This window comes from Chiloscyllium plagiosum, unplaced genomic scaffold (assembly GCF_037043375.1).
Source record: "Chiloscyllium plagiosum isolate Xiang-an unplaced genomic scaffold, Cpla_swu_hap1 HiC_scaffold_11, whole genome shotgun sequence".
NCBI classification, from domain to species: domain Eukaryota; kingdom Metazoa; phylum Chordata; class Chondrichthyes; order Orectolobiformes; family Hemiscylliidae; genus Chiloscyllium; species Chiloscyllium plagiosum.
Window position 1 is genome coordinate 75,568,862 of NW_028270149.1, and position 72,089 is coordinate 75,640,950.

The window sequence follows — 72,089 nt, forward strand, 5'->3', positions numbered from 1 at the left end:
TTGCCCACCATCAACGTTAAGACTGACTGTAATTCCCAGGGCTATCTCTATTCCCTTTCTCAAACAAATACTTGTCACCCTCCAATCATCTGGTACTATTCTAGTGAACAGTGAGGATGCAAAGACCATCACGAAAGGTGCAGTAATCTCTTCCTTCGCTTCCCATAGTAACCTTGGATACATCCCATTTGGCCCAAGGGACTTATCCATCCTAATTTTTTCAAAGTTTCACATCCATCCTCCTCCTTAATATCAACCTGTTCGAGCATTTCAGCCTGTTTCACACCGTCCTCACAAACAACACTAGTGAATACTGAAGCAAAGTATTCCTTAAGGACCTCCCCTACCTCCTCCGACACCAAGCACAAGTTCCCTCCACTATCCCTGATCGGCCCTACCCTCACACTGGCCATCCTCTTGTACTCATGTAAGTGTAGAACGCCAAAGGGCTTTCCTTAATCCAATCCACTAAGGCTTTTTCATGCCCCCTTCTAGTTTTGCTAAGTCTATTCTTCAGTTCCTGCTTGGCAACCTTGTAACCCTCTAGAGCCCCACCTGATTCTTGCTTCCTCCACCTTAGATAAGCTACCTTCTTCCTCTTGACAAGATGTTCCACATCTCTTGTGATCCAAGGTTCCTTCACCCTACCATCCCTTCATTGCCTCGATAGGACAAACCTATCCAGCACTCGTAGCAAGTGGTCCCTAAACAACCTTCACACTTTTGTCGTGAATTTCCCTGAGAATATCTGCTCCCAATTTATGCTCCACAGTTCCTAATAGTATTGTAATCCCCCCTCCCCTAATTAAATACTATCCCATACTGCCTGCTCCTATCCCTCTCTATGACTATAGTAAAGGTTAGGGAATTGTCACAGAGTCATAGAGATGTACAGCAAGGAAACAGACCCTTCAGTCCAACTCATCCATGTCGATCAGATATTCCAACCCAATCTAGTCCCACCTGCCTGCTCCTGGCCCATATCCCTCCAAACCCTTCCTATTCATATACCCATCTAAATGCCTTTTAAATGTTGCAATTGTACGAGACTCCACCACTTCCTCTGGTAGCTCATTCCATACACATACCATCCTCTGCATGAAAACGTTGCCCCTTAGGTCTCTTTTATATCTTTCCCCTCTCACCCTAAACCTATGCCCTCTAGTTCTGGACTCACCGACCCCAGGGAAAAGACTTTGTCTATTTATCCTATTCATGCCCATAATGTTTTTATAAAACTATAAGATCACTCCTCTGCCTCCGATGCTCCAGGGAAAACAGCCCTAGCCTATTTAGCCTCTCCCTGTGGCTCAAATCCTCTAACCCTGGCAACATCCTTGTAAATCTTTACTGAACCTTTTCAAGTTTCACAACATCTTTCCGATAGGAAGGAGACCAGTGGCCTAATCAATGTCCTGTACAGTCGCAACATGACCCCTCAACTCCTGTACTCAATACTCTGACCGATAAAGGTAAGTATATCAAATGCCTTCTTCACTATCCTATCTACCTGCGACTCCACTTTCAAGGAGCTATGAACCTGCACTCCAAGGTCTCTTTGTTCAGCAACACTCCCAAGGGCCTTATCATTAGGTGTATACGTCCTGCTAAGATTTGCTTTCCCAAAATGCAGCACCTCACATTTATCTAAATTAAACTCCATCTGCCACTTCTCAGCCCATAGGCCCATCTGATCAAGATCCCGTTGTAACCTGACATAATCTTCTTCGCTGTTCACTACGCCTCTAATTTTGGTGTCAGCTGCAAACTTACTAACTATACCTCTTATGCTCACATCCAAATCATTTATATAAATGACAAAAGGTAGTGGACCCAGCACCTGCCCCTTGTGGCACTCCACTGGCCACAGGCCTCCAGTCTGAAAAGCAACCCTCTGCCACCATCTTCTGTCTTCTGCTTTTGAGCCAGTTCTGTATCCAAATGGCTCGTTCTCCCTGTATTCCATGAGATCTGACCTTGCTAACCAGTCTCCCATGGGGAACCTTGTCGAATGTCTTACTGAAGTCCATATCGACCATGTCCACCATTCTGCCCTCATCAATCCTCTTTGCTGCTTCTTCAAAAAACTCAATCAAGTTTGTGAGACATGATTTCCCATGCACAAAGCCATGTTGACTAACCCTAATCAGTCCTTGTCTTTCCAAATATGTGTAAATCCTGTCCCTCAGGATTCCCTCTAACAACTTGCCCACCACCGACATCAAGCTCACTGGTCTATAGTTCCCTGGATTTGTCCTTACCACCCTTTAAACAGTGGCACCACGTTAGCCAACCTTCAGTCTTCCGGCACCTCACCTGTGACTATCCATGATACAAATATCTCAGTAAGAGGCCCAGCAATCACTTCCCTAGCTTCGCACATTGTTCCAGGGTACATCTGATCAGGTCCTGGGGATTTATCCACTTTTATGCATTTCAAGACATCCAGCACTTTCTCCTTTGTAATATTGACATTTTTCAAGATGTCACCATCCATTTTCCTACATTCTATATCTTCCATGTCCTTTTCCATAGTAAATACTGATGCAAAATACTCATTTAGTATCTCCCCCCTCTCCTGCAGCTCCACACAAAGGCTGCCTTGCTGATCTTTGAAGGGTAAAAGTGAGGACTGCAGATGCTGGAAATCAGAGTCTAGATTAGAGTAGTGCTGGAAAAGCTGGAATAGTTCATGATGAAGGGCTTTTGCCCGAAGCGTCAATTTTCCTGCTCCTCAGACGCTGCCTGACCTGTTACGCTTTTCCAGCACTATTCTAATCTAGACTCTGATCTCTGAGGGGCCCTATTCTCTCCCTAGTTACACTTTTGTCCTTAATGTGTTTGTAAAACCCTTTTGGATTCTCCTTAACTCTATTTGCCAAAGCTATCTCATGTCCTTTTTTTGCCCTCCTGATTTCTCTATTTATACTCCTACTGCCTGTATACTCATCTAAGGATTTACTCGATCTATTCTGTCTACTGCCTATCTTCCTTTCCACCTATCCACTCCACCCTCCTCTCTGACCTATCACCTTCATCACACCCCCATTGAAATTCACCCATTGAAATCTTTGCGACCTTCTCCCAACCTCCTCCCTGACCTACCACCTTCATCCCCATCCCCACTCACCTATTGTACTCTATGCTACTTTCTCCCCACCCCCACCCTCCTCTCATTTATCTCTCCACCCTTCAGGCACTCTGTCTGTATTCCTGATGAAGGGCTTTTGCCCGAAACGTCGATTTTCCTGCTCCTCGGATGCTGCCTGAACTGCTGTACTTTTCCAGCACCACTCTAATCCAGAATCTGATTTCCAGTATTTGCAGTCATTGTGTTTATACCTTACATATGCTTCCTTCTTTTTCTTAACCAAACCCATAATTTCTTTAGTCATCCAGCTTCCCTATACCTACCAGCCTTTCCTTTCACCCTAACAGGAGTATACTTTCTCTGGACTCTCGTCTCATTTCTGAAGGCTTCCCAAATTGTGATCACTCTCACCGAAATGCTCTCCCACCAAGATATCTGGACACATGACCTGGTTAGTTGCCAAGCACCAAATCCATTCTGACCTCCCCTCTAGTCGGCCTGTCTACACATTGATACAGGAATCCTTCTTGGACACACCTGACAAAATCTGCACCATCCAAACTATTTGCACTAAGGAGTTCCAATCAATATTAGGGAAGTTGAAGCCACTCATGACAACAACTCTGTTTCTTCTGGACCTTTCCAAAATCTGCCTCCCAGTTTGCTCCTCCCTGTCTCTGTTGCTATTGAGTTTTTTTCTCAAAAACTCCCAAGAATGTGACTGCTCCTTTCCTGTTTCTGACTTTCACCCATACTGACTCAGTAGACAAACCCTCCTCGATGACCTCCCTTTCTGCAGCTATGATACTATCCTTGATTAGCAATGCCATTTCCCACCTCTTTTACTTCCCCCCTAATCTTTCTAAAACATCTAAACCCCTGAACATCCAAGAACCATTCCCTGTGATATCCAAGTCTTTGTAATAGCCACAAGATCATAGCTCCAAGTACTGACCTGTAATCTAAATTCATCCCCTTTATTCCTTATACATCTTGCGTTAAAATAGACACACTTCAACTCATCACACTGACTACAACTTCGCCCTATCAATTGTCTATCTTTCCTTAGATCAAACATGGACAAAAGAACTGAGTTCCAGAGATGAGTTGAGTGTGACTGTCCTTCACATCAAGGCTATGTTTGGCCAAGTGCAGCATTAAGGAACCTTTACAAAACTGGAGTCACTGGGAATCAGGAAGAAAACTCCACTGGTTGGAGTCATACCTGGCATGAGGAGGGTGGCTGTGGCTGTTGGATGGCAGTCATTTCAGCGCCAGGACTTCTCTGCAGGAATGCCTCAGGGTAGGTCCTAGGCCCAACCATCTTCAGCTGCTTCATCAACAACCTTCCCTCCAACATAAGGACTCAAGTGGGAAAATTCACCAATGATTGCACAACGTTCATCCTCATTCACAACTTCTCAGATATTTAAATAGACCCTGTCCAAATGCAGCGAGAGCTGGGCAATATCCAGGCTTAGCTTAACAACATTCACGCCATGCATGTACCAAGCAATGTCCATTTCCAGCAAGAAAAAAACCCAACAATTGCCTCCGTGACATTCAAAAATAACACCATTATTAAATTTTACACTATCTACATCCTGCTGGTGACCATTGACGAGAAACTGAATTGGATGACTCATATATGTACTGTGGCTACAAGAGGAAATCACACAGTAGGAATCATCTCCAGAGGCTCCAAAGCTTGTCCACCATCAAAACTCCCAAGTAAGGAATGTGATGGGATACTCCTCACTTACCTAGATGAATGCAGCTCAAAAAACACAAAAAGTTTTGCACCATCCACAATAAAGCAGCACACCCATAACATTCAGTACCTCCAACATTGATGCACAGTAGCATTAGTGTGTACCATCCACAAGATGCACCACAGAAATTCAGCAAGACACCTTAAACACCATCTTTCAAGCCCATGACAACCACCAATTTAAAGTTAAAGGCAGCAATTACGTGGGAACATCACTAACTGCAATTAATTCTCCAACACACTCAATTCCAGACTTTCAAATGTATTGTCGTCCCTTTAGTTTTGCCAGGTCAAAATCTTGTAATACTCTTCTTAACAGCATTGTAGATATATCTACTACAAACTGACGAGAAGACAGCTCAACACTCACTTCTCAAGAGCGACTGAGGAGGGCAATAAATGATGGCCCAGCCTATGATGTCCACACCCTGTGAATACATTTTTAAAAATCATACCAAAAGGTTCAAGTAACTGTGGCTATAATTCTTAGTCTGGAATCTCTGATAGCTTATTCCTAAAGTCATTATCATCTGGGTTTGAATGACCTCAGCTTCCAGTACTCTTCAGAGTTCTATCTCAACATTTCTGGTTTGGGACTATCACGATTTCTTAACTCTAAGGCAATCTTGGTTGTTATGTTCTCTGCTACTCAGGAGCATTGCTGTGACCATTCATCTCCATGCAAGGATTTTGCAGAACTCCCTAAAACAGAGTAAAACTTCAACAAAATTTTCTCAGGCTAAGTAAGCTATGGATATTTCACTTAAGCTTAAAGAAAGACTGCAAGTCCAGTAACAGAAACTTTGAGTTATAATTACCTGTCCTCTTAGGTCATAAAATCCTAAGTAAACAAAAACCCATTAGACTGCCGAAGTAGCCCTCACAAACTGTGTTATAAGAAACCACCATGGCTACAAAGTATTTACATGTTAAGTATTAACTTAAGAAGTACAGAAAACTCATGTTATTAACTCAAAATTTAAAGCATAACCACAAATGATATTAAAAAATATATAAATCAGACAGCTTATTTTGCACTGTTTTAAATAAACTAATACACATAGTTAATTAATCCATAATAAACTATTGGAATTAAACCATTATCGTTCATATGACAGATTAAATGCAATTCATTTTCAGCTGAGTTAAAGTCCACACCCCTCTCAATGGCAGCCATGTTAGTCACTTAGAAAGGTCCAGTGATCGCGTTAGCCTCAACTTTTTTGTCCTCTGTCTTGTTGTTACAGGGATAATCTTCAGGTTTTGGTCCCTCTTCTGTGTTCAAATTGCTGGGTTGGTCTCATCCTTTATCTGTTGCATCATACTAACACTAAGCTTCTTTTCAGATGCTTCCTGGGTGTGTGTGTGTGGCTGGTCACTCCTTGCCACCATGTAGGACGATCAGCTCTAAGTTGTTAATAAGAAGGTAGTCCACACTATTATCAATAAACAGCAACAACCTTTATTAAATATTAACACTATATACAGGAGAGAGAAAGAGAGGAAATCTCCAGAACCCTACACACACACAGGTCCCAGTCCCATGTGATTTGACATCATCATGATACAGATTCTTACATACATGCTGCATAGCTATTATTAGAGTCAGCGTACAGTGAATCCTGTTTACTCCACAATCCTGGACCTTGGAATGTCTGCAGCATATATTTTCAGGCAGACCAAAAAGCCTATTTCACCAAATTGATTGCCCTCCAAAAGTCATTCATACTTGTCTCAGTGTGTAGCTCTGGGAACAACCCATAGAGTTACCCAATCCTCAGTTATGGAACAACTCAGAATGAAGCTCAATTAAAATCTCTTTCCAAATTTTCTTTGCAAGGGATATCCCAGAATAAAGTCGCATCCCACATTCTGGTCCTTCCCAGCCCACAATAAGTTTTGACAACTTATTGCTGCTTCTTATTTTGTCTGCTCTCCCATGCTTCAAGTCATAGTCATTGATTCACAGAGATGTACAGCATGGAAACTGACCCTTCAGTCCAACTCGTCTATGCCAATGAGATATCCTAACCTAATCTAGTCCCATTTGCCAACACTTGGCCCATATCCCTCTAAACTCTTCCTATTATATACCCATCCAGATGCCTCTTAAATGCTGTAATTGTATCAGCCTCCACCACTTCCTCTGGCAGGTAATTCCATACACGCACCACCCTCTGCGTGAAAAAAATGCCCCTTAAGTCCCTTTTATATCTTTCCCCTCACACCCTGAACATGCTTTCTAGCTCTGGATTCCCCCAGCCCAGGGAAAAGAACTTGTCTATTTATCCTATCCATGTCCCTCATGATTTTATAAACCTCTGTAAAGTGGAAGATCTGAAACAGACACCTTCAAAATCTGGAACGGCATTAAACAAGTTAGTGAGACATGCCCCAACTATTTACAATCTACCCAACAGCAGGAATTCACCTCAAATATGGTGGCTATGACATTTTTTCTTAATTCTATGCTCTAAGTTAATGAAAATTATTTTGTGATCTTGTGGGCCTTGATATTTGACGCACCAAGTAACTCTCATCAGTCCCAAATCACCACGCTTTGATACAATTTATTTAACCAACAAATTGAAGATATATTTTTACAGTTAAAAATCACACAACACCAGGTTATAGTCCAACAGGTTTAATTGGAAGCACTAGCTTTTGAAGCACTGCTCCGAAAGCTACTGCTTCCAATTAAACCTGTTGGACTATAACCTGGTGTTGTTTGATTTTTAACTTTGTACACCCCAGTCCAACACTGGCATCTCTAAACCATATATTTTCATTAGTTTTAAGAGGACTGTAACAGAAACATCGGAATGACCGATTATTCAGGAGACCAAGTTATTTTTCAGTTGCAACTCCAAAACTAAAATACAGCACACCCAGAAATCTGAAATAAGAATAAAAAAGCTGGAAAAACTCAGTAGATCAAGCACTTCACACTTTGTTTATGGAGATGCCTGGTATTCCAGATTTTTAAAAATCTTAATTTTCCAGTCTCCCCGTTTTACCAAAACAACAAATATTGCTATTCCTGGAATTCTCCCATGTACCAGGAACTTGTACCAGCTTGAATTAGTTAATTGTGCTTATTGTGTCTTTTAAGTTGCATGTTTAAGGTCCATGCCCAATGCACATAATTCAAATTCATAGTTCAATACTGTACTAAGGAGCAGAGCTCAGCATTGTTGGTGGTATCGTCGTTCAGGTGAAATTTTAAACAGATTCATATCCTGTCCAGATTGTTGCAAACTAGTCCATGGCACATTTTGAAAAGAAATCTAATGTCGCAGCCAATTTTACATCTCAACCAATATCACCAAAGCAGGTGGACTAGTCAATGATCTCACTGTAGGATTTCGCTGTTTGCAATTAGGCTACTATATTTGCCTAACTAACAGTGACCCTTCCAAAGCACTTTAGTGGCAGTGAAATGCCTTAGTTAGTCCTTTCTTTAAATGTAGCTGGCCAAACACAAATTCCAACAAGTCCCACTTTGATGTTTCTCTTCTCAACCAGTTGTCAAGATGAACGTACTCCCATCAGCTAAATATGTACATAGACATTTTGTAAAACTTCTTGTTGGTGAGATTAATCCGACTGGAATACCTTTTATTGACCAAAATAAATTTCCCCTATAAAATACAACCCCCATTGAACACAGAGGATATACTTATAGATCAATGTTTTAAGAAAGAAATGTGGATAGTGGTGTGAGACAAAATGTTTTGATCTTCATGACAGAATTATTTACAGTACAGGCCAATCAACTTACTATGCCTCTGCCAGCTTTGAAACAGCAATCCTAATTTGCCCTCCACCTTGATTTTTCTGGAAAAAGCTACAAAGTCTCTTCAATTACATGCCCAATTTTATTTCCAGTTTCCTGCTATTTCAGGTGATGAAGATCTTAACAACTCATTACCCAGTTACTTACTTAGCTATTTTAAATCAATGACCTCTGGTTATCGACCCATTTGTTGGAGGAAACAGTATCTCCCTCAATTTTGAATATATACATTACATTGTCCCTTAACAGTCTCTTCTGTAAGAACAATGCTAGCGGTTTGAATCTATCCATATAACTGACCTCCTTCATGTCTGATATCATGCTCATAAACCTCTACTGTGGTCTCTCCTAAACTGCAACTCAATACAATCAGTAGAGTAAGAAACTTAAGATATTTTTAAAGAATTTAAATTTGTGCAGCACAGAAATGGCCTCTGTGATCTAAAGGTACAGACACAGTTGCATTCGACATATCTCACTTCAACCTTTCAGTATGTCTTTCTACTTCCTTTTCTTTCACGTACTCATCTAGTATCTTTTGAAAGCATCCACGTTATTTGCCTAAATCATATCCCCTCCCTCAGTAAATAAATTTCTCTATCTCCATGTTGAATTTATAAGTACTCATTTATGGTCCTAGTGTTTGATTCTGCCTAAGTGGAAACATTCGACAATTACTCTACCCCAACCATTCACAGACCGCAATCAAGTCTCTCCTGTAATTATTTTCTAAAAAACCCTAACCTGTTCTATCTTTCTCAACAGCAATAATCTTTCAGCTCTCACAAATCATTTTTGCACATTTTCCAGTATGACAATGTCCTTTTTTTATAATATTGAGATGAGAATTATGCAGAATATGCAACATAACTATGATTCCATACAAAATGAACATGACTTCCCATATTTTGAATTCAATATTTATACGAACTAGTGAAGAGGGCATTCAATCAAACACAATACCATTGCCGTGTTATATTAACTCAATTTTATTACAATGATGCTTCTTTGAAGTAGTTCCCTGTTTGCTGATACTCTGTAACTACAAAGCTGAAAAATATATCTTTTTAGCGAAATTTTCCATCTTACTGAGGAAGCTTCAAAACAATACACATCCATCAACCTGCTCTGAACACTTGGTACACAGAGTCATAGAGTCACAGAAATGTACAGCGACAGCTGTGACAAATCTGAGACAATCACAATATTTTAAATGAAATAACCCACAATATCCAAGAAAAAAAGGTCAATTTAACATATCTCGCAATGTTAGCACAGGCTTTGGAAAATATTGGGGCTGTCCAGTCAGGATCTGGATCCTTACTATTGTCAAAAAGCATTCAATTCTTCCTTGGTTCATACACAGTGCACCAACCTTTGTTGAAATGCATCCTTTTTTTTTAAATATGTTACTGATGGACAATCAGAGTTAGGATGGCAAAAATATTACCACCACCCACTTTCAGGTTATGAATGTGTGTTTATATATGTATGAGTCTGGATGTTGAAGAGGGGGAGAATGGATTACTACTATGACTAACTCACTTCAGACATGCTTCCTTAATTGTTGTCCACGATTTGGTTTCCTATTAGGGTGATAAATCCTTCACCTGTTAATTCAATTCTGCATCTGACTGCCTTTGTTATCATTAACTTATTTGAATATTTCCCCTCCTCCCTTTCTTAAAAATATTATATTCTGCAATATTTAGTGACCAATTTGTTCATTGTATAGGCAGGCATGCCTACTTGATCTGAATCACTGTACAAATTGTTTCAAGTTCATTTGTGTTTTGAAAGTTAAATACATTGCTGCACCAAATTTTCTAACAAAACAAAGTTTTTAGTAGTTATTTTAATATTATACTGTAGGACTTATCCAATCCCTGGACTTTTGTGTTTTCCTTATATTTTTCACTTGGTTTGCCCTTTACTCACCTCCTGATTGTCAGTAGGTTTCAATAATCTCGATCAGAACTCCGTAAACACGGATTTAGTTTAAAACTTTACTCACATCCAAGTTATCCTTTTTATCAGAATCTTGGTTAAAGCTAGGTTCTGGTCAGCCTGAAGTAGTGTTTCCAACTGGGACTGAACTAGAAATTTGTCAAAGTAAAGTTAATGTAACAACATTATACTTTCAAAACTGATAGCAAATAGGCAAGCTAGATCCAAAATTAGCCCAGGACAGGCAATGAAAGGCATTTTTGTGATTTTGTTTTTGTAACGTGAAAAGTAGTCAATGATGCGTATTTGAATATAAAAGCCATGGTTAAAAAGTTTACAAATGACACAAAAAATGCCATGTGATCAATAATGAGTAAGAAAGCTGTAGACTGAAGGAAGATATCAAATGGACTAGTCAGGTGAGTGAAACAGTGGCATATGGATTTTAATGTAAAAATATGAATACATTTACAGAACAGTAACAAGGCAAGAGAATGCAAGAATAGCAGAAAGGATAGTGGTTCTGACAAATCTTGGAGTGCACATACAAAAAGCTTAAATATGGCTGTACAATTAGATAAAGAGGCCAAGAATATAAAAACTGGGAAGTTATGCTGGAACTGCATGGACCACAGTTGGAATACTGTGTGCATTTCTGTCACTGCATTTCAGTAAAGATGAAATCTCACTAGAAATAGGATACTGATATTTATAAAGATGCAGCCTGGACTAAAATTTTTTTACCTATGATAAAAGATTGGCTTGGGTTGTTTTCTTTGGAAAAGAAAAGACTGCAGGGAGACCTCGTTGAAATGTATCGAATTACAAGCAATGTAGATGACAGAAAACCCTACTCCTTAGGGTTGAAATGCCCATAACCAGATAGCATTGATTTAGAATAAGAGGTGAACTTAAAGGGGAGTTTTGGATAAATCTTCTGAACTAATAGAGATATACAACACAGAAACAGACCCTTCAGTTCCTCATCTTTCCCAACTGGATATCCTAACCTAATCTAGTCCCATTTGCCAGTATTTGGCCCATATCCCTCTAAACCCATCCTATTCATATACTCATCCAGATGCCTTTTAAATGTTGTAATTGTACCGGCCTTCACCACTTCATCTGGCAACTGATTCCATACACATACCACCCTCTGTGTGAAAAAGTTGCCCCTTACGTCATTTTGAATTGTTTCCCCTCTCACCCTAAACCTATGCCCTCTAGTTCTGGAATCTCTCACCCCAGGGAAAAGACCTTGTCTATTTACCCTATCCATGCGCATCATGATTTTATAAACCTCTATAAGGTTTATAAAATCACCCCTCAGCCTCCAATGCTCCAGGGAAAACAGCCCCAGGCGATTAAGCCTCTCCCTATAGCTTAAATTCTCCAACACTGGCAACATCCTTGTAAATTTTTTCTGAACCCTTTCAAGTTTCACAACATCCTACCAATAGGAGAGAGACCAGAATTGCACAGAATATTCCCAAAGTGGCCGAATCAATGTCCTGTACAGCCACAACATGACCTCCCAATGCTCTGACCAATAAAGCATACCAAACACCTTCTTCACTATCCTACCTATTCTCAAGGAGCTATGAACCTGTACTCCAAGGTCTATTTGTTCAGCAACACTTCCTAGGGCCTTACCATTATGTGTACAAGTCCTGAAAAAAAAACACTGCAGCAGCTTCATTTTCCACATCTCAATTCCCTTTTCCTCACATATATAGATCCCAAGTCTCAACTGTCTCACTTACAGTTGAAAAGAATAATATTTCAAGATGAAATAGTTTTTATTTTAATAAAGGGATTGGGCACGAGACCAAAAAATCAGCCATTATTGTTTTGAAGGCAGAGCAGCGACAACAGAGCATGCAGTCTACTCCTGCTCCTATGTGTTATGCTCAGCAGGCAAAGGAGAGCGAAAGAAGTCTACGACAAAGTTCCAAACACAGGCTTGTCTCATATACCATCACAGCTGAAAGTATTGCTCCTCCACCCTCATTGGAACTATTCCAAAAACAACAGATAAGAAGGACATAAACAGAAGATATCCTTGCCTTCATAAGCCGAGGTGTAGAGTTTCAGAGGGGGGAGGTTATCTGGAACTGTATAAAAATGTCAGTTAGGCCACAGCTAGAGTATTGTGTACTGATCACCACATTACAGGAACAGTGAAGTGGGACTGGGCAAAATGGCTCCTCAGCTGGTGCACAGTGGATATAAATTTACAACACTGAAAGAAGCCATTATGATTTTTATGAATTAAAGAAAAATTCTAAAGGGAGGACCCACTATCTATGGTTGACTAAGTTAGGGAAGTCATGATTAGGAGATGCTGGTGTTGGACTGAGGTGTACAAAGTTAAAAAAAAATCACACAACACTAGGTTATAGTCCAACAGATTTATTTGGAAGGACTAGCTTTCAGAGCACTACTCCTTCATCAGGTGATTGAGCAGAATAAGATTGTAAGACACAGAATTTATAGCAAATGTTTACACAGTGATATAACTGAAATTATGTATTGAAAAAGACCTGGATTGTTTGTTAAGTCTCTCATCTTTTAGAATGACCATGTTGGTTTCAGATCTTTCATATATCGATATGTGCAATCTTCTTGGAGAATCTCTCCACTATAAGCCAGCCGTTAGCAGTGTCAATAGTTAGTGGTCATTCTGGTTAGTGGTCCTGCTCCACAACTACCTGATAAAGAAGGAGTGTTCCGAAAACTAGTGCTTCCAAATAAACCTATTGGACTAGAACCTGCTATTGTGTGATTTTTAACTAAGTTAGGGAAAGCATCAAACTTAATTAGGAAAATACATAATTGTGCAAAGGTGACTGGCAGGTCTGAATGTAAGGAACAGCAGTGAATGACAAAAATGTTAATCAAGAGGAAGAAATCAAGAGTGTAACTAATCTAGCTAAGAACAAATAGCAAGTTTGTTCAGGTATTTATAACGGAAAAAAAATTGATTCTCCAGAATGAGTGTGAAATTAATAGTACATAGTAAGGAAATGAACAAATATTTTGTTGCTGTTTTCACAATAGAAGATACAAAAGCATTCCAGTAATAGCTGTAAATCAAGAGACACAAGGGAGAAAAGTCTCCAGGTCCAGAGAGACTTCATTCTAGAATTCTAAATGCTTGCCAATGAGTTAGATGATGGTATTAATTTTCCAAAGTTACCTTGATTCAAGAAAGGTGCCATCAGGTAGGAAAGTAGCAAATTTAACTTCTATTCAAGGAGGGAGGCAGAAAACAAGAAACATTTGGCCGGTTAGCTTGATGCCTGTTGTGTTAGAATTATTGATTATAGCTCAGCATTTACAAAAATTCCAAAAACCCTAGGCATTCAGGAAGATTCAGCATAGCATTGTCAAAGTTGGGTCACGTGTTATCAATTTTATGGTGCTCTTTAAAGGTGTAATGTTAACTATGCAAAAGGAGAGTATGGAGATGTACTACATTTGGATTCCAAGATGACCTTGATAAGGGGCAAAACCAAAAGTTATTGTGGAAAGTGAAAATTCATTTGTATAGAAGGTACTATATCAGCATGAGCAGAAGATTAGTTGTATGGCAGAAAACAAACAGCACACATTAATTTGTCTTTGATTGGCAGGATGTGACAAATGGAGTCATGCAGCAGTCTGTTCGAAGTCCTCAACTTCTAACAATTTATATCAATGATTTAGGTGAGGGTAGCAAAGACATGGTAGTTAAATTCACTAATAACACCAAGACATTAGGAACATATCATAAAAACAAGTTGATTGCGGTCAAACGTAGATAATTTGATTATGTAAAGAACAATCTGGTAGATGAAGTATAATTTGAGAACATTTGGCAGGAAGATTGAAAATGCACAGCAATGCTTAAATGAAGAATTATTTTGGAATTCAATGGTTCAAAGAGATTTAGGAGTTCTTGTACATGGGTCACAAAAAAAACAAAAAGGAGTTACAGCACATAATCAAAGTAGCTAACAGGTACTATACTCAACCACAAGAAGAATTGATCTTAAGAGGATATCGTGCTTCAGTTAAAATAGGCAACAATGAAACCACATCTCAAATATTGTGCACAGTTTTGGTCTCCCTATGTAAGGAAAGGTGGTGGTTCAGAGCAGGTTTACTACAGTGATACCTAGAATACACTGGCTGTCATATGTGGATAGATTAGACAGGCTGGGCTTCGTTCCACTGAATTTAAAGAAGTGATGGGAGATTTGTTTGAAGCATACAAGATGCTGAATGGTCTTGACATGGTGGGTCAGTTCAAAAGTAGGGGTCACTCTTTCAGGACAAAAATGAGGATAACGTTTTTTTTAATTTCTGATTAGATTAGATTCCCTACAGTATGGAAACAGGCGCTTCGGCTCAACAAGTCCAACCAACCTTCTGAGCAATAACCCACCCAGAGCCATTCCCCTATATTTACCCCCGACTAATGCACCTAACACTATGGGCAATTTATTGTGGCCAATTCATCTGACCTGCACATCTTTGATTGTGGGAAGAAACCAGAGCAACCAGAGGAAACCCACGCAGACATAGGTAGAATGTGTTTGGGGTTTGCACAGTCACACGAAGGTGGAATCAAAGCTGGGTCCCTGGTGTTGTGAGGCAACAATGCTAACCATTGAGCCACCATGCTAATTCTCCTCTGAGAGAATTGTGCAACTTTGGAACAATGGTGTGGAAAGCAGGGTCCGTAAATATTTTTAAGGCAAAGGAATAAAGGTTATTGGGAGTAAATAGAAATGTGGAAATTTAAAACAATCAGCCAGCCAAGATGTTTTTCAAATATCAGAGACTTGATATACCTTATGATCTATTTCTGTTCCCATTTTGTCAGTTTGCATGCAAACTCAAATATTTGATTTTAGTGTCTAAAATCTAACACTTATTCCATGTACACATGTACATTTCAACCCTCCCATATTTGCTGTTCCCAGCTAGTTCAAGATAACCTTGGCCCTCACACCCTCTCTCTAGGGTCTTAATCCCTACTGCAAACAAAACTCTCACCGCTGAAGTATAAGATCGATCTTTCTCCTCTATATCTCCTCTTAAGACAGCCTTCTCTAAGATTTGCATTTGAGTTGTTCTTTCCAGTGCTTTTTCCAATTTTACTGGCATGCAATACAATATCAAATACTTGTTAGACAAGAGCAACGTTTGATGGACATCACACCCTCTTAAATGGGGAGCAAGGCACATATCCTTCCTTCTGACGCTCCTTTCCCAAACGTTCATGGCTCGAACCAAATATCCACCTTGCCAATTTAGCAGTGTATCATGGTTCACATATATTCTTTACAGGCTGCCTCTTCTGAATCAATTAATTTGTTAGTTTTCTGTTGTTTACAAATTGAAGTAATCAGTCACATAATAACTTTAATAAATATCAATTTAGTAATACGAATACTTATGTACTCAGCTATTAACCTCGTTAAACAATTAGAAGTTAATCACTTACCTACTTATTGCAGCCTAAATCTGCTCCAGTATTAAAGTACAATGCCAATCATTAAAGATATCCAAGAATTCTCTATACATAGCTTAATTTCCTCAGGTTTTTGCACCCTCAAGAGTGGATTGTTTCCCCTTTCTCTACTTCCAAGGTATTATCACAATAGCACAAATAAACTATCAAATTTTAATTTTCAAATTCTGGTTGTTATACAAGGGATCTTACGTGGACTAAAGTGTTTTATCGCAACATGACAAATACTGACCTAAAATCGGTACCATGATAATCAGATCACTAATTCAGGCAAATCCAGAAGGCCCATATGTGGAAACGTCAAAATTGTTTGCACTGAAATTATTTTATCCGAAGAAACCAAAACTAGGCGTTTACATCTCCTCTTGGTTCATCCCTGTTTAATAAATCCACATATTGGATATTTTAACAGGTTTCCTGTGTAATTTCTAGCTTAGAGAGACAATGAGACAAGACATAGGAATCCACAAATGAGCTATTTTGCAAGAGCTGTTTTTGAGTAAAGAGAAGAACAGTATGGACTTCTCCCCTGCTACATCCATCATCTTCAAAGACAGCTCCTGATGCAAAAGCAAATTGGGGCCATTCACCAAGAACTCATGTGCAAACTTTACCACTGCTAAGGAGACAAGTTAGCAATTAAACAATTAGGATTTCAATGATTCAAAGGGACTTCTGAATTACAAATTTATTTTTTCTGTACCAATTTTTAAAAATTATCCATATTGTGTTTAATGTTGCATTTTGATTTCTTTTTATCTGGATTAAATCGTACAAATAATTACTTTCTTTCTCTCAAGGAAACCTTGTTAATTGGCTTTCATTTTGACCTAGTTAACTACATACTTAACTGAAGTGTGACATCTGGACGCCAAAAAATTCTAACCCAAAGAGTTAAAAAATAGAGGTGCCAATACCCTTCCTTACCAAGATGTAATTGTTGCATGTTGGTTAAGCTCTTCCTCCATGTATCAAATCTCAATCCACACCCACAAGTTATTGTCACTGTTTAGCAGGCCAACCCATTTCTGTGCACACAGCTCAGTACACTAATGATACTTTGGATAGTTAAGCAGACTCATTAGAAACGATGGCAGAAATCAGAGTTGAAGAGTATGGTGTTGGAAAAGCAGAGCCGGTCAGGCAGCATCCAAGCAGGAACCCTCATGATGAAGGGCTTATGCCAAAAACATCTCCTGCTCCTCAATGCTGCGTGACTGGCTGTGCTTTTCCAGCACCACATTCAATTTATTAGAAGTGATGAAATAGTTGTTCACCAACTCACTACAAAGCTTACTCTTAAGAATATTGAGCCAACTGTTGTGCTATCATGGACATTCAGGCAGAAGCACTGAATTTGGGCAATTTCTAGTAATTGATTTAATATCAATGATTGCCAAGGCATCTCCTCACATTGTATGCCAAAAGGAGTACAAAAATGTGTTGGCCAGTTTATTTTAATTACAAATGGCGACTAGAACATACTTATTAGTATCTGGTAGACTATTTACTTGCAGTGGTTGGGAAAGGTTAAAGGAACCAATACTCCAAGAAGAATTGACACAGGAATCAAAGAAACACACTTACTGATACTAGACACCACAGGTTGTGCAGTCACACCTAAACGAACAATGGGTGACACCAACTGATGCACAGTCACTCACTACAATTTCTTTTCTGTAATGATGTCTTTGAAGTCATTCATCTCCAATACCGCTTGCAAAGAAACCCAACCATATCAGTCTTAGATAATAGTCATGAACGTCCACTACAAAGTCTTCAGTACTTCAAATAACCTTTGAAACTAATACAAGCTTTCCTTTTAAAAAGCATATACCAATAGATGAAAAACAGGTTCAAATGATATAGTCAGTTATAAAAAAAGCTGACGGGTGCAGAAGAAATCAATATATGGTTATCCAATTCTGAGAAAAGTGAACTGAGACCATGGTAAAATAAGTGGTTTATATAGGAGCAGGATGCCTCTATGTAGACACCTCAACTGTCATGAGACATTTTAAAAAGCAAATTTCTCCCAATGTCAAGAATATTTTAATAAGGAACACAAGGTACCAGTGTATAGTAGTGCTAAGTTTGCAGCAAAATTGTCAACGCATTCTTTAAAAACTAGTTCACAACTGTGCTACAGATCCACTTATATTCATGAAAGGATTTATAGTGAAGTGCAAATTGATGTATTGTGCTTTGTGTTATTCTTCAATTCTTAAGTGTGCACTGAATAATAGAATAAAATAGCAGTGATACTTCATGTAGCAAAACTTTGGGGAGGTTTTCTTTTATTAAGGTAAATCATCCAGCAAAAATTCTGACAGGAAGTGGGTACATACAGCCATCTGCCCTTTTAAAAGAGATGTTAATTTCCATTAGAAACTTGTTTCACATGATTGCAAAGGTTTCTCTTTACAAAAATGACAACATTTAAAATTAAAACTTTTTTTCACATTAGATTTCCAGGCCCCATGTTTTATTTTTTTTCACCAAAATATTTTACCTGGTTACAAAACTAACCCACAAAACCACTGGAATGTTTTGACAAACAACTTTCTCTTCCCCACTTGTAATAGCCTAATACCACAAATACCTGGTGAATTAAATCAGACCTTTTTAAGTATGACACAAGACAAACATTGACAGAAGTCAATAACTACCACCATTTACTTGTCCCACATATCACACTAACTATGACAATCACAATTTTAAAACAATGATTCTTTAGGGTTTCATACCCCAAATAATCTTGAGATGTGGGTGTTTCCATAATTAAATTCATGCTAAAAAAACCTTGTATTTATAAAATAGTTGATAAAAATATTCCTCTCTGTTAACAATACAGTATGGAGGTATGGATGCCATTGATGGAGATGACGGGCAGATGCAGTTACTCTGACTTGGCTTCTTTCTCTTCACAGCTTTCAGTAGACTGTGCCTGAAAAGGGAAAAAAAATTTAAAACACTAATTAGGAATGGGCCATTTATAGTGAATTTTCTGTTGATGCCCACAGAGCATTAAAAAGAAAGAAAAATGTTAAATTGTTGAAAATGACTATTACTTTCAGAAGGATATTGCTTAAAATTTAGTGAAAATTCTAGTGGTTTTAAAAATCACCAAGGCTTGCAATTCAGATGCCTTGCCAAAAGTGAAACAAAACACAGATGAGCCTTACTATTTAGTTACAATACACATTTTGCTGTGAATTGACACTGCTTCTCATTAAATCTTGCCTAATGATCAATACAGTAGCTACAATCAAGCAGGTAAGTTACAGGTTATATTACTGATGTATAAACAACCTTTTTTCATTGTTAACACACTGGAGGAGAGATCAAGGAGGGAGGGAGCACTATTTGACATAGATGTTAAGTTTTTTTGGAAAGCACTGCTGGATCTTGTCACTTTTGTTTTGCAAATGGGGAAAATAGTTTCAGGAACATCCTGTTCTTCCTACAGGAATGCATCCTGTGTACTTCAGAAATTTTGTAACCTGTCCAGTTCCATCCAAAGGCCACTTATACCTTGACATGTTGCTCACTCCACTGTTATATGTGTCACTTTCCCAATTTGGACTTCTGCAATTTCTCAAATTTATTTTATTAAAAATAGACACATTTTACCACACCCGACCAGTGAAAATGTGGTAGTTATAGAAGGTTCACCAGAGATTAGGACTTGGTAAAATGTGTGTAGCAAAATTGTACACACAGGAAACACTCCATTGAAGGATTTTTCAGCTTTACTATACTTTTGGTAAAACATGACAAAGTACCCATCAAAAATAAACAAACAGCAACCTCAGGCTCACTCTCACAGCTGTCGAAACTTTTCCAACCATTGTACTTTAGTAGAACAAAATAAAATGCTACATGATTAAGCTTAATTGCCAGCATTTAGTGTTCTGTTCTGCACTGACTGGACATGACCAAATATGAAAGTAAAAGACAGGGGCAGTAATATTATAATATACCAAGCCACCAAAATAAAATACTAGAGAGCTTCTGGCACAGTGGTGGTGTCTCTACCTCTAGGCTATAAGGTCTGTGTTCAAGGACACTTCACCCATAATGTAGTTTGATGACCAATTAATTGACAGATTAATCAGCCTGGGAATCCTTGTATTACTTCCCCATTCCTCTCTAATAAAGAAAAATAAACTGCATGTGAGAAGATATGTTAAAAAAAGGCAGGTATTGGAAACATGAAAGCAGTTAAGTTCTTTCAAATGTAAAGAGATAACAACCCTAGAGGTACTGTCTGTGCAGAGTTTGCATATTTTCCCCAAGTCTGTGTAAGTTTTTTCCACATGCTCCAGATTCCTCCCACAATCCAAAGATGTGAAGGTTGGGTGGATTGTCCATGCTAAATGCCCATAGTGTCCAGGGATGGGTAGGCTATGTAGATTAGCCATGGGAAATACAAGGTTACAGGGATATGGCAGGGGGAAGTGGGTCTTGGTGGAATGCTCTCCAGAGGGTCGGGTGCAGACTTGATGTGCTGAACGGCCTGCTTCTACACTTTCGGGGATTCTACAATGAGCAAAATTCTTCTCATTGGGCAAACCAAGATGGATCAAATGGCCACTCATCAAATCAGCCAGCTATGCACATTAGACATTTCTTAATTAAGGAACTTTGTCCAAGTTTGGGTGCAGAAACATAGTGGAAAAGGGAAGACAGTAAAGTATCTGATATGCAAAAAATAGAAAACATTCAAATAATAGTTTCAGCAAACCACAATTGGACACAGCTTTTAAAATACACGAAGGTCATCAGCTGTGTGAAGTAGACAATGTCTGCTATATCTGCTTTTCAATCAAAAATTCACCTCATCATTTTTGGCTTCTCCATTCTCAGAGGGAGTTTCTTCCTTTGCATCCTCTTGGTTAGTCTCTTCTTTGCCTTTTGTTCCTTTTTTTCCTTTCGTTGGTGCTTTCTTTTCCTCCTTCTTGTCATTAGCAGCCTTTTCTTTCTATGAAGAGTTAATGCAGCATATTACAGCCAAAATAAAGCTTACTGTCAAAAGCAGAAAGTTATTTATAAAATGTGAAATATTTATATTAGCCCACTTCATGTTTCATGGATGCAATTGACATGATTGAACACTCCAGAAATCTTAAAATTTAATTACATTAAAGCTTCAGCTACTTTCTAGGATGATTAAAAAATTAATGATGCATCCATTGGCTCTGGCATAATATCATATCTACGTGCATAAAAATTCTTGCTCTCCAATTGCCTTTTTTAAAAATTGCACTGATAACAAACCAGCTCACTCAATGTTTTGCCAATAAAAGATGTAAATTCCATGAAGTTTGACGTTTCAACAAAAACTAAACATATTGTGAATGAACACTATTAGGTGTCTTAAATGAAATGTTCAAAATCTGTACAGTATAAATAAGCTTAATTTCCCATTTTCCATCAATACACAATGTTCAATTATTTCAGTAAAATTCTCTCAAATAAAAGAAATGCCAACGTTTTTAAAAATAACGTTTAACTGCTGATCAGCAGTTTTGAGATCATTTTTGCAACATAAATAAGGATTTGAATCAAAAATGACATAAGAGGCGGCACGGTGGCTCAGTGGTTAGCATTGCTACCTCACAGCACTACGGTCCCAGGTTCGATACCGGCCTTGGGCGACTGTATGTAGAGTTTGCACATTCTCCCAGTGTCTGCATGGGTCTGCTCCAGTTTCCTCCCATAGTCCAAAGATGTGCAGGTGGGGTGAATTGGCCACGCTAAATTGCCATGCTAATAATGTTAGGTGCATTAGTCAGAGTGAAATGGGTCTGGGTGGGTTACTCTTCGGAGGGTCGCTGTGGACTGGTTGGGCCAAAGGGCCTGTTTCTGCACTGTAGGGAATCTAATCTCATAGCTCTCAATTTCTTGGCAATTACTTTTACATTGCGAGCTTAAGACAAGCAACTATTTTTATTGGCATTTACAAAAGATAGTGGCGCACAAGAAATGGATATCAAACAGAAAGGAAATTTTTTTTAGAAATAAACATCATGGGCCAAAAAACATGTTCCAGTACGAATCAATAACGAATTATTTAAAAATCATTTTTATTTTAAATTTGAGACAGGAATAGGACATTGATATGCTGTGATGAAACGAGCTGGGAGGAGGCTTGCGCAGAGCAAATACTGGTGTAGAACCATTAATTGAATGGCCTACTTATACTGGAAAATCAGGGTGAGTCACTCACATTACATTCAAGCTACAAGTTACTTTATCCTTCATTCTTCCAACCCTGTTTTTCCACTCTAAAATAAAGGTCTCTTCAGGTTTGAAATGTAATTATTAATGTCCCAGATTTTCATTTGAATGGTTTCTTTTAATAATAGTGCGATAAAAGCAAAGATATGCAACAAACAAAGATATGCAGCTGTCCCAACAATAAACTTTGAATGTTTTAAGCCGACAACAAGTGAAACTCACATCTACTTTCTGGTTTTAACCATGAGGCTATTATAAGTGCAAAACCTTTATGATATAAATTGAAGTCAATCATGATGATCAGGTTGTAAGATTGCTCGCCGAGTTGGCAGGTTAGTTTTAAAATTTTAAAACAAACCTGTCAGCTCAGCGATCAAACTCACAACCTGAACCTCAAACTGAGCTACAAATCTTCTCAAAAATCACATTATCACGTGATTTATCAGCTTTAAAGCAGTCACGATTTTGCAGTTAACAGCAGAATTTTGGGGACTACAATATCCCAATGAGTAGAACAAAAAGTTAGATGCTCTGTTAATTCATAGGGGAAATTTTCACTATGCTTTTAGAGTTCACCATTACCCTCCAAATGGTAGTACAGAATCTTTAACATCTACTGGCATACTACACCAGAAAATTATCTTGTTTTACTCTGAAATAAGAGTTCTGAATCAACAGTAAAATAATACTGAGCTGAGCTAGTCGATAAGGAGAAAGGGAGGACTGCAGAGTTTAGACAGTGTGTTGCCAGGAAAGCACAGCAGGTCAGACTGCACCTGAGGAGCAGGAGAATCGATGTTTCGGGCATAAACCCTTCGTCAGGATTGCCCTGCTCCTCAGATGCTGCCTGACCCGCTGTGCTTTCCGAGAAACACATTCTCGACTCCGAGAAACACATTCTCGACTCTAGCTAGTTGATAAACCTAATTAAGTTTCTCAACATCTCAGTGAGCTTCAATAAGCTCAATCAAATTTATTCCACCCCAGTTTAAAACATCACTATATGAACTAACAGATATTTACCTCATATCTCCCATAGGCACAGCTGGAAATGCCTGTATTTATTCCTCAAGCTAAGTTGTTCTCAAAAGGAATGTTGGCGATTCTTCTTGAATCACTGCAGCCTATGCAGTGCTTCCTGTTAAGCAGGAAGTTCCAGGATTTTGACAAAAAGAAATAGCATGTTGTGATGCAACCGGACTTATCACAATACTGCTGTAGCCACAGTACTGGAGTAACACAGAGTCATGAGGTGCTGCCTTCAAGTTGTCACAGTACCCAGCTAGAAAAGTGGATAATATTCCATTACAGACTCAACTTGTTCCTTGCTGGTGGTGGAGGTTTTGCAGAGTTACAAGACAAGCTAATTACTGCAAAATAGCCAACAACTTAATTGCTCTGCTAACTATAGTATGCATACTGTTGTTCAGTTCAATAGAACCCCCTACAACATCATGATAAGAGGAACTCAAACAGTATTTCTACTGATTATCATGGGTAGGTGCTCATGATCACTCTTAGTGAACGTGGTCAGCACTGACATTTGTGGCAAAATGTTACAATCACATATCAGCCGAGCCTTAAAGCATGTTAATTTTTTTATGGTTTCTAACTTAAATTATTTCTCAGCAACAGAGAATTTAATTCTATTCCTTTATTCATCCATTAAGTGAAAGTGGAAACTTAAAAGTCCAATTGACTGACTATTTAACATTTAAAGTAAAAAAAGCAACTCTGAATCAAAATGTTGCACAAGTCTTCTAACTATCTCCTACCTTTCACAAAACTGAGCAAATGAAACTAGAATTGGATAAAAATAAAGATCTTTGGTAATGGATACTTATATTGTCAAAGGTTTGTAAAATCAACTGCAATCATCCTGAATTTAATTCAAATCCATAAAGATAAGCTCTTTTCTCCACAGTCCCCTTCAACATCCTGAAATGAAATTACCAGACAGTCAAGGCCCTGATTTTACCAAATGTCAGAGTCCATTCTATAATACCATGGCTGATCACATTCTTCAAACACTACTTTCCCACACTATTCCCATACTTCTTCCTTGTTTTTAAATATGTATAAATCCATTGATTGGTCTTGAACATACAACTGAGCCTGCACACACAAAAACTACTTGCAATATTCCAAGCGTGGCCTGACCAGGGCTCTATATTTTTACAAGAAGATCCCTAGTCCTGTACTCAAAACCTCTTATAATAAAAAAAAGTAACCATACTACTTGCCTTTTTAATAATTTGCTGCAGTGTTTGTTAACTTTCAGGGTCTTGTGAACAAGGACGCCCAAATGAATTTGAAGCTCAATACTACATCACAACCTCTTACAAATTAAGTAGTACTCTGCATTTCTATATTTCTTACCGAAGTGTGTAACTTCACACTTCCTATTATGTTCTCTCTGGCTACTGTTTGCCCACTGACTTAGTCTCTCCAAATCTCCTTGAATCAGCTCTGTATTCTCCAAATAGTTCACACAGCCACCTTCTTCGAAAAATTACAAAAGATAACATCTTTCTTAACTTTGAATGAACTTCCCAGTCATGCTAAGATCTGCAAGTGACATGGACACATTATGAAACACTCTTATAAAAAGCTAACAGCTGTATTTTAGTAAATTATGTAGAGAAATATTTCTTAGTCAAAAATAACAGGTCTGTCAATTGCTACAAATGAACCAAACTTAAATAATCCATCATGTATTTAAAATTTTAAAAATACCTTTCCATTGAACCATTGACCTTATTCATTCCTGCTTTTCTGAAAGTATTGACTTATGCTTGTTTATGGATTAGGTCTGAATCTCTCATATTCATTAAAGAGAATAATTTCATATACACCAAGATAATGAAGACTGCATATTTCATGCATAGTTACTGGAAGGTGAACTTGAGCATTTTCAAACTGCCAAATTAGGCAATACATTCAAATATAATGCCCCCAAATTCTGCCCTAATCATGATTAGTTAGTGCAACAACTGGTGTCTAGAGTTGAAACACCTGGGGGCTTCACAAACAAAAATCTTTGAAAGTGACACAAGTCAGAGCTACTGATAAATCGGAAGGAACCCATATATCCTAGTACCAGAGGTGAACAGTACAAAAGCAAGCAAATTATGTCAATCCTGTATAAATGAGTATGTTTTGGTCTCAGCTAAAATGGTGTTCTGATACTTCAGAAAGAATGTCAAGGGTTTGAAGATTTACCAGATCAATACCAAAGTTATGGGAATTTGGTTACATGAAGAAAGTTGAGAAGCCAGAGTTCTCCTTAAAGTAAAAGGAGACCAAAGGGTGATTTAACAGATTTAAGTGTTTTGATTAGTAAATAAGCAGAGACAGTTTCTAGAGTTATGAAATACATTTCAAATAATTGCCAAAGAAAAAGGCAAGTCAAAAACAAAAAATCAAGTTTTCAAAATAAGTGGTCACTTTCAAAGAATGTATTAAGAAAGTATGGTGAAGCAGACTCAATGGTAACTTCCAAGAAGGACAAGTATACCTAATATGTGCATTGGGCCCTGAAAAAGAGAGTGAGATAGCACACTAATCAACAGTTCTTTGAGATAGCAAGCTCAGGCACAATTTGTTATCTGCCCTCCTTCTGTACTGTTCAATTCTAACACATCATGCATGAAATACTAAGTGAAACAAGGCCACTTACTTTAGTTGATGCCTTCTTTTGTTTTGGCTCTGGTCTAGGAGGTGGTGATTTCTGTAATAAGATACAGCCATACAATTCACTTTCTACTCAAGTATTTAATTGAATAAAATTACAGTAATGGTCAAGAGTTACTTACTGCTGACAACCTTGGCGACTTCCTTTTTGGCTTTAGAAAATATAAATAGACAGATTTTAGAACATTTTAATATTTGTGTTTACAAAAATATCCAAAAGCTTACACATTTTAAGCTCTAAACATAATTCAAAAAACAAAGACACTAACCTCCTCTCTAGGCTCTCCAGCAACCTGCAAAAGAAGAAAAAAGTTTTTATTTATTAGTCAGTTCAAAACAGTGATGTTCTTTACCAAGTAAGTTAATTGCTTACGTATGAGAATCGAATGCCTATGCTGATCTGGGAAATCAGAATTGTGAATTTATTAATAAAAGCCAAGATTCAAGGAAATCTGCAATAACTTTAGGTCAAGGATTCCATTAAAGCATTTTGCATATATTACAACAGCTTTTCAATTAAAAAATAAACTAAGCCAACTAAACTAAATTGTTTCCGTAAAAATCATTGTCTTTAAATTGATTATGATAATTGGAGGTTTCATGCTGCTGTGTACAAGACCTGATCCACTGGATGAGACACATGGGATATAGTTGAGATTCAACAATGACCATTAACTAATAACATCCTCTTCAAGACTTTTTCAATTCTGAGCTTTACAAGTGTCACTGTAGCTTAAAATACTAAGCATCAAGATTGAATCTGATAACTGCCAGCCAAACACTTGAGGCAAGCATCATAAAAAATCTTTTAATTGGTTATGACCATGTATCCAGTTCAAAATAAATACACAGCTCAAAATTGAATTATCTCATTCAAAAAGTAGACAAATGTTATACAAAACCAGATAAAATACTGATTTCCAAACTAAAGAATAATCTAAAATCCAATAGAGCATTTTAAACTCTCTAAACAGAAACAACTTAACTAGTTCTACAGCTTTGTGCAACGTGGAGCATGTACATGAAATACAGGATCATAAGTAAATTATCAGCTACAAACTATCAGGGCTATTGAACGGTATGGGAAAGTCAGGTTCAGTAACCTCTCTCTTTCCTTATGATGAACAGCACTGTCCTCGCTTAACTGCCAACTGAAAAAATGCATTGAAGGTCAATCAAATAAAAGCTTCCAACATACAAAAAAAAAAATCAAGAAACTACAAATTGGGGAAAATCAGGATAAAAAAACAAATTGATGGAAAAATCTCAGGTCAGGCATCAGCGTAGAGAAAGCACGGTTAATATTTCAGATTCAGTGACTCTTCAGAAATGGAAACATTCTGAAGGGTAATTGGACCTGAAAGGTCAACCCTGCGTTCTCTCTGGAGATGCAGTCGAACCAGGAATTTATGATTTTGCTCCCAGCATATTTACTGTAGCAAACGCTACAATATATAAATCTATGACAGTTGTGGATGGCTAATCTCCATCTCCAGACTCAGGGTTTGAAAGGAGATTTAAGAAGTGAGGTGTACTTGAATATTCTAATAAGAGATCTGAACTCAATTCTGTAAATTTAACAATCTCAGTAAACACCCTTTGACAGAACAGTCATGTACAAATAATATTATTGAAGATATATCATGATTTTGCTTTCGGAAGGGTAATCATTTTCACACATTGCACGGTCCAGACAGCCATCGGTACTCGGAACACCCGATGAGTCCATTGGTTGGAAGAGCCAGTCAGGCGCACGCGTGTTTGGCCCTTACGTGGCCTCATGACGCGGGCTGTAAAGACGTCACCGCGTCGATTCAAGCTTTCCCGCCGTTTTCGGAAGCCCCGCCCACCCCGTTCCAAGACGACGGGCTTTTCCCAATGGCTGTCCACACTCGCACCCCAAGAGCAGTGGCCGGGGTTCGGCTTCAAAACAGAAAATCAAGGCAAGGCAAGGCAGACCGCACGTGAGCCACGTCGGCCCGCCTCCTCAAACCCCTGCGGGCACGGTTACCTGATGGATTTCTCACCACCGCGTCGGATCGTCACGCAAGGCGCGAAGCCTGCTTTCCACCGCCCCGAGCAGGAGTGCGAAGCCCCTTCGGCCCGGCTCCTCCCCTTCCCTACGAGGAAAGCGCGCGCAAAATCTCAACGGTCAAGCCGAGCATTCGAATCTCCCAGCCCGCCGCCAGCGCCCGGCCGCGCGCCGACTAACGGTCGGGAGGAGAGACTGCGCCGCCATCCAGAGCCCCCGAGAACAAAGGACGGCGCGGCAGCCGATCAACAAGCCCCCCCCTCCCCCCTGTTCGCTAATGCCCTCCACCGACAACTCCCCCGACCTCAGTTGGCAATGGTGGGTTTGCAAACGCACACGGCAGAAACCCATTTCAAGCACCTCCACCTCTTCCAAGTGCCATGAACGCAACCCGATACGAAGCTCAGCGCTTCTTCTCTCCCCCTCCTCGTTCCTTTTCTGCACGTACCTTTCTCTTGGGTGGCATGGTGAGTCGGTGGATCAAAACAAATGTTTTTTTTTTGGAAAGATGGGGGTGGGAAAAGAACAGAAAGGCCCGGGGTGGAGTGACCCCCGAAGAAGTGAGTTATTCTACCGGTCTTTTGTAAAAAAAGAAACCCACGGGGTCTTCTTTTTCCTCCCTCTTCTACACACACACACACTAGGGGTACCACCAATGGCCGCGACTCGCAAACGGCTGCAACCGAGTCTGCTGCCCGGCGACGCGCTGACTGGCAGCGCCGCCGACCAATCGTGGGGCCGGGGCCGGACGGGAGGTCCCCGCCTCTGCCGCCCAGACCGGCCAATGAGAGGAGGGCGTGGGCGGGGTCACGGGGGGGAGGTGCAAACGGCGGCTTCAGATGCCCCGTCGCTGGGAGGGGGAGGGGTTAATGTGCAGACAGTTTTCTTTTAAATCGAAACCGTTTTTTAGAAAAAAAATGTTCCTTTTTAAAATACTATGTCTTACTCCCGAGTCGAAAATAGTTCTACTTCCCCATCGAAATTGATACTGGAATTATAATTAATTTTTTTTGGTGTGTGTTTGTGCGCGGGTGGGGGGTTTAGAAAGGATGAAGAGAGAAAGGTTTTTAAAATCCGCTCAGACCGGCTCAAACCAGATCTGGTTAAAAAGACGGGCCTCGGTTGGCGCAGACCGGGTCACGTGATGGCCCCAAAATATCGATGACCCTTGACCGTTGGGGACATTTAAAATCCAAGGCTGCAAAATTATTCAAACTGACCGAACCTCGTCAGTCACATCGCGCCGCGTTGCAACGCCCAGAATGTCCCACTGGCTGCACCATTCACCCGTGCACACTCTGCCCCGTGCACACTCTGCAGTGTACCTGGAGCTTTCATGTGTACAATGCTAAACATGCCAATCCTCAAGACTCTCGCATTGATTTTTTTTCCCCCCTCCCCTCACCGCTCACCGACAAACCAAGCAGTTTTAAGATGGGAGTGCACGGTTTGTGTGAGTGAGTGAGAGAGAGAGAGAGTGTGCCCACCCTCGTTCAATGCAAGTTGAGGGCCTCTCTTGCACTTTGTTCAAGAGAGTTGAATGTCAAACCCATGAAACTTGACAATGGACGCTCAACACACCCGATTCCATGTAGGTGAGACTTCACTGGTGGTTTCGATGCTCCATATTCCTTTCACCACCAACAAGGCAGGCTCAAAGGGTTCTCGAATTTCCAAGTCAACGATTATTTTGATTTTCACAGCTTTTTTTTTAAAAAAAATATATATGACTATGTGGAACTGCGGAATAATGTAACGAGCCTGTTCGCCTTGAAAGCGTCCTTCCCACCACCAAGCCTCCCCAAATTCCTGCTGTTGAAGATGATAGGTAACAAAGGAGGGAGAGCAGTGAAGTCTGCAATGCAAACTCCGGCAGTCGACATTCAGATTCGAGCGAGAGAAAAAAAGTCACCGCCTTTGCAAACTAAACATTTGTGCACGCAATGCAAGATTTTAAAAAGATGGACTTTAGTCGGGGGGGGGGGGGGGGGTGGTCAGTTTTATTTATTTTTGCGCCGACGCTTTATCTGCATCCCGCCGTGTTAAAGTTGGGCTGTTAAAGTACAAACTGCAACATGGGGCGACATTTTACACAGACGGTGCTCCGACAGTCCTTAGTACAAAAACCCTTTGTGCAATGCAAATGTCTACATTGAGGCGTGGGGGAAGAATGGGACATTTGGGGAATAGTGCACCTCAACCTCGTGTGTTGTAAGAAATGACAAACAGGCTGACTTTTGATTAACAAAATGTTTATTAACGCCACGCCACGACTTTGTTCTATAAAGTGACAAATTGTGAAAGTCTCAGTCTCCTTTATAAGAAGTGATGATTTTTTTTGGGGGGGGGGTCCACACTTGTAGAGTTGCACATTACCCCATGCAACATTAGGCAACTGGCAAAGCATAAGCAATCCTCACATTATTTTTATTTCATCGGCCGACAGTCACTGTGAATCATTTTCGATATGATCAAGCTTTATGATTTTCTTCCATAGACCGTTATCTGAAATGACCGAATTCCCACCGCCAAAATCATCACAATATTTCACTTTTTACTTTAAAAACAAAATCCACATTGTTTAATGTCACGGTATTATGAACGCACAAAACTGGATTGTGGGTTTCCAAATCAGCACGAATTAAAAGAAAGTGAATATTGAAATAGTGGATTAGCGAATATTGAGAGAAAAACGAGATGTTGGAAATGTTCAACCTCTCAGACAACATGTGGCGAAAGTACCAGAATTACTCTTTAAAATTAATGATCTTTTGTTAGAAAAAATCGACAGAATAATGATGTTTTACTGGGCAAAATATCAGGAAATATACATGCGTAACATACCGCCAATTTTACCTGAGTTGGATCATTACCATAAATCGTCTCTCTTCAATATTTTACTGTGTTCAGATTGCGTGGGAATGTATAATTCATGTACAGTGCAAACTCATAGTTTAAAAAAGGAATCAATTTCCTATTACTTCACTAACAGCTTTTCATTTTTTCTCTGCTTTGCTGTCGTTATTCCAATAATTTCATTTGAATGACAACTTTACGTTCTAACAGGTTTAATTGTAAAAGCATTTTGTAAAACATTCTATTAATATCGTTTTTCATCAGCATGTGGGCTTCCAATGGATATACTCCCAGTCCAAAAAAAGTTTTATATAATAGGCACCCAATGAAAGCAATAGAGTAGACATTGCATTACTCTTGCATTGTGTTTGAAAAGACGATCGTCATCTGCACTATGTGTAGTTTAACGTTTTCCAGATTGTCTGAGAGGTTTTTCATTTGTAGAACATTTCGAAGGCCGTCTTGTGGACTGTGTCCTCTGGGAATAAAATGAAGACCATCCAATTTTTTCTGTACAGTTGTGAGTTGGAATTGAATGAGGTTCTTCAGAGAAGATAAGACACTGTGCTTAACACTTCTCCCCCTGCAAAAACTGCTACTTGAAATAAATGTTTTTAACTATCTGTCCTGTCCAAACATTCAATCCAGAATTGGGAGATACAGAATTACAAGGGCCGTAAACAGCTACAGGAATTTGGCCATCTTTCTGTTTCATATAATCCTAATCATAGTCATACAGAATAGAATCAGACCTTTTGGTCCAACTCATCTGCACCAACCAGGTTTCCCAAACTAAACTAGTCCCACTTGTCTGCATTTAACCCTTATCCCTATAAACCATCCCTCTTCATATATCAATCCAAATATCTTTTAAATGTTGTAGCTGTACATGCATGTAGCACTTCCTCTGCTGGTTCATTCCACTCTGTGTGAAAGACGTTGCCACCCAGGTTCTCTCATCTTAAAAAGAAGTGCCCCTTGTTTTGACCTCCCCCATCCTAGGGAAAAGTCCTTTGCTATTCACCTTATCCATGATTTTATAATTTAAACCATATAATTTTATAAACCTCCCTAAAGGTCACTTCTCAACCTTCTATGCTCCAGAGAAAAAGTCCCAGCCTCTGCTATAACTCAAACCCTCATGTCCTAGCAACATCCTTTTCTGAACCTTCTCCAACAATATATCCTTCCTATTGCAGAGTGAACAGAACTCCAAAAGTGGCCTCACCAACATCCTGTACAACCTCAAGATTAAAAATCACACAATACCAGGTTATAGTCCAACAGGTTTATTTGGAAGCACTAGCTTTTGGAGCGCTGCTCCTTCATCAGGTGATTGTGACCTAGTGTTGTGTGATTTTTAACTTTGTACGCTCCAGTCCAACACCGGCGTCTCCAAATCATAACCTCAAGATTACGTCCCAACTCCTTTACGGGATGGATGAGCAATGAAGGCAGGCGTGTTAAATACCTTCTTAACCACCTGATTTACACGTGGCGCAAATTTCAAAGAACGCTGTACTTAAACTCCTAGAGCTCTTCATTCAACAACACTATCCAGGGCTTTACCATTAACTGTATAAGTCCTGCCCTTGTTCATTTTTCCAAAATGCAATACCTTACACTTATCCAAATTAAACTCCATCTATCACTCCTCAGCCCAATGGCGCAATTGATCAAGATCCCTTTATAATTTTAGATAACCTTCTTCACTGTCCACTATACCACCAATTTTGGTGTCATCCACAAACTTAGTAACCATGCCTCCTAAATTCTCATCCAAATAGTTTATGTAAATGACAAACAACAGTGGACCCAGCACCAATATCTGTGAAACACTTGGTCACAGACGCACAATCAGAAAAACAACCCTCCACCACCAACCTCTGTCTCTGACTATCAAGCCAATTTTGGATCCAGTTGACAAGTTCTCCCTGAATCCCATGTGATCTAATTAAAAATAACCTAAAATACTGATCGTGAGGGACCCAGTGACAATGAAGGAACAATGATATGTTATATATTTTAATTAACGGTGGTGTTCTATTCACATTTACAAGATGTCATAGTGCATTGTTGCAACACAATGACAAAGTAGCAGTCCTGTTTCGATGATTCAATTTTTCAAAAAAATAAATATTGCAAGTTTTTGCACCATCACCTTTTAATGAGTACACCTTTTATCTACACAGACTCCAAATTTTAATGTTGCTTTAAGTTTTGCTTTAAAGAAAACTTAATTACAATGCTTTGTTTCTTAAATTGTACATTATAGGTTATTGCAAAGTTATTCTTTCAAGTTTATTTTTGGACTGGATTGATTAATATGTATCACTATTTTTAGTATTTAATTTTATTTCTTGAATTTTAATATGCAGCAGCAAGTTAGGCATTTGGTTCTGCTTTCTGTCTTTTTCTTCAATTTACTGTCATAACATGAGCCAACTGTTCACAGAAAATCATTGAAAGATACAGCTTCAAATGCCATTTTTGTTGAAGCCATTGTTCAGTATGGTGTACCAGAAAAGGGTGAATGACAGGCTTGAGAGAACTCTAACTACTGTTGGGATACAACTTTAAAAATTTATATAAAACAGTAAGATGATCAAAGCAAAATGGGATAACCTTAATAAATCTATAGAGGCAAAGTCTAAGTATAAAATGCAGAGCAATCATTCAGCTTTGATAGGTTGGTGTAGAAGCAGCTGAGAACGAGTGTATCCTGGAAAATAATCACTATTACTTTGAGCTATAGGGAGAGGCTGAATTGGCTGGGACTGTTTTCCCTGGAGCGTCAGAGGCTGAGGGGAGACCTTATAGATGTTTATAAAATCATGAGGGGCATGGATAGGGTAAATTGACAAGGCTTTTTCCCTAGGGTAGGTGAGTCCAGAACTAGAGGTCATAGAGGGGAAAGATATAAAAGGAATCCAAGGGGCTACTTTTTCCTGCAGAGAGTGGCGCGTGTATGAAATGAGCTGCCAGAGGATGTAGATGAGACTGGTACAATTACAACATTTAAAAGGCATTTGGATAGGTATATGAATAGGAAGGGTTTGGAGGGATATGGGCCAAAGGCTGGCAAATGGGACTAGATTAGATTAGGATTTCTGGTTGGCACTGGAAGACAGTGAGGTCTGCAGATGCTGGAGATCAGAGTTGAGAGTGTGTTGCTGGAAAAGCACAGCAGGTCAGGCAGCATCAGATGAGCAGGAAAATCGACATTTTGGGCTTGAGCCCTTGATCAGGAATGAAGCTGGGAGCTTCGCCGGGTGGAGAGATAAATGGAAGGGGGTGTGGTTTTGGGAAGAAGGTAGCTGTGAGTGCAGTAGGTGGATGGAGTTGGGGGTAAAGGTGATAGGTTGGAAAGGAGGGTGGAGCAGTTAGGTGGGAAGGAAGATTGACAGATGGGACAGGTCATGAGGGCGGTGCTGAGCTGGAAGGTTGGAACTGGGATAAGGTGGAGATAGGGGAAACAAAACTGGTCAAGTCCACAATAATGCCCTGGTGTTGAAGGATCCTGAGGCGGAAGATAAGGCATTCTTCCTCCAGGCGTCGGGTGGTGAGGGAGTGGCGATGGAGGAGGCTAAGGTCCTGCATGTCCTTGGCATTGTGGGAGAGGGAGTTGAAATGTTCGGCCACGGGGTGGTGGAGTTGATTGGTGCGGGTGTCCTGGAGATGTTCTCTAATGCGCTCTGCAAGAAGGCGTCCAGTCTCCCCAATATAAAGGAGACCGCATGGGGAGCAGTGGAAACAATAAATTACACCAGTGCAAATGCAGGTAAAACTTTGATGGGTGTGGAAAGCTCCTTTGGGACATTGGATGGAGGTAAGGGGGGGAAGTGTGGGTGCAGGTTTTTCAATTCTTGCGGTGGCAGGGGAAGGTGCCAGGAGGGGAGGGTGGCAGAATGTATTTGGAAAGGCAAGGACTGATTATGGACAGTCAACATGATTTTGTGTGTGGGAAATCATGTCTCACAAACTTGATTGAGTTTTTTCAAGAAGTAACAAAGAGGATTGATGAGGGCAGAGTGGTAGATGTGATCTATATGGACTTCAGTAAAGCATTCTACAAGTCTCACATGTGAGACTGGTTAGCAAGGTTAGATCTCATGGAATTTGGATACAGAACTGGCTCAACTGTAGAAGACAGAGGGTGGTGGTGGAGGGTTGTCTTTCAGATTGGAGGTCTGTGACCAGTGAGTGCCACAAGGATCGGTGCTGGGTCCTCTACTTTTTGTCATGTACAAGTGATTTGGATGCAAGCATAAAAGGTAGGGTTACTAAGTTCGCATATGACACCAAAATTGGAGATGTGGTGGACAGTGAAGAATGTTACCTCAGATTACACAGAATCTTGATCAGATGAGCCAATGGGCTGAGAAGTGGCAGATGGAGTTTAATTCAGATAAATGCGAAGTGCTGCATGTTGGGAAAGCAAATCTTAGCAGGACTTATACACTTAATGATAAGGTCCTAGGGAGAGTTGCTGAACAAAGAGACCTTGGAATGTAGCTTCATATCTCCTTGAAAGTGGAGTCGCAGGCAGATAGGATAGTAAAGAAGGCATTTGGTCAGAATATTGAGTACAGAAGTTGGGAGGTCACGTTGCAGCTGTACAGGTCATTGGTTAGGCCACTGTTGGAATATTGCATACAATTCTGGTCTCCTTCCTATCGGAAAGATGTTATGAAACTTGAAGGATTCAGAAAAGATTTACAAGGATATTCCCAGGGTTGGAGGATTTGAGGAGAGGCTGAACAGGCTGGGGCTGTTTTCCCTGGAGCGTCGGAGGCTGGGGGGTGACCTTATAGAGGTTTACAAATTTATGAGGGGCATGGATAGGATAAATAGACAAAGTCTTTTCCCTGGGGTTGGGGAGTCCAGAACTAGAGGGCATAGGTTTAGAGTGAGAGAGGCAAGATATAAAAGAGATCTAACTTTTTCACACAGAGGGTGGTACATGTATGGAATGAGCTGCCAGAGGAAGTGGTGGAAGCTGGTACAATTGCAACATTTAAAAGGCATTTGGATGGGTATATGAATAGGAAGGGTTTGGAGGGATATGGGCCGGGTGCTGGCAGATGGGACTAGATTGGGTTGGGATATCTGGGCGGCATGGACGGGTTGGACCGAAGGGTCTGTTTCCATGCTGTACATCTCTGTGACTCTAAATATTGGCGGAAGATATGATTTAATCGGAGGTTGTTGGGGTGGAAGGTGAGGACCTTGTTGCAGTTGGAGGGGTGGGGTTCAAGGTTGAAGGTGCCGGACATGGATGAGATGCATTGGAGGGCATCTTAAACCATGTGGGAGGGGAAATTTCGGTCTTTAAAGAAGGAGGCCAGCTGGTGTGTTCTGTGGTGGAACTGGTCCTCCTGGGAGCAGATGCGGCAGAGGCAGAGGAATTGGAAATACGGAATAACACTTTTGCAGGAGGTAGGGTGGGAGGAGATGTAATCCAGGGAGCTGTGGGAGTCGGGGGGTTTGTAAAAAATGTCAGTGTTGAGTCGGTCCTCGTGGATGGAGATGGAGAGGTCTAGGAAGGGGAGGGAGGTATCAGAGATAGTCCAGGTGAATTTCAGGTTGGGGTAGAATGTTTTGGTGAAGTTGATGAACTGTTCAACCTCCTCGTGGGAGCATGAGGTGACACTGATGCAGTCATCAATGTAGAGGAGGAAGAGGTGGGGAGTGGTGCCAGGTGCCAACTCAAAGACCACCACTGAAGCCAGGTGCCAACTCGAAGACACCTCCTCTTACCGCCCCCTCAACCATGACCTCACACCCCATCACCAAACCATCATCTCCCAGACCACACATAATCTCATTACCTCAGGGGATCTCCCACTCACAGCTTCCAACCTCATAGTTTGGGAACCCCGCACCGCACCTCCTACCCAAGATCCACAAGCCTGACCACCCCGGCCAACCTACTGTCTCAGCCTGCTCCTGCACCACCGAACTCATCTCCCACCTACCTCGATACTGTCCTATTCCCCCCAGTCCAGGAACTCCCCACATACATTCAGGACACTACCCATGCCCTCCACCTCCTCCAAGACTTCCATTTCCCAATGCCTCATCTTCACCATGGACATCCAGTCCCTCTACACCTCCACCTGCCATGACCAGGGCCTCTAAGCACTCCGTTTCTTCCTCTCCTGACGTCCCCACCAGTATCCTTCCATTAACACTCTTAGGCTGAACTGGTCCTCACCCTCAAGAATTTCTCCTTCCAATCCTCCCACTTCCTTCAGACGAAAGGGGTAGCCATGGGCACCCGCATGGGCCCAGCTATGCCTGTCTCTTTGCCGGCTACGTAGAACAATCCATCTTCCGGAGTTACACCGGCTCCACTCCCCACCTCTTCCTCCGCTACATTGATGACTGCATTGACGCCACTTCGTTATCTCACGAGGAGGTCAAACAGTTCATCAACTTTACCAACACATTCCACCCTGACTTTCTGGAAGATTTTAGTTTTGAGGAGAGGTTGGATAAATTTGGATTGTTTTCATTCAAAAGATGTACAAAATTCTCAGAGGCATAGATCAGAGTGGATATTTAGAGGCTTTTTCCCAGGGTGGAAAGGCCAACAAGAAGAGGACACAGGTTCAAGGTAAGAGAGGGAATATTTAGGGGAGAAGAGCAAGGAAAATGTTTCACACAAAGGGTGGCCAGTGGAGGTGGTAGCAGCAGACATGTTAGCACCATTTAAGGCGTATATTAATAGACACATGAACGGGAGGCAAGCAGAAGGATAGAAGCCATGTATGGACAATAAGTAGTGGCTCTAAATAAGGATTAGAAATCCACACGTGCTTGGCGGTCCAAAGGGCCTATTTCTGTGCTGCATTGAATTGAATAGTTTTTTTTTATTATTGGTTATAAACTTGATTATTTATGATTTAATAGAAAGAATTTTATAGATTATAGAAGAACATATCACATTAATATAATGTTCTGCACATTGAGATTATATGAATTCTTTGCTATAATTAGCTGCACAGTGAATTCCTGCCTGTTAGTCTAGTTTAAGGATGATAATAAGGCTTTGAAACTTCTCCATAGAGAAAAAGCAATTATTTCCTATGGCGATTCTCACACAATTGCTTCTTGGCTGCCAGACGTTGTATTACTTAAGGTGTGGGTGTGAGTGATATAGGGTGGAGTTTGATGTTCCAGTGCAGGTCCCACACACTGGTTTAAGACAGGGAGACCAGACTGTATCAACTGGTTAGTATAAAGCTTCCCCATGATTTAACTCCCTGGCAGAAGAAATCTCATCAACCAGAGGGCTTGCAACCAATCAATACTGACAGCTTTCCATTACTGGCAGTGCCATCAGGACAACAGTAGCTACAGCGCTGATGTTCCAGCGACTTCACCAGAGGGCAGAGGATTAAGACGCAAGAGAAGGAGATAGCCTTTAATGTCTTGTCTCCCTTCCCAATGTGGTGTTCCTCAATCAGAATGCCTGATGTTAAACTTTGATAAATCACCCCTCAAGTCTTATTTATTCAGGAGGCTCAGCTTATATATCCTTCCCTGAGAGTTAGAACTTGGCTTTGCTGGCATTTTTGGAAATTTGTTTGCATTTGTTCCAATGCCTCTCTTTCCTTTTTATAATATGGCAACCAGAACTGCTTATCATATCCCAAAGTATGGTTGAATGCAAATTCAATAGAAATTTAACATACTTTTCTACTTTTCAATTCTATCCCTCTAAAGGAAAAGCTTGTCTTTTAATGGCCTTATTAACCCACGTGTCTGCTTTAATGATTTATTTACTTAGCTCTCTAAAACTGTTAGTCCTCGGAACTGTTTAAACTCTTCTTCCTTTATTCATTCCTGGAATGTCAGCATCACTACCAAGGCCAGCATTTGTTGCCTAACCCTATCTGTGCTTCATAAGTTAGTGGTGAGCTGCCTTCTTGAATCGCTGCAGAGATTTATTGTTGTCGCCATCAAATCTCCTCTCAACCTTCTACAAGAAGAGCAGCTCGTGTCTGTCCAACCTATCTTGGAACTGAAGTTCTTCATGCCTGAAATTATTCTTGTGAATCTTTTCCCAAAGGACATTGGTTAGTAAAATTAAAGCAGATAGCATAGGAGCTAATGGTGGCTCAGTGGTCAGCACTGCTGCCTCAGAGTGCCAGGGACCCTGGTTCGATTCCAGCCTTGGGCGACTGTCTATGTGGAGTTTGTGCATTCTCCCTGTGTCTGTGTGGCTTTCCACCGGGTGCTCCAGTTTCCTCTCACAGTCCAAAGATGTGCAGGTTAGGTGAATTGGCCATGCTTATTGTCCATATAGTGTTCAGGAATGTGTAGGCTATATGCATTAGTCAGGTGAAATGTAGAGTAGTAGGGTAGGGGAATGGGTCTAGGTGGAATACTCTTTAGAGGGTCGGTGTGGACTTGTTGGGCCAAATGGCCTGTTTCCACACAGTAGAGATTCTGTGTTTTTATGATTCTATTATAACGTACTGGTATGGATTACTGATTAGCCAACAGGCAGAAAACAGTCTAGGAATAAATGGTTCTTTCTCATATTAGCAGGCTGTGACCAGTAGGGTACCACAAGGTACTATCAGTATTTTGGCCTTAGTTGTTCACGATATATCTCATGGATTTGGATGTGGGGACCAAATGTAAAACATCCAGATTTGCAGATGATACAAAAGCTCTGCAGGAATGTGTGTTGTTAGGAAGGTGTAAAACAGTTTCATGGCGAGTTGGATAGACTTTGTGAGTGAGCAAGAACATGGTAGATGGAATACATTATGGAAAATTGTGAGGTTAGCCACTTTTAGTTGGAAAGCAGATATACAGAGCATTTCTTAAATGGTAAGAGGTTGGAAAGTGTAGATGTTCAAAGGGTCTCTTGTTAATAAGCCACTAAAGGCTAACATGCAGGTGCAGTATGATATCATGGTGACTCATGGTATGTTAGCCTTTATTGGCAAGAGGATTTGAGTATAGTAGTGAAGTCTTGCTTTGTATATATGGGCACTTGGTTAGACAATACCTGGAGTACTGTATGCAGTTTTAGTCTCCATATCTCAGGAAAGATTTTGTTGCCATAGAGCGTAGCAATAAAGATTCAGCCACATGGTTTAGGAGAGGGCGAGATGGCATTATGAAAAAGATTGGACAAACTGCGGCTATAGTTTCTTGAATTTCAGAGAATGAGATATGGTTGTGTTGAAACTTACAAAACACTGAAAGGGATAGACAAAGTAGATGTTGGTAAGAAGTTTCCCCAATTTGGAAGTACAATTTAAAAATAAGGAATTGCCATTTAAGACCAAAACGGAGAGAAATATTTCACTCAAAGGGTTGTGAATCTTTGGAATTTTCTACCCTAGACTGCTATGGAATCTTTGAGTATGCTTAAAGTAGAGATTGATAGATTTTTAATTAAAAGTGGGGATAGTGTGGGTGAAAGAATTTGAAGTGTTTGATTAGCCATGGTTGTAGTAATTGGTGGAGCAGGCTTAATGGGCTGAAAAAAAACCTACTCCTGCTCCCTTATTCTGCATTCCCTTCCATGACTCCTGAGCAGAGACAGACCTTGGCATCATCTGAAATCTGAAGGAAACCACCTGTAGTCCGATGTTGGTACACTGGTAATGTTTCTGAATTAGTCATGCAGAGACTCTAGTTAATAATTTGGGGATATGAGTTCAGATTTCACCAAAGCAGCATATGGAGCTTAAATTCAGTTAGGATAAAAACGGAATATAAAGCTAGTCTCAGTAATAGTGTAATTTTGTAAAAATCAATCTAGTTCGATCTTGTCCTTTCGGGAGGAAATCTGCTGTCCTTACCTGGGCTGGTTTAATCTAGAACCAAAGGAATATTGCTAACTTCTGACTGCACTTGAAATAGCCTAGCCACTCAGTTCAAGAGCTAATGTTGTTAGGCAACAATTGCTTGTCTTGCGTACATCCCATGAAGAACAAAATAAGCAATTAAAGTTTCCATTTTATATTGAGCATTACATTTTTTTCCTAAAAGAATTATATGCAGTAGTATAGTTGAACCTGAACCGGTATTTTATGCAGTCATCAGAACTCTGCAAGTGTTATGGCACACTGGGTAAAATCCCTTCCTCCAAGCCCGAAGATCATTGTTTAGGTCCCATTGCAGGACATTTTGGCCAAGGAATGTCCATTCATAATGTGTATCAGCTTGCAAATCTTTCCAAGAGATACCAATAGCAGACAGGAAGATCTGTCGAGAGTCTGGAAAGAAATTGGACACCACCCCCCCCCCCGCCACCCATGACTATCCATAGCTCCAGGTGGCAACATGCATGTAAAAACTCACAAGGACCAGTTGGCTGGACAGTTAATGTGGATCAGATTGGTGCCAACAGCATTGGGTTTTATTTATATTTTGGCTGGGTAGATTTGGGGGCCTACCTCTTTGCCTACATCTGGTGGAGTGTGTGATGCTTTAGGATATACCTGCGTTTGGGCACAGAACTCAAGAAAAAGAATCAAAACTACCTTGCGTTTGTCCTCATGCCTGTATTTATAAAGTCCAGGATCCAGTTTGTTCTTTAAACTACTTGTTCAAGCTGTCCTAACAGCTTCAATGATCATAGCAATGCAGTCTGTTTTTTCTTTGATAAGGGGCCCCAAACTGTTTGCAGTATTCTGGCTGCGATTTTTTTATAGTCTTTTTCCCTTTGGAATAAAGGCCGGCAGTCCATTTAACTTCCCTCTCACCCCTTGAACTTGGATGCTGGCTTTTTGTGATTCCCTGATAAGGATTTCCAAATTTTTGTTCAAGGTTTGAACAAGATCCAACATGTCAAGATCCTCTTTCGAGGATGCATCTGTGTTCTACTGTATTGATGCCTCTGTGAGGTCTCATTCACATCTGCTCTGATTTAGAATTGTACCCTTTTTTTATTCCCTCATTCCTGAATCCTGGCTATCATCTAATGAGCTTGTTCATGTTCAACCACTAGAAACCATTCACATGAAATGTGATGGACAAATTTTGTTTTCATTCCATATGAACATCTGATGAATATTGGTACAGACTGTGAACTTTGTTTTCACACTCTTTTCATATGTTAATATGGTTAATGTTTTTGGTGCAGATTGTTAATTATGCAATACTTTTTGAGGCATGCTTTTCAGTAAGTTGCATTTCTAAGAAGGAGCTGAGTGGTTGAAACCAAACTTAATGGAAGATTAAAGAACAATTAATATAGGTCAGGTAAATTTGAGAAGTGATTTGATGTCTTATGCCAAAGGAAGAGAGGGCAAGTGCTAAAAAACAAATTTGTAATTTGATTATATTATATTCTTAATTTAACTTGTACTGGTTGACCAAGAAAAAGTTTATATATGATACAATTGCAATATTTAAAAGACATTTGAAGAGGGACATGGATAGGAAAGGTTTAGAGTGAAATGGACCAATTGCAGGCAAATGGGACTAGTTCAGTTTGGGAAACCTGGTTGGCATGGACAAGTTGGGCCGATAGGTCTGTTTCCATACTGTATGACTGAATGACTCTATGATTTGTAATTGTGTCTATTATTGCCATTTATGGGATCTTGTTTTGTGCAGACGTGTTTTTTCTATAGTACAACAAACTGTAGGCTGAATTTTCCAACATCTAAATGGCAAGGACAACCTTGAGAATTTTGAGAAAATATGACTTAATCGAAAAAATGAGAAGTCAAGAAAAAGGAGTCCAATCTTTCCTCTAAGGTTTCCAGGGATAGATGGGAATTTCACTACTGAGCAGGGAAACCCCAACTGACTATCACCTTATTGCTAATTAACCTCACCTAATTAATTTACAGGTTGAAATTCTTCCAGCTAGCGATGAGAAACTAGATAGTACCAATGAGTGTCAGAGTGGTAGCCTGTTCCTCTAGGCCTCCATGTTGGCTACCATTTCCAAACATCTCAGGCTACGCTCTGTGGCCAGCAGCCAACTCCACTCTCCATCCACAGATGTGGGCATTGGCAAACCACCAGCCTCAACATCTCATAATGGCTCATGTAATATATACAGCACTTCAGCACTCAGTACTTTTGGAACTCACTGACACCTTACATTGCAATGCTCCCACCAGTCTGTGCTATGTGCAGGGACAGCAACCATCACATGCATGTAGCACAGAGGCGGCACAGTGGCTCAGTGGTTAGCACTACTGCCTCGCAGTGCCAGGGGCCCAGGTTCAAATCCAGCCTCGGGTGACTGTCTGCGTGGAGTTTGCACATTCTCCCCGTGTCTACGTGGATTTTCTCCGGGTGCTCTGGTTTCCTCCCACAGTCCAAAGATGTGGATTGGCCATGCTAAATTGCACCATAGTGATAGGTGCATTAGTAGGGAGTAGGGGAATGGGTCTGGGTAGGTTACTCTTCGGAGGGTTGGTGTGGACTTGTTCGGCCGAAGGGCCTGTTTCTGCACTGTAGGGAATCTAATCATGCCACAGAACAACTCTCTTAGCTTGCTTTCTTAGCACTCACTCAACTCATCCTAACTTGGATGCACATAACTTGTAACTCAATCTTAGGAGAACAATATTGAAAGCTTTATCATTACACTAAGTGCCTTCTCAAACCTACTTAACCTTTCCTCACAAGACAGTCCTTCCATACCTCATACCAGTCTAGTGAATGTTCTCTGAATTATCTCCAATGCAGTGTATTTTTCCTTAGATAAGTGACCCAAAAATGTTGACAGTATTCCAGCTGTAGTCTGTTTACAGTCCATTCCCTTTGAAACAAAGGCCAGCATTCCATTTGATGTCCTTCTCACCCCTTGAACTTGGATGCTGGCTTTTTGTGATTCATGGACAAGGGCTCCCAAATCTCTCTGTTCAGGTACATGAATAGGCAAGGTTTAAAGGGATATGGGCCAAATGCAGGCAAATTGAAACCTGGTCGGCATGGACTAGTTGGATCAAAAAGTCTATTTCCATGTTGTGTAACTATATGACTCTGAGTTCTGCACCTGGTTCTCTGGAAGCTGCCATAATGCTTACATTCTGGAAAACTCTCTTTCATCCCAGGATGAGAGAGTGGCAGGAACAAAGGGAGATGAAAGTGGATAAAAGTTACCCACAGCAGAGCAGAAAGATCTAAATGGGTACATTTAGCTCCTGACCCTTTTTTAGACAGCAGCAGTGACTGCCCTGAAAGACTGATTGACTGTGTCCAAGCCTTGAATGGTGTCAGAGGTTGTCCTTGCTAAATGTGCTGGGATCCGCTGACTGAGGGCTATCCCTCCTGACTGAGGAATGCCAACGACCATGACAATGTTCCTGATATTGTGTCGGCTTTGAATGGAAAGGAAAGGCAAGACAAGAGTAATATGAGCATCCTATATCTGGCTGAGGAGGAACAGTTCAAAAAGGCATGGTAAGGCAAGGGACAGATGATTTGAGCATCCAGGTAAGCTGACAGTGAATGCTGCCTGACCTGTTGTGCTTTTCCAGTGCCACTTTTTCACTCTGATCTGCAGTCCTCACTTTCTCCTTCAGAGTGAGTGAGCGCTATGACAGTGAGTGAAGAGCTCAGAGATGGATACTAGTCCAGTCCACGAGCTGGGGCTGTGTCCCTAAGCACACAGTGTCTGCTGCAGTGTTATGATGAGAGTTATTTGTGCAGCATTGAAGTGTATTTTAAACGGATTGGAGGTTGGCAAATATCAGACGCCAATGTCTGTAGATGTGGGTGTACGTGATTGGTGCTCACAGAGCATGTCCTGAGGTGTTGGTGCCTGGTGTCCAATACAGAGATCATTCACAACAAGCGAACTGAATCTTCCAGTTTCCTGCTCTCATTTCCATGTTGGGTTTTCTCAATGCCTCGCTTGTTTGGAGAGTTTTGTCTGGTAGAAAGCTGAAGATTAATGAGCTGAGTTAGGCTTAATTGGCAACCCACCACTGCCCAGTTATGTCTTTTGCAGGAAAAGCAAATGCAATCCAGTCAATCACTGCCCCTTTCAGTCTACTCTTGCAAAGTGATGGAACAGACCATCAACAGTACTATCAGGCGACCCTTATAAAGGAATAACTTGGTCACTGATACTCTGTTTGGTTTCCACTAGGGCCACTTGACTCCTGACCCCATTGCAACCTTGGTCCAGACATAGATGAATAGGCTGAGACCAGAAATGAGGTGAAAGTGACTGCAGCCACAATTTCATGGTTATCTGGTCCACTTTTCAGAGATCTCTCTTCATGATGAGGGGACTAGAAGGGAGCTGGATGCTTACCTGGATGCTCAAATCATCTTTCCCTTGCCTTACCATGCCTTTTTGAACTGTTCCTCCTCAGGGTGACCCCTGCTGTAACTCATTCTTGTAAGGCAAGCTTTGAACTGATAAGTTTGAATTGACTGTCAATTCTGAAGAGGGTCCATTTAGTGAACATGAAATTAGGAAAAAGGAAGGTGAAGAAGCCAGACCCACAGCTAGTGATAACCCGCAAACTAGGTCCATGAGGAAGCAGGTGCTGCTGCTGGAGCTGAGGTGGTAAATACAAGTGCCCACAAGTGTGAAGACCCTAACCCTATCACCCCAACAAAGTAGGGTCAAGACAACAACCGGCCTCCCTGTCAAGATGCCAGTCCCTTTGAAGTCTGTGTTCATCTCAGCAGGCAATCACATCTTTTTGTGATGTAATGGCGGATGAGATTCTGTTTTGTTATATCTCACAACAGTTTTGTGATACAGTTTTCAGGGACATCCTCATGATATCACCACTGTATCATATGTTGAGGGAAATGAGCTGCAATATATGTTAATTGCAAAGCATGAGTCCAAACACACCTGTGACTGTAGTATACTTGGTTAAATAACAGATAGCGTAATAAAAGTTCATTGAATTTTTCAGTACCACTTGACCCATGTGTCATTCACATGCTGTTGGACAAATATATGTATCGCATCACAGTGGTTTAAGATCTTCTGATATCATGCCACCTCACATCATGTGGCAGCATGGTGGTAAATACCACAAGATATAAAAAACATAGGAACAGGAGTAAATGGCTGTTTGGCCCTTTTAGCCTGCTCTGCCATTTACTTGGATCATGGCTGATCTGGTATTCCTCACATCCACTTTACTGCCCTTTCTCTGTAACCCTTTCCTTGCAATCCCATAACCCCGTAACCAGTGACTTCTGTCTGAAGATTGTCCAAATGTACACAATCTATGGTTGTGCAATCAGCTACAATAAGTTTGTGTGAGTAATAATCTCAACTCCAATAGACAGGGAGGCAGATTTACCTTCCCTCTACTTAAAGACCTATCAAGTTAGAAACCTCTATCTCCTTTATTTAAAAAAAGCAAAGTTTCAGTATGTTTTCTGAAATAAAGGTTAAGATACATAAAGACCTTTTATAGGTTTCAAAGCAAAACGAGCAGCTAAAAGGCTTCATTCAGACAGAAAGCTAATGTTTGGAAAAAGAAAGGTGTTTTAAGGACTAAAGAATGACTTTCTAACCTAATGAAGCTTACCTCTGTGCAGCGATTGGTTGGTTCTGCCATTTTGATACTTTTGGTTCAGCATCACAGCTGGCATGATGTAATCATTCCTTATTTGATATGAGCTCCTTCTGGTGGCGGAAAGCAATTATTACAGGTCTTTATCATTTAAATTCAGCAAAACCTCTTAAAGTGCTCACAACCATCATAAAAAAAAGTAAAGTGGAAACAAAGTAGGAAAAATAAAAGCTCAGAACAGCAAATCAAATAAAAGAAAGGAACAAGCAAGCTTTGCACTCTGCTTTGAAAAATCAAAAAGGAACAGGCCTTCAACAAAAAATGGAAAGCAAAGAATTGTGATTATGATTTGGGAAATGAGTCACATCTTCATTGAATTACATCTATTTAAACAATATTACTTTGCAGAGCAAGCCATAAATGACCCCAAAAGGAGATTTTTGAAAATCTTATTTGCTACTGGGGAAGGGCTTTGTAGTATCACATCACAATAGTTGAAAATCATCAGCTATCATGTCATACTGTATCAATATTTGTTCCAACTACAGTGGAGGATATGAATGCTTGATGCCCTGATTGTGATCATGGTCAGGCAAATATTCCATCACACTCTTGACTTGTGACTTGTAGATAGTGGGCAGGCTTTGGGGAGTCAGAAGGTGAGTTACTGCAGTATTACTCACCTCTGACCTGCACATGTATACACAGGTGCATCAGTCTGCAAACACATTTTCTTCCACGAGCATACCTTCTCCCACTCGCACAGGCAGACTAGGAAGAGTGTTGATTCTTACCTTTCTTTTGTATATTCCTGAAAAGCAACATACAAAACATGTCTGCAAGAGTTGGCTTCTTTGCTGAGAGAGGAGATTGTCTGCCCTCTTGATATCACTTCCTATTACATCTCTATTTGATGTTTCCCTAACACTCAACAGGTGTGACTTTCCATCAGGATCACACAGAACTGTGCCAGGCAGCATTGAGGTGACACGCAGAAATGGGTAGAGTGGAGTGTATGAGTCAGGGACAGCTGAGTATGTGGGGAGATAGATAAAGAGAGATAGAGAAGGACAGGGAGTCAAAGAGAGAGAGATCATTCAAAACAACAGTTTAAGGGAAAAGTTTAAGCATGGTTACAGTCTGGAGATACTGGTAAAGATGAGGGCAGAAGTGGAAGAATAGAAAATAGGGTTACAGACAAAAAGGGTGAAATCAGCAGATGTTTCACAGAATTGAAAGCAATATACGGATGATGATAATGGGAAATTATTTCAGCTGGATTCTGAAAAAGCAGATGCACTGCTGGTAACAGCAATGTCAGTTCATTAAGCTTGGCAAAGTAAGGAAGAGCATCCAGAAGAATGGGGAGTGGTATGGGATATTGGGGGAGGGGTGGGGGAGAGAAAAGAGGGATGGGAAGGCGCAGAAAGATCTAGGGTAAAGCAATGGCTTACAAAACAAAATTAGGATTAAAAGGGAAAGGGATTTGCCAGGGAGAAAAAGAGTAGGGGTTGGACAGAACCTGGAAACAAGATACAAAATATTTTCATCAGCCAAATGGTATACAAATTTCAAATTGCCAAATTTATTGGGAAGAAAGGAAAGGAAATCGTTAATAGGACTGCAGATGAGAAGTGTCAGCTGTTTGCCACAACCCAAAGGGCAGTGCTGCCCAGAAACACAATGGGGACCAGTGAATCCTGCACTGATTGCATATCCCTTCAACAATCCGTACAATGATGTAAGCTGATAGTTTCAGTTTGACTGAAAGAGCACCAAGTGACCTTTCATTCTTCTACTCCCCACTGCAAATGGTGTGGAGGAATGGTTTATTGATTGAGCCTATGAGATGATCATATTACATCACATGGCTATGATAGAGAGAGAGAGAAAGTTGGAGAGAGACGCTCTGAGCTCATCTAGATCAGTGATTGTATGTAAACAAAGATTGTGTTAAAATGTACCTAGAGGACTGCAGAATCCTTCAAGGGGAACAAGACTGTCATCACACAAAAGAAGCAGCTATCTGAGGCTATTAGCTCTTACATTCATTCGTAGCAGTTATATCACAAATGGGGGGTTTACTAACAGCTCTTTCTGATGCCTAAATGTTTGTCTTTCCAGCAATGCTGGCAGACATAGCCTATAAATGAAAATAGTGTTGAGACTGAAGAGAATATTTCTCATAGCTGTGTTCAGTTTGACCTGTGGGTGTGGAATGTGAGGGTGCAGCACATTTATAACTCAGATCATTCTCAGAGAATGTTTTACTGGCAAGAAGCCAGGAGAGTGACAATAGCCAGAGGAGGATGGAACAGCATTGTAGGCAAAGAAGTAGCCACTTACCCATTCGTACTAAATGGGCGACTGCATTTATTTATTCAAACATGGAGAGGAAGGAAGTAGGAAACACAAAGACACAGAACACTAAATATTTAGCCACTGATAGCCACCATTTTAACTTCCCACAAGGCAGACTTTTAAACACAGGGAAAATGCATCAAAATTAATTAAATAATTCTATTCTTCAGAGGCCCATAAAACTGAGGTTTGGATATCATTATTTTTCAAAAATAATGACAGAGCAAATCTTCAAATAGAGGATCCAATCTGCAGAACAAACTTCAAAAGCAGATGCAAAATAATTTATCAGCGATCAATGACAGAAGAAAAATGAAAACATCTTTTTCTTTGGTACTAAAAATAATCTCACTTTTATTCAGCATGACTTTATAATAAGGTTAGATACAATTCAATCCACAAACAAAATTAAAATTGGAAAGTAAACATGCTTCTTTTTAATAATATCTTCTCTCCAAAAAGCTATCTAAAATACTTTGATACTTAACAAATACACAGCAAAATGTACACAGAACTAATTGACAGAAGCAAAGCAAATTATACTAAAGATGTTTCTGTTTGTTATAGTTATATTTTGTAGTTGTTATCTCTTTGTATTGTAGCAATGTTTTTTGCAGCTTCTGAGATCTCAGCATAAATATCTACACATAACATACACATGGTGTTATCTTTTCATATTGTGGCAATATTTTAGGTGTTTTTGTGGACACTATTTGTATGTATATCTATGTACACGTATAGACATTCACACTAAGTGACAAACAAAATAACAATATCATGAATTACTTAAATTCAATTGCAAAGAGATCTGTAAGGAATATTTTGGTCTGTTGTCAATCTGTTTGTTTTACATTTCAAAAGTTTTCAAGACATGAATTGGGAAATATTTCTCACCACAAATGTGCAAAGACCTTCAAAAAGTTCAATACACCAAGGTACTGCGTCAGTGGGAAATGTCAGCTCTTTAAGCTTGACAAGGTATGGAACGGCATTCAGAGGAATGGGGAGTGGGAAGGCAGCATGTGTTTCATATCGGATCTTGTATGAATCTGAGCCCCAAAAAATTGTAGGAACTGTAGGCAGTCAAGAATCTTTTTTTGATGTTAAGGATGTGAAATATTATGTGTCATAGATTCAAACAGCCAGGTTTTACATCCAGTAGTGGCTATTATATAGGTTTATGTGTCATCGGTTTGTTGAATGGTAGTTCGTATTGCTTGTTTGTAGCCCTTTTTGTGATCTTTGTGTACACATGCCATACATGTGCCATACATATACTTGGTGTATCCCTTGGAATTTTAGCATGTTTTATTTGATAACTAGCACTAGTATGTAAAATGTGACACTTATAGCAGCTAATCTTTTATTATTAAAGGCAGATATGATAAATACAGTTAAATACATCACCCACCTCTAAAGTTCACATCTCACAAATTTTACTATTTATCACTGTATATAGTAATGCAATTCTCTTCTATTGTTATTAACTGTGAATATGAATACTCCTGGCAGCCAAAGCAAAGCTGAGACATTGGGGAAAAAGTTACATTGACTTTTGAGATAGATTTTACATTTTTCTTCTCCCTAATTTTGGACACTTGCCCCTCAGATTATTGGGTTCTGACATAAGTTGGAGTGCTGCTTTGCATTGCAGGAGAAGTGCTCCCCCTCTAAGATTATAACAATTGTCAGTATGATAAATGAAGAGCAGATCAAAAGAAGGTAATCTTCACTGAAGAAAAATTGTTATCTACCTGGTAATAATTATCATTGATTTTTAATAATGACAAGCTTTTTATAAATATTATCCTGCAAATATTTTACCAACTCTCACATGTTTGTCTTTTCATTAAGGACACACATTGCAAATACGATGCTATCTATGAGATGCAATATACTATGCAATAATGTCAGATGGCTTAGATAAATTATATTGTGGCATGCAATTTGTGTCAAGAAATGCCATTTCTATAAAGTACTTGCTTTATTTGTAAATTGTATTTGAATTACAAATTGATTACAAGAAATAATTTACAATGTAATCACAAGAATAATTGCATGATATACAAATAATTTGCACCTAAGATGATTTTCCCTTTGAACTGTAAATTTTTTGCTGTTATCTAGGACATCATATGACAATGTAAGTTATACAAATTCTTGAGATAGGAATTATATTGCCACTTACATTATTTATTGTACCTCATTTAGATAAATTCTCCATGTATCAGCCAACAAGGTGAACATAAATCAAAGAGTAGATATTTTTGCCAATTTGCCAGTTGCAAATGAATTCCAGAAATCAGTTACTGAAGGTTAGGGCTGGAGCCAGCTTTTTTAACTACGTACAAACTTATGAGTTAGGCAGAGGTCAGCCTCTTGAGCCTATTCTGCCATTGAATAATATCATAGATGATCTGTTTGTGGTCACATTCCATCCTCACCCTGATGACCTTTGACTCCATTGTTAGTCAAGAATCTACCTATTGCTGTCTTAAAATATTCAGTGACCCTGCCTTTCTCCTCTCTGGGGAACAGAATCCCAAAGACTCACAGCACGTTGAGAAACAAAAACAAAATTCTCCCCACCTTTGTCTTAAATAGGAGCACCCATTACTCTGTCCCCTTGATCTAATCTTTCACAGTCTTATAATAACAGGTACAGATTACAAAAAAACAACCACAGTTACATCTGTGCATATTTATAGGGCTCAAATGATACCTCAGTTAATGCCCACCTCTTGCATAAGTTTAAAAGCAATTAGTATATCATAACAAGTGTAATGTGGTGAGTGGGTGCCTTGAATAAATCCTTAGCATGCTGGGTTTTAGTGATTACAGGCACTTCTAAGTCCATGGTTAGTGCCATTAAAAATTGGCATTAACTTAAATCGATAGTCTGTTTCTGATTCATTTATATTCAGATAACAACCATTTTATTGGTTAGGTAAGAGAAGTGATTAGTTGAGTCAGTGATAATTTCTTGGGGAATTAGTGTGCTTCAGGGCTTCAATGCCCAAAGGCTTGACATTTTTGAAGCAACATTAACATCTTTAAAAGATGTCAGATTTTGACATGAGCTAGATGCATGGATGTTTCACAACACTGGTGCCAATCATTGAGGAGACATAAAACTGATGCCCCATCCAAATTCAAGTGGATCAAGAAGACAATGAAGATCCCGGGGCAAAGTTCTACCTAATTAGCTTTAGATTTTCATTGTTAAATGTTTAGAGGTGCTATTTTTAGGCAAGTTAGGTTCTTCTGTTGCAGAAATGCTTTCACATCAAACATTGGCTGTGTTACTTTCTATTGTCAGCACCCACAAAGTTCACTACTGCAATCCTTTGTGCTTTGTTTCAACAAATTTCGGTTTATGTTACTTCTTCCTTCTTAACACCAAGTTCTTTAAAGTCAGATTTGGCCTATTTGCAATTAATTGATCCTGGACTGTAGCGCCCATTTTGTCACAAGCAGATTTTAAAAAATAAATGTTAATGGGATGTTGGCGTAATTGGCCAGTCCAGCATTTATCACCATATCTGATCTTGAGAAGGGATGTCTCCTTGAGGGCAACTAGGACTGGGCAATGAATCCTGGTTTAGCCAACAATGCTCACATCATGTGAATAAATAAAATAAAAGGTGCCTCCTTGAACCGTAGAAATATTTGGGGTGTAGCACACCGACTGGGAGTTCCAGGACTTTGCTTGATGCAGTAAGGAGTGGTAACATCGTTCCAAATCAGAGTGGTATGTTGCAAAGGGGTACTTGCAGATGGCTGTCTTCCAACGTATTTGCTGCCCTTGTCTTTGTAGCGGTTGTGGCTTTTGAAAATCGCATTTATTGTTGTCCATGACCAACATGTTTTTATGTGTGAGGTGTGTGTATTTTCTTTCACTCAGGGTGATTTCCTATTTTAAAAGATGCCTCCAGCAGCCTTTATGAATTTAAAAATAAAAAAAAATTATTGCACATCTGCCCTGGAGGTTTTATCGCTCGCACACCATCACATGCACATGACTAGATACAGATACAGAAAGCAAAATTCACCTTCAGGTCTGACTGGACCTAAAATCACTTGCTATGTTGGCAGCATTTTTAAAAGCTCTTGCATCAATTCTTAAAACAAATTGCAGTTTTAAAATTTGTAATATTTTCATGCCTGTATTGGACATAACGAAGCATTTGTATGTGAAGTGAATATTCAGTGCATGAATATACGTGTTCTTGTTATGTCATTCTCTTTTCAATCAGTATGAAATTTTTCCCTTTAAAATATGAGAACACATTTTTTTCATGATTTATCATCTTTAGACTTAGAAATATTAATATTTCTATTCTCTACTTTCTCCAATATAGAACTGTTCCTTTTGAAGCTTAGTGTTCAAAAGTACATCCTGTTCTCTCTATATGATCTTCATTTGTGTTTCAGTCACTATGTGTCAATATGTAATCCATTGCTTTCAACATGGTATTTGACTGCCTCTTCACACTACTTGCTGCTAACTTTTTAAGTCTTTCTGTTCTTTTCATTCTACACTGTTCAGGTTTTTGTTCAGTTTGCAATACTTGTTACTGTTCTGCATTCTCAGTCACTATTATTCACCTTATTTTAGTATTGACAAATTGACAAAGCTGACAATTGTTTTATGGGGGTTGGTCCAGCGGAGGGCTGGTTTGAAATGTAAAGTGACACGAACAGTGTAAGTTCAATTTCTGCACTGGCTAAGGTTGCCATGGAGGACTCGCCACTTGTTTGAGTTGTGGTGAGCCACAGGTTAAGCCACCACTGATATTTTCTGTCTATTGAGAGAGCAGTTCTATGGTCTGAATTGATGATGGTGACTTTACCTTTTTGTGTCCAGGGCATTTATATCAAAATCAATTCCAATTTGTTCAAATCAGAGAAAAAGAAGGCACACCATCCAGGTCCTTTCCATTGTAATTAACTGTAGATGGTTTGAGAGAATAAGAGATTGACTTTTCAGGTATTCCAGACAATGGAAACAAAGTACTAAAACTGACAGCAAGAAAGCAGCTACTTTGTTCCTTTCATCTAGGTGGCCAGTGCAATTCTCCTCACTGATTTATCATGGAAAGGCTAGAGCATATGTGAGTCAACTGGTAGGCTGCTGGAAAACACAAAGAGCTGTTCTATAGCATACATAGAGACTGCAGTATCACCGAGGATGTAACCATAGAGGAGCCGAGTCTTAGATTTGATTGTGATTTTGGTGTAGGTAGGCAGAAGGGTCAGAATTTTGTTGCAGCAGTGGTTTCACAAAATCGACATCTGCTGTTCTCATTCTTAAGCCCACCTGCCATGCCCCATCTTGAAATTTGACCCATCAGATCTATCAGATATTGAGATGGCTAGGTTGGTACACTGCTCCAGGCTATTGCCCTTCTGGTTCTGTCTGTAGCCCAGTGACTGATGACCTTCACAAGAATCCTGGCCTTCCTCTGGGTAGTTGTCAGCAGGCAATGGGAAAATCTACCCCAGGCTTCATTAATCTGTGGTTACTGGACTAACGAACGTGGTTAAACAGCCTGCAATCTTTGTGTCTTTTATAAGGAACCTTGAAGCTGCTGTGAATAATATTCAACATTAACTGAGCTGGACTGAGGCACAGCAGCATAATAAGGATACGGCTTTATCCAAGAGTGGCAAGTGTGGATTATAAGTGAATGTATGAAAATGACAGACAGGAATAGGTTGACCCTCAAGCCTGTCTAGCCTGTCCCATACAGTTAGAAAGTTATGAATCAAAGCAGAGGCACCCAGATCCATTTCATCTCCTTCAAGAATTGGAAAAAAAAAATCAAAGACAGGAGGGGAAAAGAAAATCTAGTAAATTCTTTCCTAACTTCTTTAAGCTGTCAAATCCAGTCCAGGAAACGTTTACAGATATTCTTGGAAATATGATTTTGGATTCTAGCAAAAAAAATTAAAGCAGTAAATAAGATAGAGAGGGAAGTATAAACAAAAATGACACAAACAACATCTCATTTTCCCCATGGGAATCCTGCAGCCTTCAGGACTCAAATAGAGTTCAATAATTTTGGGGCCTGAGCACGATCTTCCATGTCCTTTACTCACCCCCACACCCCAGCCCTGTCATGATATGGACTGCTTTCAGCACAGCCAACCATTTTCAAGTACTCGTGGTCCCCATTATCTGCTTTTCTTCCTCCATGACTTATTGTCATCCATCCATTGTTTGCCTAACTGTCTTTCTTTCTCTCTTTCTAGGCTTTGTCTCTGCCAATCTGCTCACTCCATTGCCTCTAAGCCCCTGTCATCACTATTAGTTTTGAAGGACTTGAAATGTTAACTCTGTTTTCTTTCTACAGATGCTGGCAGACCTGCTGAGTTTTTCCAACTATTTCTGTTTCCATGACACAAATGAGAGTTGGTTCATTGAAGTCACTTGATGGAGAACAGCTATGAGATTTAAGGGGACAGGGCAGCACAAGGAGGTTACAACCTGGAAATGCAGGATAATCTCTGGTGAGCTATGCTCAGACGGTGGCTGACCAGCAGGAAAGCCTCCACCGAGAGGCTGCAGTTGCAGGCCAGAGAGGATGGTGGGATGGGGAAATTGGTGTGGAGGATTGTCTCACTCCACTCAGAGAAGGCCAGTAGCTGGAAATCAATAGACTTGGGCTGAAGTGTTTGAAATGGATACCTCATATCGTGTGGTGACACTGAAGCAAATAGGCTTTGAAAAGCTGAGGGGATGTTCTCCTTTCCTTTGCCCCCCAAGCAGTGCTGGAGAAACTAACCTACAGAAAGTGTCTTTTCACGACTCAAAATGGCTGTCAAAATTTGAGTTAGATTGCCTAGTAAAAAAAAAAGTACAAATTGAGAACAGGTTGGTTACCTGATCCCATTCCCTCCACTCCCCAGGCTGTCTCTGTTAAAAATGAAGTGCCATCTTCAAAGTGAATTAGGGTCAGGTTTCACATCTTTTATATCTTAATTGTCTTCTGCCACCCATCATAGGAGCCTGGACCTGAATTATACCATTATCTTTGTTGGATTCTTATGTGTGTAAAGTTAGGGAAATTAATATTACTGCACCTAATTTTGGAGCCTAACTATGTAGGATACAAAGAGATTTATGTCCTGGAATTAATTGCCAAAAATATTTGTTCAGACTCAAGAAATGTTAGCCAATTGCCACTTGTAAGCAGATGGAATGCCATTGATGTCTGCACTTAACCTTCTGATGCACTTAAATGCCATTTTATATACACAGCGAGATTCATATTTCATGTACACTAACACACATGAGAATGATTATCACAGTTTGTTCTTTTGTGTCCTGGGGTCTTCAGTTGAGATAACTCACTCTATTTCCAAAGAGCAAAATGATCATGATGTGATGAAGCTAATGTTTTAAAGAATCCAGTAGAAAGACCAGTAAAGCTGCCTAATCTAAACTAGCTATTTGGATACAGAACTGGCTTGAAGGTAGAAGACAGAGGGTGGTGGCAGAGAGTTGCTTTTCAGACTGGAGGCCTATGACCAGTGGTGTGCCACAAGGATCAGTGCTGGGTCCGCTGCTTTTCGTCATTTATATAAATGATTTGGATGTGAACATAGGAGGTATAGTTAGTAAGTTTGCAGATGACACCAAATTGGAGGTGTAGTGGACAGCGAAGAAGGTTACCAGAGTACAACGGGATCTTGACCAGATGGGCCAATGGGCTGAGGAATGGCAGATGGAATTTAATTTAGATAAATATGAGGTGCTGCATGTTGGGAAAGCAAATCTCAGCAAGACTTATACACTTAATGGTAAGGTCCTAGGGAGTGTTGCTGAACAAAGAGACCTTGGAGTGCAGGTTCATAGTTCCTTGTGGAGTCACAGATAGATAGGATAGTGAAGATTGTTTGGTATGGTTTCCTTTATTGGTCAGAGCATTGAGCATAGGAGTTGGGAGCTGAAAATGTGTTGCTGGAAAAGCGCAGCAGGTCAGGCAGCATCCAAGGAACAGGAGATTCGACATTTTGGGCATAAGCCCTTCTTCAGGCTTATGCCCGAAATGTCGATTCTCCTGTTCCTTGGATGCTGCCTGACCTGCTGCGCATTTCCAGCAACACATTTTTAGCTCTGATCTCCAGCATCTGCAGCCCTCACTTTCTCTCTAGGAGTTGGGAGGTCATGTTGCGGCTGGACAGGACATTAGTTAGGCCACATTTGGAATATTGTGTGCAATTCTGGTCTCCTTCCTATCAGTAGGATATTGTGAAACTTGAAAGGGTTCACAAAAGATTTACAAGGAAGTTGCCAGGGTTGAAGGATTTGAGCTATAGGGAGAGACTGAATAGGCTGGGACTGATTTCCCCGGAGCATCAGTGGCTGAGGGGTGACCTTACAGAGGTTTATGAAATCATGAGGCGTATGGATTGGAAATAGACAAGGTCTTTTTCCTGAGGTGGAACAGTCCAGATCTGGAGGGCATAATTTAGGGTGAGAGGGGAAAGATTTAAAAGGGACCTATGGAGCAATTTTTTCATGCAGAAGGTGGTGTGTGTGTGGAATGAGCTGCCAGAGGAAGTGGTGGAGGCTGGTACAATTACAACATTTAAAAGGCATCTGGATGGGTAGATGAATAGGAAGCATTTCGAGGGATACGGGTCAGGTACTGCCACATGGGACAAGATTGGGTTAGGATATATGGTCTGAATGGACGAGTTGGTCCATGCTGTACATCTCTCTGACTATCTCTAGTCATGACCATTTGCTCCTTGTAACAATGTCTTGTTGATATATGTCTCCTTGGAAAAATATTGTCTCCTCATCTCAGTAACAAGGTCAGGGCTATTTAACTGCAAAATTTGGACACTTTATCCAGAAGATGCTTAATGTGAATGTGGCTTGCTTGGTAACACTCACCTCCACATCACTAGATTCTTGGATTCAAATCCCACTCCAAGGTTTGAGTCCATAACATAAAAGCTAAGGCTTCCAGTGCAGTACTGAAGGAGGCGTCAGTCTGTTCATATTGATATAAGAGATCTTGAGAGTACTTTGAAGATGAACACAGGAATTATATGCTGTATCCGATAATTATCCCTCAATGAGCATTGCAGAAACAAATTAGCCGATAAACATCACATTTCTGTTTCGGGGAGTTTGCCGTGCATGTATTAGTTCCATTGCATTCTATTTTTTCATTAGTAACAACATTTCAATAATGGTTAATTTGCTATCAGCACTTTAAAGACAGTAAATGGTCATGGAAATTGTTTTTTACACTAAATTACTTGTAAATATTCTCTAACAAAGAGCAGTATAGTCAGGCCAGGCTGACATTCTGCATGAATTGTTTGCAAAGAATGAATAAATGAATGATTTATTGTCACGTGTATTTGACAGTGAAGCACAATAAAAATGCAGTGAAAAGCTTTAATTTGTCGCCACAATCTGGCACCATTTTGATAGTTTAAGAATAAGAGCGACATACACCCATTTTAAATCATTTATTAAAACCACATGAAATCTCAGCTAATTTAAATACCTACATTTTGATTTCAGTGTATAAATCTGACCTTTTACACTTGTTAACATATTTTGACTATAATTCATTGCATAAACCTAATGATTTTGTTCAGCAAATTCAGGACCTCTTACTATGTAATCTCTACCAGTCCCACAAGCCTCTAAAATACATTAAACTCCTCCAATTCTGATCTCATAAGCTCCTCAGATCTTAATCCCTCCACTATTGGCTGTCATATTTTCAAAAAAAACCCTAAGTTTTGAATCTCTGCATGCCCACTACCCACTACTATGTCCCAAACCTCTCCACTACTCTACCTTATATTCCAGTTTAAGGTATTCCTTAAAACACACCTTATCTGTCCGAATAACTTTTGGGTGTCAAATTTTATTTGCTAATCATCTGTGAAATACCTTTGGAAGAGTTATTACATTAAAGGTCCAACAAGTTTCAAGCTATTTTTCTTTAACAACATGTCCACCATCTGTAAGGCACAAGTCAGGAATGTGATGGAATACTCCCCACTTGCCAGGGTGGGTGCAGCCCCAACAACACTCAAGAAGCTTGACACCATCCAGGACAAAGCAACCTGCTTGATTGGCACCACATCCACAAACATCTACTGCCTCCACCACCAATGTTTAGTAGCAGCAGTACAAACTGCACTACAGAAATTCACCAAAGATTCTGAGACAGCATCTTCTAAATCTACAATCACTTCCATCTATAAGGACAAGGGTAGCGGTTACAGGGGAACACCATCACCTGCAAGTTCCCTTCCAAGTCACTCACCATCCTAACTTGGAAATATTCCTTCACTGTTACTGGGTCAAAATCGTGGAATTCCCTCCCTTAGGGCATTATGGGTCAACCAACAAGACATGGATGGCAGCAGTTCAAGATGGCAGCTCACCACCACCTTCTCCAGGGCAACTTGGGATGGGCATAAATGCTGGACAGCCCAGCATTGCCCATGCCTGATGAATGAATAAAAAAAACTTTTCATAAGCTAGTTACTGAGTTATGCATTCTGGTTATCGGGTATCCTCAATTTTCTCAAACACAATTTCCTTTCAGTTACCATTTCTTATTTCAGTAACATACGTTTCTAATCTCTCACATAATGGTTTAGATAAATAAAAAAAATCAACCCAATCAGCATTTCGAAATAGGAAAATTAAATATGACTTGACCTTCGTTGTGTCTTCTGGTTATCAATCACTGGAGAATTTTTGCTAGTACCAGTCCTCCAATCCAACTTTTTCTATCAGATTTTCATTGAATTCATACTTCACCATCTACCAATGTTTCCAGAACTTTAGCCTGAGCTTCTGTACTTGTAGTTCCATGACGTAACCCTAATGCCACCGCTATCGATCCTCGTTTCATTTCTGCGTCAAAGAGCCTGTTTCATTATCAGTGATAGAAGATAGGCAATTATAAACAATAAAACAAGAAGAGGTACTTTTCTCATATAGTTGGGTATAGATTATTACATGATAGCAATAATTACAATTGACATTAATGAGGCAGAGAGAGAGGCATGGTGGTAATGTCATTGGACAGGTAACTCAGAAGCAAAACCAGAATATGTTGGGAAAAAATTCAGCAGGTTTGGCAGCATCTGTGAAGAGGAAGTAGAGTTAACATTTCAGGTCCAGTGACCCTTCTTCAGAAACATTAACTCTGTTTCTTTTTCCTCAGACCCTGCCTGAGCAGCTGAGTTTTTCCAGCAATTTCAGTTTTTATTTCTGATTTCCAGCATCTACAGTTCTTTGTTTCTTTATTTAGATTAGATTACTTACAGGGTGGAAACAGGCCCTTCGGCCCAACAAGTCCACACTGACCCGCCGAAGCGCAACCCACCCATACCCCTACCCCTACATTTACCCCTTTAACCTAACACTATGGGCAATTTAGCGTTGCCAATTCACCTGACCCTGCACATCATTGGACTGTGGGAGGAAACTGGAGCACCCGGAGGAAACCCACGCAGACACGGGGAGAACGTGCAAACTCCACACAGTCAGTCGCCTGAGTCGGGAATTGAACCCGGGTCTCTGGCGCTGTGAGGCAGCAGTACTAACCACTGTGCCACCGTGCCGCCCACTGGGCGGTAACCCAGAAACCCATGAGGATTTGAATTATAGGGTGGGTTTGAGTAGGCTGGGGCTATTTTACCTGGTGCATCGTGGCTAAGGGATGACCTTATAGAGCTTTATAAAATCATAAGGAACATGAATAGGGTGAATAGCCAAGGTATCTTTCCCAGGGTAGGGGAGTCCAAAACCAGAGGACATAGATTTAAGGTGAGAGGGGGAAGTTTTAAAAGGGACCTAGGGTGCAACTTTTTCAGGAAGAGGGTGGTGCGTGAATGGAAGGAGTTGATAGAGGAGGTAGTGGAGGCTGATAAAATTACAATATTCAAAAGGCATCTGGATGAAAACAAGAATAGAAAGGTTTTAGAGGGATAGGACCAAATACTGGCAAATGGGACTAGATTAATTTAGGATTTCTGGTCAGTATGGGATAAGTTGGATCGAAGGGTGTGTTTCTGTGCTGTACATCGCTATAAATATGACTATGGCTCTATCAGCAGCATGTGTGTCACTTCTGTCTATATCTTGTGCCAAACTATCTCTTCACCAAAGACTGTGCGATATTATCGATTAGGTGGAGCTAATGCAACATAACCATGAAACTCCCTCATAACCTTGAATTTATTTTCAAAAAAAAAGTTTCCATCTCTCCTCAAACCCTGATCTGTGAAGTATGCTTTTTGTCAGACATGTTACAGTTCCTTTGTTATACTCAGCAAGGTCATTATTCAATTTTTCTTCTTTAATCTTCTAATCAATGCCTTTTTTCAGGTAATTTCAAATTTCAAAAGCTGCAGTACATTTATGTCAAGCTGTAAAAATTCATTCATGCCAGGTTTCTGATGAGGGGCATTATTCAGATAAAACTCAGTCTCAGAGAGACTGTTAAAAACTCAGTCTCAGAGAGTTGGTCTAGAGCAGGGGTGGGCAATTAATTCTTCCAAGGGGCCACATGAGAAACCTGAGTTGTGTTGGAGGGCCGAACCAACAATAAGTTGAACATAATTCTGCTCAGTATTAATTTTCTCCCATTGTAAAAAGTACTAAAGTATATAGTTTTGCATTGAAACTTATAATCAAAAAAAAAGGATATTCTGTGACAATAACGATATGAAATTGTGGAGTAGGTTAAATATAGAAGAAATAAACAGTAAAAACAATAATTTCAGTATTTCATTTTATTTTTAACATGTTAATCTCACAAACCAATAATGAAAAGTTGTTTCATTATTGTTCAGTATTACAAGCAACAAACAACTCTATACAAAAAGCAATAAGTGCTTTTGATGTTTTTCAGTTCATTTTACTTGTTTAGTGAGAAAAATCCAGTCTGTTTTGGGCTTGAACAAGTGCACTGAAATCTGGTTGAATGTCTGAGGTGGATATGCGAAGGACAGCTGAGAGGTGATCATCAGTGATAGAGGATCTGTATTTGGATTTGTTGAACTTCATCACTGAGAACGTCTGTTCACATATATAGGTAGATCCAAAGAGGACTAGAATCTTCTGAGCATGCCTCCTCATGTGTGGAAAGTTCTCCCCTTTGAGAGAAGAGTAAAAATCAAGCAGTGAGACTGACCTAAAGTACTCTGCCAGAAGTGTGTGAGACTGCAGGTCAATGAGTTTCAAGCTGAACATCACTAGGTGCATTCCCCACATTGCATGTAAACGGGGGAAAAATCATGTTGCATTTCATTCTCAACTATTTTAAAGTCTTGAAATTGCCTTGAAAATTCACCATGCAGTGCTTCTAACATAGATGAGTACCTGTGGAGGTGATCAGCTGAAGGTGCGGCTTCCTTCAGTGTTAGCAAGTGGGTGAGAATGTTGTCCTCCATTTGGCTTGAGAGAAGCTGCAACTTTCTCATAAAAGCCTTCACCAAGTTGTACATTTCATGCACAAAAAGGCCCTTGCACTGCAGTTTCACATTTAGTTCATTCATAAGTGCAGTCACATCAACAGCAAAACCAAGGTCTGCAATCCAGTCTGCATCTGAAAGCTGTGGAATGCCATTCCCTTTCTTCACACAGAAATCTTGAATCTCTTCTCTCAGGTCCCGTACACTTTTCAGCATTTTGCCCAGGCTGAGCCACCTGACAGCTGTGTGGTAGCCTATGTCACGATGTTCAGTCTCATTTTCCTCCAAAAGTGCAACAAACTGCCTGTGATTCAAAGCTCTTGCCCTGATGAAGTTAACTATTTTAGTTACAAGATCAACCACATGGTTAATTTTTAACACTGACTTACACAACATTTCCTGATGTATATTACAATACAAAAATACCAATTTTTGTTCAGGGTCAATTTCTGTCACTTTATCCTGCATTCTCTTTAAGAGTCCAACATTTCTTCCCGTTAGATTTGGACAACCATCCGTTGTCACACCCACCAGTTTATCCCGTTTTAGTCCCAACGTGTCCAAACATGCGTTTACCTCTGTGAACAAATCATTACCAGTTGTTGTTCCTTTCATTGACTGCATGGCGACCAGCTCCTCCGTGATTTTAAAGTCCGTAGTTATCCCACGTACGAAGATGAGTAGCTGGGCTGTGTTACATACGTCACAGCTCTCATCCAAAGCCAAGGAAAAAAAGTCAAAGTTGACCGCTCTGTGCTGCAGCTGAAGCTCCAGATTTCTTGCGATGTCCCCAATCCTTCTCGTTACCGTGCGTCGGGAGAGGGGCACATTCTCAAATGCCTCCTTTTTCTCCGGGCATATTGGTTCTGCAGAGTCCAACATGCACTCTTTAATAAACCCTCCATCAGAAAATGGTTTACTATTTCTGGCGATTTTGTGGGATATGGCATAACTTGTCTTGGCGTGAGCTGACATTTTGAGAGCTAGCCAGCAAGCATCACTTTTAGCTGTTCACGCACGCACGCAAGCAAGCACATACACGCGCATGTGCGTCCATACATAAATAAAGAAAGCATCCTTTTCAAAACAAAAGCAACACAGTTGTATTGCTTGCATGGCATAAATACTTTTTCATTTATGTTCTAATTTAAGATTGACCTCATGCGGGTCGGACAGGAACGACCAAAGGGCCGGATATGGCCCGCAGGCCGTAAAATGCCCAGGTCTGGTCTAGAGTGAAATGGTCCAAGTTGCATTCACTTTCCCACCTCCTCTTCCTCTACTTGCTTCTCCAGATTCCAGCTGTCAATGGCCATACTCTGATAAGGGAGAATGCTATGGAGGGTTCAGAAGTTCACCATCAACTTACCCACACACTCTGGCGTGCTCTGCGGGGTTGCGCTCCCAACCCCACCCTAACACAAATCATCTCCGCATCTGTTGCTCTGCTTCCACTCTGGTCATGTTATTCTCCTGAAGGTTAATAGTTAATTGGAATTCAAGAGCACCAAATGGAAGGGAGGTGACAGTGAAAAGCTCAAGCACATGTTCTGACTTATAACAATTTCAATGTCAATGAAAATTTTAATAAGTACTCCAAGTTAATCCTCCTTTGCAAGTACGTTTACGTAACTTTCTATTTCTCCGATGCACTCGTATCACTTTGAGAGATGGAGAGCTAGTTCCCCTGCTCCAGCCGGGGCAGATGTCCACTACGTTTTTGAGCATGTGAGGCCCCTGTCAAAGCCTCATGTCAGACATCCAGATGTTCTACTTCACCATCACACACTTTCTAATTATGCCAGCCTCACATCCACCTCTCACTGCAACTATAAAGCACCAGCTATTCAGTGACAGTGCAAATGCGGTGCTGCACAAACACAGATCATTTGTCCTCTCACGTGCATGATGAGGTGGCCTGGAACTGAAGAGGTTGAAGCTGAACAGGCAAATTATTGGCATTCTTGCATCCCCTGAGCTTGACAGAAGTGCTGGACTTAGAATCATGGAGACTGCCAGTTCAGAGACTGGCATCTAGTGAACCTTGGGATGTGCAGACTCTGGGAACTTTGGGCTTTAGTTAGGCCAGCTTGGGTTGAAATCCACATGGAATGTATGGTCACAGATCAGAAGGACACTCAGATGATGACTTTCAGACAGCCTCCTGTCACTGGTAAAGGGCATGGAGGAGTCTGCCTCCAACATGACACAGGGTATTGTGCAGAGTGTGGATTCATCCTTTCCAGCAGGAATGGAGGCCAACTCCATAGGAACACTGACTGATACAGATGGTGCATCGTAATATGGCTGTTTTCTCAGTTTCCATTGAGCCACTGGTAGAAATCAGCCAAATCTCAGAGTAGCAATAGCTCAGGCTTAGGCCTTCATATTCCATGCTGTTGCCATGCAAACCCAGACTGCTGTCATCATGGCTGTGGATCTCAATGTTTAAATGGCCTTACAGACTGTTGCCACAATCCAATCTATCCTTCAGCAGAGGATAACCATTAATGTAAGAACATAAGAACTAGGAGCAGGAGTAGGCAATCCGGTTCCTCAAGCCTGCTCCACCATTTACCGTACACCTGATCTCATCCCAGCATCAATCCCACTTTCCACTTCCAATTCCAATAGTTGGCCAGTCCCCATGAACCTTCAACCCATTCCTAATTAAAAATCAGCCTATCTTAAATTATTCAGTATTCCAGTGTCCATAACACTCTGAGGTCATCAATTTCACAGATTCATGATCCTTTTAGAGAAGTAATTCCTCCTCTCTGCTGTTTTAAACCTGTCACCCCTTATCCTACAACTATGACCTCTCATACTAGATTGGCCCACAGGAGAAAATATCCTCTGTATGACAACTTTGTCAATTTCCTTTAGCATCTTACACACCTCAATTTGATCTCTTCTCATCTATCTAAATTCCAGCAAGTACTGCCCAAGCTGTTCAATCTCTCCTCATAAAATAAACCTTGCATCTCTGGACTTAATCTAGTGAACATTCTTTGAATTGCATCCAATGCAAATACATCTTTCCCCAACTAAGGGGATGAAGTATGAAAATTGTATGCAGTACTCCATTATAGTCTCGCTAATACTTTGCACAGTTGCAAAAACACTTATCTGCTTTTAGACTTCATTCCTTTAGCAATAAGTGGCAAAACTTCATTTGTCCTACTTGTTTCCTGCTGTACCTACTTCTTTAATGATGGATTCCAAGAAGTTTTTTTAATAACAAATATTACATCAACTGTTCTATAGCTTCCTACTTTCTAGCTCCTCCTCTTTATGAAGTAGCATAAGCGTTTCTCAAATCCACTGGAATCTTTCTAGAATCCCTGGAATTTTGGAATATTATAACCAATGGATCCACTATCTCTGCTGCCATTTCCTTTAGGACTTTGGGATGATTTACTGCACCATTGTGATTCCCATTACTCTGACAAAGCCATGTACCTACTCCTACTTATCTTCTCTGGGCTCAGGAACAAAGGGATCTTGGGCTACTTGTCTGCAGATCCCTGGAGGCGTATACCATTCCGACTCTCATGGACAGGGTGGATAGAAAGCAGCCGTTCCCCTTGGTTGAAGGGTCATTAACAAGGGGACATAATTTTAAAGTGAGTAGCAGATGTTTAGAGGGGATTTGCGGGAAACTGTTTTCACCCAGAGGGTGGTAGCAATCTGGAATGCATTGCCTGGGAGGGAAACCTCACAATCTTTAAAAAGGACTTGAATGAGCACTGAGAACATTCAAGCCTACGGGCCTTGTGCGGGAAAGTGGGAGTGTTGTAGGTAGTGTATATTTTGTGGTTTGGACTTGATAGGCTGAAAGGCCTCTTTTGCATTGCATGATTCTATGAATCTGTTAAATGATAAGACAATGGGCTAAATTTTACGTCTTTTTGGCAAAGAGTGAGTTACGAGAGCTTTTTTAAGGGAATTCCACTGCGAGTCCCAGTGAGATTTCTCAATGTATTTTACCCAATGCATCTCATTAACTATCTGCACTACCCCCCCCCCCCACCCTCCTTCCCCCAACCCCCACCCACCCTACAAACCCAGCCGCTATGGCTTCCTGCACATCCAATTCTAGCCCAATCCTACCACACACCATTCCTACAGAAACTTGCCAGATATATCCTCTGAAAGTTAGGCATCCCTTCAACCCATGCCACCTTTAAAAGGCTTCCCTGACTGCTCAAGGATGGAGTTTGAAGTTGTCTAAAAAGGGGAAGTTAGCACCATGGTACACTGATAAGGGACCTGGAGGCGCTGGTTGAGAGAATGGTGCAAAGAAGAGGAGATCCGGCAAAGGAGGCCACATCACCAGATCTTGGCAGCATCGTTTGAGGGCACTACCTGGGTCATTGCTGTCTTGAAAAACTGGAGGAATGGCCAACAGTGTCAATGATCTCCACTGTGCCGGGGCAAGTGCTACGCCCTTCTTTGCTATCCCCTCTATCTCTGTCATTGCATCCACTTCCCACCATGGTTCACAGTCATAGAGTCCCCATAGTGTGGAAATAGGCCATTTAGCCCAACAGGCCCACACCGACACTCTGAAGAGCATCTCACTCAGACCCATCCTGCTATCCGATCCCTGTAATCCTGCAGGACCCATGGCTAAGGCAGCTAGCCTACACGTCCCTGAATGCTACTGGCAATTTAGTATGGCAAATCTTTGGACTGTGGGAAGAAACTGGAGCACTCGGCTGAAACCCATGCAGACACGGGGAGAATGTGCAAAATTCACACAGACAGTCACCCGAGGTTGGAATCAAACCCAGGTCCCTGGCACTACGAGGCAGCAGTTCTGACCATTGAGCCATAGTGCCACCCGGTTCACGTTTACCATTCTCATCATTGTCTGCAACATCTTCCCTCACCTGATTTCCACCAATAACTCTGCAAGGCTTCAGCACTGTTCTCACTCCCTCAGGACACCTCACCATTGTTGACCCATGGATGCCAAACACTTTTGCCTCACTCAGAAGTTTAATTTAGATAAATATGAGGTGCTGCATTTTGGAAAAGCAAATCTTAGCAGGACTTATACAGTTAATGGTAAGGCGGGGGGGAGTGGGGGGGTTGACGATAGGTGGATGTAGATGGAAGGTAATTGTGATAGGTTGGTGGGGAGGGTTGAGCAGATAGATGGGAAGGAAGATGGTGAGAAAGGACAGTTCAAGACGGTGGTACCAAGTTGGAGGGTTGGATCTGGGATGAGGTGAGGGGAGGGAGACTTGGAAACTGGTGAAGTTGATGCTGTGTGATTGTAGAGTCCTAATGAGGCATTCTTTCTCAGGTGGGTAGGTGGCTTTGATTTGGCAGTGGGGGAACAGGCTCCACTAAAACATAGCTGGAGAGACAGCAAGGAAGAAAATGACTTAAGGGCATTTTGATGGCAAGAATGGCAATGCACTGCACATAGTTTGGCACTTCTTTAGAAAAAGGCTGCTTTCACCCTGTATCTGTTTTTCTTGACTTTCTGTGCAGTTCCGTATGTAACTGTACCAGCATGAAGCATAACTTCAAGGCCACAGGATGTAGCATGGATTGATGTCTGTGCTGAGAGCCCTCTGCAGTATGTGGAAGTGAGAGGAACAAGATGTATAGAGGGCAATAGGTACTGCTGATACCATTTTCCCTCGTCCAAAAACATCTCACCTCTTCACAGTTTTGAATGGTTTTTAAACAATGTCCCTTCACTCTAAAGACTCCCCACAATTGGAAACATTCTTTCCTCATCCACCCTGTCACAAGCCCCCAGGATCTTATGTTTCAATCAAGTCACCTCTTCCCCTTCTAAACTTTACAGAGACAAACCCTTCAGACAAATTCAACACTGATCAATCAGCATTGCATCAAAATGGAAAACAAAATCCATCTCAGCCCAGTAATGGGAAGTGAAAGCAACCCAAAACATCCAACATTTTGATCTGTGGACTAAATTTCTGAATGAACAGGTCGTTACAGTGAACAGCTCCTCTAGTCTTGAGTTTTTGAACATGCTGAAAGTTTAACAGCCATTGTATGAAAATTGCCACTGCTCCATCCTGCAATTTGCAAAGGGCAGAAATGCCCCAGCATTTGTTTTTGTTATTTATCATCTCCATTCAATATGGATTATAAATCTTTGTAGTCCTCATTTGCAGAAGTGTTGCTGTTTTGGACTACCAATGTAGGGAAAAAAAGTATACTGCTCCCTGAAGGGCAGGAAGAAAAGTAAGTTGATTTTCAGCATGGAGCACTATTATTGAACCTAGTAAGAATTATTTAGAAAACATAAGGCAGAGGCCAAATAACAGGGTAATGACTCAATTTATGCTCACGCTTCTGTTAAAATTGGAACCATGATAAGGTCATTTTACGTGCATGGTAATTCTTTGTGACACAACTTTGTTCTATGTTGCTAATTCTTGCCTGTGGCTACATTTTAGAAAGATAATGAGCAATTATGAATTGAAGAAAATGAATTCTAGCTGTAACTATGTATTTGAGCTTATATAGAAGCTACTTTGATAAATTGTGGAATTTTACTCACTGAATGTATCTGGTGAAGCTATATTTGATATGTGTGTGTATGTTTCAAGATTTCATACAAGGACGTAGCTTTTAACTTCCTGCAGACATTTGGTTGGAAAATGAGCTGACAATTATCAAGGTTTTTAACTTGACATTTGAAGATTTAATAAAGTCTTCCAAAACTGACATTCACTTTTATATTGAGTAGAGCTGAAAATGTGTTGCTGGAAACACGCAGCAGGTCAGGCAGCATCCAAGGAGCAGGAGAATCGACATTTCGGGCATGAGCCCTTCTTCAGGAATGAGGAAAGTGTGTCCAGCAGGCTAAGATAAAAGGTAGGGAGGAGGGCCTTGGGGGAGGGGCGTTGGAAATGCGATAGGTGGAAGGAGGTTAAGGTGAGGGTCATAAGCCGAAGTGGGGGTGGGGGCGGAGAGGAAGAAGATTGCAGGTTAGGAAGGTGGTGCTGAGTTCAAGGGTTGGGACTGAGACAAGGTGGGGGTAGGTGAAATGAGGAAACTGGAGAAATCTGAGTTCATCCCTTGTGGTTGGAGGGTTCCTAGGCGCCCAGTGTTATACACTGACAGACCTGTCCCCACCAGAACTGTACCCCAGTGTTATACACTGACAGACCTGTCCCCACCAGAACTGTACCCTAGTGGTATAAAGCGACAGACCTGACCCCCATCAGTACTGTTCCCCAGTGTTATACAGCGACAGATCTGTCCCCACAAGTACGGTACCCTAGTGTTATACAGTGACAGTCCTGTCCCCACCAGTACTGTACCCCAGTTTTAGACAGCAACAGACCTGTCCCCATCAGTACTGTTATATTGAGTATAAAATATGAACCACTGATGTTTACTTGGGCATCCACCATTTTGAAATATGAAGAAAATATAATAAAGATTATTTAAATTAAAACTAAATTGGCAAGAATTTTATAATGCTTTAATTGTAGAAGAAGATTTTTAAGCACAATCAAGACATTTTATAAACCATTAAGTTTGTCATCTTTGATAACCAATGCAATATATTCATCAAATTTCCACTTGGTTACTTTGACTGTGCCATTATTGTAAAGAATCCACTCTGAATCAGATTTGGCATTTTGGTTTCAGAATCATCCCTTCACAAGACATCATCCAGACACCATCCATCTAAATAGATAATTATTTGGAACAATCTGAAGACAGTTTGTGCCCTGCTGATGTTTAGTCAATTATACTTTAATTAATCTGTGACACTAAAAGTTTAAAAATATAAACAGTTAAGTCAATTGTTCTACTATCACTTTGAAGTTTGAAACTCTTTTTGAAAGATGCATAACTCTGCAGCGATGGTTACACTTGGAATGTTTGCTGGTTTTTTATTTGACCAAATAAAGGTGTTGCATTAATGTTGATGATTTAAGCTTTGAGGATGTTCAAGGACCCAGTCTGATATGCACTTCCAAAGATAAGGTCAAAGGCTGCTCTCTGCTCTCATTAGACATTCACAATTTGGGTAATTCCTTCAGAGTGGATTCTTGCTCCGTCTATTCCCCCAACCAAGTTGTTCACTAATACTGAACAAACACACTGCAGCACAGTTATTTGGCAGCTTAACAAATGTTCTGACTTTTAGTTTGAAACATTTTTTTGTATTCAATTCCTTTTGCTAGAATAGCCAGAAAGGCTACCTCTAAGACAAGTGAAGTCTGTTCTGTATATGCATGTTCTGATATCCAGTGCACTTTCTTCGCAATATGGTGCATATTGCCTGCTCAATCTATGGACTGACTTGTAAATTGCATAAAATATGTCTTTCTGCAGAGAAAAATTGAGATCAACAATTAGTGCCAGTGTAGTATTTCTCAGCAGAAAAATGGGGGTGGAGTGAGCTTTGACTTATCCTCTGGTGTTAAATCTAAACATGATATTTGACATTGAAAAAAGGTGTTGTCTTGTGTGTTTGGTTGACTTAAAAGTCACACTCTGTGGTAATTTCCCTGCTGTAGAATAAGGGCTAGCCAATTGGTGCCAAACAAGATTTTGTTCAATCCCACCAGGGTAAGTAGGGGAGTAGCAAATACCTCAGAGACGACACACCATCACATTGTCTTGAATGGATCCTGGGGTCCTCACTTTCAAGTGGGTTGATGAGGTTGGAGGAGGAGTGGGATATCTTGGGCGAAGGAGATATAAACTTTCCTTCCTGCCCCTCATCTGGGGGATGACTCCCTTCTGCCCCAGACTGACCTGACAGAAAAACTACAGCGACCGCCCCATTTAAACAGAGTTAAAATGACAATTGGAACTGTATTGCATGTGTGTAGAGGGACTCACCTGGATTTGCACTGGTGTGTTTGATGCCTGTGTAAGAAGCAGGTTAAAATAGACAAAAGAAAGACACTTGTAGTTCCAAGGTGGGTTGGGGGGGGAGGGAAGGGGTTGGGGGAGCAAAATCAGTTTAGCTCAGTTGGCTGGATTGTTGCTTTGCAGAGCAGTGTGATGCCAATAGCGTGGGTTTAATTCCCATCACTGGTTGAGATTTCCATGAAGGACTCTTCCTCTCAACCTCTTCCCCCGCCTGAGGTATGGTGGCCCTCAGATTAAATCACCACTAGTCACCTCTCTGTAATAAGAGAGCAACCCTATGCTCTGCTAAGATTTTCATGACACAATACAAGTAAATGAGACCATTTAAATGAACTGTACAATCAGTTTCTGTCAGGTTTTTGGCCTCTTACCAGTTTAGTTTTTGTTACATTAATGACTTCAAGCAATATAGTGGTGATTTTACATTTTGAAAATGTTAGCCAGTGTTGTTGTTATTGATTGCTATGGCCCTAAATAGGAAAGTACATGAATGTGCGTGGTGGATGATAATATTCTGAATGGATGGATAATCTTCTAGCATTCAACATAAGGGCCCCCTCAATAGCCTTTTAGGCAAATATTTCCCTTGGAATCAAATCCCAATGACGGCATCAACAATCTCTGGAGAACAGGAGAAATAAATTAGAGGAAAAAAAAACAAACAGAAAAATTGGATTTGAAAAGCCTTGGATCTAGTTTATAGATTTTGTATTTTCCAGCATTATTATTTCCTATAAACAATGTTGCAAATTCTGCCTGTAGTTTATAACTACTGTTTTGCAAGTACAACGTCAATTTTTTTCTTTATGTTCTTCCCAGAGGTTCTTTTGCTGATCCTGTTACCAAAGTATACAAAACAAAATGTTGCAATTTTGTTTAAATGAATGTTTTGCGATTCATGCTAATTGAAGGCCTGTTGCTGTGA

The 72,089-nt window shown here is 40.4% G+C and overlaps 1 protein-coding gene and 1 long non-coding RNA gene across 5 annotated transcripts in view; both read right to left on the reverse strand.

Moving 5' to 3' along the window:
- Positions 1–13,001: 13,001 nt before the first annotated feature.
- hmgn7 (high mobility group nucleosomal binding domain 7) lies at positions 13,002–28,777 on the reverse strand. The gene is made up of 6 exons (XM_043704431.2): positions 28,543–28,777; positions 26,332–26,355; positions 26,185–26,214; positions 26,049–26,099; positions 20,967–21,110; positions 13,002–19,073 (listed from the first exon to the last, which is right to left on the reverse strand). The coding sequence occupies exons 1-6, from the start codon at positions 28,558–28,560 to the stop codon at positions 19,026–19,028; spliced, it is 315 nt and encodes a 104-aa protein (XP_043560366.1). The 5' UTR covers positions 28,561–28,777; the 3' UTR covers positions 13,002–19,025.
- Positions 28,778–49,136: 20,359 nt separating this feature from the next.
- The window catches only part of LOC148148831 (uncharacterized), a 30,383-nt gene continuing 7,430 nt past the window's right edge, over positions 49,137–72,089 (reverse strand). For 2 of the 4 annotated variants that reach the window (XR_015758682.1, XR_015758683.1), the window contains exons 2-3: positions 57,708–59,705; positions 49,137–52,738 (exon numbers count right to left, since the gene is read on the reverse strand). This is a non-coding gene — a long non-coding RNA (uncharacterized LOC148148831). Of the gene's footprint in view, positions 52,739–57,707; positions 59,720–72,089 lie in introns of all 4 variants that reach the window. The other 2 variants (XR_015758680.1, XR_015758681.1) reach the window with 1 other exon arrangement.

Coding starts and splice junctions, on each gene's coding strand:
- hmgn7 (XM_043704431.2), bottom strand. Junction 26,215..26,331: donor CTGGAGAGCCTAGAGAGGAG/GTTAGTGTCTTT, acceptor TATTTTCTAAAG/CCAAAAAGGAAGTCGCCAAG. Junction 21,111..26,048: donor AAAAGAAGGCATCAACTAAA/GTAAGTGGCCTT, acceptor AACTCTTCATAG/AAAGAAAAGGCTGCTAATGA.